At 40.7% G+C, this 72,089-nt stretch overlaps 2 pseudogenes; both read left to right on the top strand.

Moving 5' to 3' along the window:
• Positions 1-43,099: 43,099 nt before the first annotated feature.
• Positions 43,100-45,404, top strand: LOC147455809 (uncharacterized; annotated as a pseudogene).
• Positions 45,405-45,567: 163 nt separating this feature from the next.
• LOC147455808 (L-type lectin-domain containing receptor kinase IV.2 pseudogene) lies at positions 45,568-47,691 on the top strand (annotated as a pseudogene).
• The last annotated feature ends 24,398 nt before the right edge of the window (positions 47,692-72,089 follow it).

Here is a 72,089-nt window from a genome sequence, read left to right as displayed (position 1 = left end):
TGGCTTATCACATTGCGGGTTGATGTGGCCCAACTCTCCACAATTATAACACGTGGGTATCTGCCTCCAAAACCTACCATTGCTTTGTCCAGCACCATTCTTAGGTCTTTCTTCACCTCCTGGATGATTTGCAAACCTCCCCCGACCTCGATTGTTTCCTACATTACCTAGCATGTTTAGGCTGAGATTCTTCAGTAAATCTACCACTTGCCTCATGTCTTGCCTTAGCCCATCATCTTGCATTGCTATAGTGACCACTGCTGGCATAACTTCAGGAGTAATAGAAACCACTGGTTCATGATGAACCCCTGGCATGCGACCTTGTAAAGAGTCAATAAGCTAAAATTAAGACCTCCTCAGCAAAGACTCCACCCCTAGCTGGCTCATTTTCCTTAGCTTCCACTCTTTGTTTCTTGCCACCTCCAATGCATCTTCATATGTTCTAGGCTTCTTTAGCTCCACTCTCCAACGTATATTCTTCCAAAGATCAGCCAAGAATTTGTCCTTCTTCATCATGTCAGGTGGGGGTACTTGTGGTGCTAAGGCCTTGCACATCCGCTCCCATGCCAATGAAAACTTACGTAGGTACGCATCTACTAGCTCACCTTCCTTTTGCACCAAACCTTGTACTTCTTGCCACACTTTGTCAAGATCTTTTGTCTTCACAAACTCCACTTCCAATCCATGCCTTAGATTGTCCCAACTCAATCTTATAGGTGGATCAGCCACACATAACTCCTCTTCAAATGCTTTGGACCAAACTCGTGCATCACTCTTCAAACAAATCTAGAGAAGACATAACATCTGCATCGGGTCATGAATCTGGTTGCTAATGCAGGCAACCTCCATCTTTTCCAAAAAGTCTTCCACATCTGCATCACTTCTTCCATGAAATTCCGGATAAGAGAAAGCCATGGCTACCCAAGTTTTAATGCGTAGAGAATCCCTTCTAACACAGGTGCAAGAACCCAAAACTTCGTACTGACCCAATCCCCAGAAACTTTAATGGAGCTCAATTTTAGATAAGGACAAACACATGTACATCAAATGAGTTTTCATAGCTAATCATTGGAATTACAACAAGCAAAGGGCATTCTAGAATCTCTCTTAATCTTCTTGGCCCGAACATAAAGACTATGCGCTGCTGGAAAAAAATCTTCCTGGATACATGAACATTTATCTGGATTCTTTGTGTTAAATGAAAAGGAGTGAATTGAGGTCTGTTTTGATCATCCATTAAATCCAACCATGCAGCTCCCAAGAAGGCACACCTGACTTATCCTCAGATTTTGCCAGAATTTTAGTAGCATAACAGCATAAATGGCTCAAAAGACCAAAACACCAGCCATCAGAACTTAAAAACTTTTTGGTAGAGTTTCCCAGAAGTAGAGTAGTATGAACCCAAAAATATAGACTATATCTGTATGCATAACCTACCAACAATAGAACCCGAGCATCAAGTAGGAATCACTAGTACATAGCCTATGGCGAGGTCACAAAAGGGTGCTCCAGCCACCTGTATCACCGAAAAGATCTCACATTTGAGAATCCCCCAGCTCAATAAAACCTCACGCTATCGAAGCTCTCATGAAAGCTTATGCGATTCTCGTATAGTCAAGTCTCAAAAATGACTATCTTCTAGACCAAGTCTGAGAAATGGCTGGGACTGCCAAATAAAACCAAGTATGGCTCCACAAAGGCATACAATGGAAGTATCCACAAGTAACATACCATACAAGACAATGCGCTCAAACAGGCGCCAAATGATACATACCCATGACAACTGTAAGTGACTTCCACTGTAAGTGTATCACTCTACTCCAGCTACCTTTACCTGTGTGAATCACCTGTACCTATACCTGTAACCTGTAATCCGCAACCTGTAATCCCGAAGTTAAAGGTACTCGAAGAAGATCCTCCATGGGGGTGCCAAAAGAATGTGAGCGGGTTGGAAACACACACAACGTCTCTATAATGGCCCGACACACACTCTTGGAATGATACACACACACACTATGGGGCACCACTTGGCTTACACAACCCACCTGGCCGAGACAAAAAATACACAGATGGAGTGAGAAGAGAGAGATTTCCCACCTACCCACTCAACACTCACACATACACACTCACACACAAAATATCAATTCAGCAAAGGAGGCAAATTGCTTTTGTTTAGACTCAATGAAGCTCAGCCCCGAAGCTCAGCCCAACACCAATGGGGGAAAATAGTTTACACAGTATTGAGAAAATACACCAGACACGACACAAAGTTAAGCAGAGGCTTCACTCACCGGAGAAGATTACACAGAAAAATAGCAGAAAATTTGTGAGAAATTTGGAAAAATGGAAAGCACCACTGCGTTTCGAATGGCCAAAAACCCCATCGTACAATGTCACAGTGCTCAAATCCAACCCCGAATGAGCTGTTTAGGGCCAAAACATGCTCCAAAATGAGCAAACTGAGTTGCGGGTATTTCTCCACATTTTTTCTGGTATCTTTCTCAGGTTTTTCAGTTCCCACACTTAGCTTTATTACTTAGGAACCTTTGGCCTTTTAATGGACCTCAAATGGACCCTGAACATGCCAAAAAGTGGCCTCGCAGATCATAGTTGTCACCCTGCTACATCCATCCGCACACCTGGCCCTCAAATTTCTCAATAATGCATCTCGCAACCACGTGAAGTGGTTCCCAAATTCAGTTCTCATGATAACCTTTTTGCATAATTATTACAACAAAACATCCATGTTGTGTCCGTACTTATCCACGTGCAACTATTGACCCCATTCGATCCCCTAACGCCTTTGGATGCCACGTGACGCACCTGCTTACCTCATGGCATCGACCCGCCGATAGCTTCCTTGAGAATTTTTACACGCCGTAAACTCCTCTTATTATAAAAAAACACACTGATACTCGTGATAATGAAAATCGATGCACTATGTACACCCTACCCTACTTGTACACATGTGGGTCCCACGTAACCACATGGCTCTGAAGAATGGGCAATTCTTTATTTTATGCACCATGCATGTGTATATACATATGCACAATCCCTTGATCCAAAAAACTCCTAACGATGCATATAGACAGGAATGGACAAAAAGCCACGTGAATACAATAGATATTATAAAACGGAGCAAATTGTTCAAATACAATATTTATGGCTTTAAGAGGTCTCTCTCTCATCCTCGCATAGCTCAACATAACTTTCTATATCTATATAGATCTCTCCATTTAGACAGATGTCCTCCGTTTCATTTTGTAGATCCTTTGCATGCACCTCATAGAGAGTAGTAGCTTGATGCTCGTCTGGCACCACCTCAGCGGCTTCTGGCTGAGCATCTTCTCCGATCTCCTCCATTGATGCCGCTATGATTGGCACATGGTAGCCTCATATGTCCGTGCACTACGAGGGGCTACCTATATGACGTACCACCACTTTGATTCACACTTTATAGGATGAATTATCACTTGCCAGAGCCACATAACTTACATGAGAGCTTCCAAGCACATAACTTCTAAAATTGGATGTGCGCTATTTACATACTTACTTTTTCACAATGCTCGGGTTGACGATGACAACGGGCCATACACTGTAAGATGTTGATCTTTGACCAAATGGATTTATGCCATCCATAGCCAGGCCTAGGTGCAAATTTTGAGCTTCCCTGGCAAAATCCGGTCATGTTTCATCTATATGTTTCCAGGCTGTGCAATCTATAGGAAGCTGTAGCACACCATCCGAAGATTTATTCTCCTCGTGTCATGATGCTAGGGTGGCCATGGACTTACATTCAAAGAAATGCTTGATGCGAGGAAGCAGAGGAAAATGTCGCAAAACCTTTTGTGGAATTTTTATTCCATGGAGATCTACTCGATATCTCTTGGAATTACATTTCGGACACTTCTGCATGTCTATGGATTCCCCTGTAAAAAGAATGCAATCGTTAGGACAAGAGTGAATCAAATTGTAATCCATCCCCAAGTTTTGCAAGATCTTTCTTGCTTCCTCTCTGGAATCTGGCATCACATTATCATCTGGTAGTATGTGCTCTTTGAGCAATCTACACAGCGAAAAAAATGCGGTACACTTGTGTAAGTAATCTATCATATCATTATACATCTAGAGTTTTTTATTAAAGTAAACTACATTGTAATAGATCACCTGAAAAGCGTTGTGACACTAGTGTCACTCCATCCAAACTTTGCTTGCATGCTGAGAAGAACCAGGAGCGCCTTCAATCTAAACACACGTGCTCCATCATACAATGGCGTATCGGCTTCACTCCATCCAAACTTTGCCTGCATGTTGAGAAGAACCAAGAGGCCTTCAATCTAAACACACGTGCTCCATCATACAACGGCGTATCGGCTTCACTTTTCATATCATCATAGATAAGCCTTTCTCAATCCATGATCGTCTCGATCATTTCATCAATCTCGGGCTCAAACATTGCCTCGTTGGGAACGTGGTCTACATGATCATCCTCCGAGCTGTCAGAAGCTACATCTTGTGGCCTCATGTATGCTACTTGACCAAAGCGCCTATGAACACGTCTATTGGGTTGCAAGATTGTTGCCTGTTGGCCAGCGTTAGAGTCCAATGAGTTATACTTGGCAACAACTCGATCTATAATAGATGGATCAAACTCACCAAATTCGTGCACGTGCTGCAAAGAAACGAGTCTTGTCCGTCGCACAGCATGCTTACATTGATTACAAGGACATAAGATCCTTGTTGAGAGATAGGTGTTTTGATTGGACGGCCCCACATCCTCGTCACTACTCATAATGAAGGTAAAAAGATTATAGCCTGGACATAAATTTAATCTTCTATTGGCATCCTCCGTCTTCTCTCTCTCTCTCTCTCTCTCTCTCTCTCTCTCTCTCTCTCTCTCTCTCTCTTTGTTCACAATGTAAACTACCTCACATTCTCTAGTCATGTCCAATCCACACACACCTTGGTCTAGAGGTGCACGGAGATCAAAACCACTGGGTTATAATTTCGTGTTTATTGGTCAATGCCTATATTTGTGGGTATCAAAAATCTACACACCCACATCTACATGATAGTGCATATAGTGGACAAAATCCCTTTGCCTCTTCTCTAGCTGTAGCATTTTGCAGCATCTTAATATCTCTTGACAGTAGATCTTTGTTCGAGGGATTACTTAGCACATTACATGTTGGTCTCCAATCTGAGTATCATGCCATTGAAAGCTTTCCAACTTAAGGTCGCACCCATAGAGAGGAAGAGAGGGATCACCGTTCGTCTAACTCTAAATTTTTTACCGTAATCCCGAAGGTAGACTCTAATATAAAAAGTCAATCCAAAATCTAATCTTAAATCTAACCTAATTGAACATGTGGTGATTCGTGGCTAATTGAATATGGTTAGTGTATGAGTTAATAGGTGTCAGATTATGATGGGAATATACATATTGTTGTGTAACTAGTGTTTGCTCTTTGGGCAAAGTGCGCATTCATTGACATGCACTAAAATCCAACCTAAATCTAATGTTATCTTAAATCGAATATAAATCTAGACCTATTCTAATCTTAAACTCAAAATAAACCTAAATTTAATCTAATCTTAAATCTAACCTAAACCTAAATGTAATCTAACTTAAATCTAAATTTAATCTAGTTACTCTTAAATCTTGTCTTAATCTTAAATTTAAATCTAATCTAATAGTAAACTCAACATAAAACTAAATCTAATCCAATCTTAAATCTTAAACCTAAATGTAGTCTAACTTAAATCTAACGTAGATAGCTAATCTTTAATAGTGTCCTAATTTGTAAGGTTTTCAGTTTCTGAAACCTTAAAGGTTGTATAAAGCTTAATCAAACTGATATGATTATTGAAAAAGCAATATAGAATTGTCCGACCATGGAAAATATTGGTATTTTTAGAATCTTAAGCACAGCAAACCCCGGGCTAGAAATTTTCAGAATTGAATTCCGATAAAAACTGGCATAGTTATGACCCCTGGAAGTTTACACTGTGAATTGAGTACAATAGGTAAAATTGAAGGGTTGCAGTAATCATTTAAGCATAGACTTTATTAAAGGGCTCCTAGATATTTACAAGATATTTACCAATTAAGCAAAAATAGGTCAAAATATAGCAGAATTGATATTTTAAAAGCTGGCAGGTAATGGGAGGGTCATCACTGACCTACCAGGAACTCATTTAGCAGCAGGGGGCGTTTTTTGACCTGTAGGGGACTGCTTGAACTGCAAGCAACTGCCTTTTTCAGTCGGTGAGAGCTTAGGAGTGCCAGAAAACTATGAATAGGACCCCTAGCTTCACATTTACACAGACTCGGAGCCTTGAGACTTTCTCTCTCATCTAGGGAGAACACTACGCAAAAATCATTAGAGTTTAATCTCTAATTGATTAACCCTAACGGTAATTAGCATAATCCTTCTTAATTAAGGTTAGATTAAGATATTTGTTAATAAATCAAAGATTAGGCCTATGTATGCTCCTCAAACCTCTCTTAATTAATTAATCTCTGCTGATTATTAGAATTAAGCTTAGTAATACTAAGCTAATTAATTATCCTATTATAAAAGGGCTGAAATTAGCCAAATTAACTATCAATTAATGGTAAATATATTAATTAAGATTATATTAAGTTGAGGTAATTATCAGAGTTGCATTAGACAGTCATTAAGCTAGAAAAATTATCCTATAATTTTTTGAGTAATTTTCCTAATTAATTAGGCAGCATTACTCTATTTTTTGAGCAATTTAAATAGGGGAAATTAGTAAATTGACTTCAATTGCTGTGATATATTTATAAGTGGTTAATTATGTGTTAAGGAACCCGTGATAATTAGGAGAAGCTCAGATATTTAATCTAGATAATTAATTAGGCAGAACTACTCTGCCTTTTGAGAAATTTAAATAGGGGAAATTAGTAAATTGATTTTAATTGCTATGATATATTTATCAGTGGTTAATTAGATATTAAGGAACCCGTGATAATTAGGAGAAGCTCAGATAATTAATCTAGATAATTAATTAGGCAAAATTATTCTGTTTTTTGAGAAATTTAAATAGGGGAACTTAGTAAATTATTTCAAATGTTGTGATATATTTATCAATGTTTAATTAGGTATTAAAAAACCCGTGATAATTAGGAGAAGATTAGATAATTAATCTAGCTAATTATTTAGGCAAAATTACTCTATTTTTTGATAAATTTAAATAGGGGAAATTAGTAAATTGATTTCAATTACTATGATATATTTATCAGTGGTCAATTAAATGTTAAGAAACCCGTGATAATTAGGAGAAGCTTAGATAAGTTATCTAGCTAATTAATTAGGCAGAATTACTCTGTTTTTTGAGTCATTTAAATAGGGGAAATTAGTAAATTGATTTCAATTGTTGTGATACATTTATCAGTGTTCAATTAAATGTTAATAAACCCGTGATAATTAGGAGAAGCTCAGATAATTAATCTAGATAATTAGTTAGGCATAATTACTATGTTTTTTGAGAAATTTAAATAGGGGAAATTAGTAAATTTATCTCAATTGCTGTGATATATTTATCAGTGATTATTTAAGTATTAAGGAACCTATGGTAATTAGGAGAAGCTCAGATAATTAATTTAGCAAAAATACTCTGTTTTTTGAGTAATTTAAATAAGGGAAATTAGTAAATGGATTTCAAATGTTGTAATATATTTATCAGTGGTTAATTAGATGTTCAAAAACCTGTGATAATTAGGAGAAGCTCCGAAAAGTAATCTAGCTAATTAAGTTAGCAAAAATACTTTGTTATTTGAGTAATTTAAATAGGGGAAATTAGTAAATGGATTTCAAATGTTGTGATATATTTATCGATGGTTAATTAGGGGTTCAAGAATCCGTGATAATTAGGAGAATCTCAGAAAATTAATCTAGAAAATTAAGTTAGCAGAAATACTCTGTTATTTGAGTAATTTAAATAGGGGAAATTAGTAAATGGATTTCAAATGTTGTGATATATTTATGAGTGGTTACTTAGGTGTTCAAAAACCCGTGATAATTAGAAGAAGCTCAGAAAATAAATCTAACTAATTAGTTAAGCATAATTAATCTATTTTTTGAGTAATTTAAATAGGGGAAATTAGTAAATGGAATTCAAATGTAATGATATATTTATTAGTGGTTAAATAGGTGTTTAAGAACCCGTGATAATTAAGAGAAGATCATAAAATTAATCTAGCTAATTAATTTAGCAGAAATACTCTATTTTTGGACAATTTAAATAAGGGAAATTAGTAAATAGGTTCAAATTGAATTGAGTTATTTATTATAGGTTAATTAAATGTTATAAAACCCATGATAATTATTCTAATCTTAGATAATTAGTTTAACTAATTATCTTAGTAGAATTACGCTGTTTTTATGGGTAAATGAAAGGGGGGAATTAGTAAATCATGTGCTATAATTACATGGTATTTATCAGAGCTGTATTATAGGGTAAAGAGGCTGTGATAATTATGCCAAGGTTAGAAAAGTAGTATAGATATTTATCTAAGTCAAATTATATTATTTCTAGCTAAAAACTAAAGAGGGAAATTAGTAAATCATGTTCTATAATTACATGCTATTTTTCAAACTTGTATTATAGGGTAGAGAGGCCGTGATAATTATGCCAAGGTTAGAATAGTAGTATAGATATTTATCTAAGTCAAATTATACTATTTCTAGTTAAAAATTAAAGAGGGAAATTAGTAAATCATGTGCTATAATTAGATGCTATTTATCAGAGTTGTATTATAGGATAAAGAGGCCGTGATAATTATGCCAAGGTTATAAAAGTAGTATAGATATTTATCTAAGTCAAATTATACTATTTCTAGCTCTACTACCTTAATTCTAACACCTTATGAACAGAAAACACAATACCTTTCAACACCTTATTAACAAAAACAATACACAACAATAGAAACACACTCCTTCTCAACACACAAACCTTCCTTCTCTACCTTTCCTACATCTAAAATTACACCACAAAGCAGCATAGAGTGCTATTCGAGCTTAACGCACGACATTTCCCCAGTAACGGTGCCAAAAATGTGCACGTCTGTCGCACGTGTCAATGCAAGGGACTTGCCATACACTATGTGCAAGCCAAAAATGGCTCCAAGCACACAACCAAACTAATCTAGCAAGCTCAAGAAAGCAAGGGTGTGTCACTCACCGCCCTATGCTCGCCTTCGTGGAGGATTCCTCGCTGCGATGAAGAGGGAGCTACCCTCGTGCCGCACTCAACCGCCTCGCCGTCGTCGTGCCTTTGTAATGCTCGATCAGACTCTCTCTCTCTCTCTCTCTCTCTCTCTCTCTCTCTCATGCATACACACACACACACAAGGAGAAGAAGAAGGACGAGGAGGTGGAGCAAGAGCACTCTTCAATTGCACAAATGAGAGAATGAGGTATTTAGGGTTTAGGTTGACTTTTATATGGGCTTGTCCGTTCACATTTGGGTGCCCACACCTCGCCAATCTTATCCAAACATTATAGGTTCTAGTTTTAGAGTTCACCTCTCATCGGCGATCACTCTTATCCATTCCTACCTGACCAACAAGCCCGGCCAATAACATAATACACTACTAGCGGGTCCGAAAATCCCGGCCATGGCTGCATAATTAAAGGTGGTCACTTGGTGGCGCCGGTCGTTAACAAACCTTCATGTACTTAGCAGCAATTCAACCAATTATTCATAATGAATTGTTATGCAAATCTATGCTACGATGATTTGCATACAAGGCATGGTGTGGACAGACAATCATGAGGATCGACAAGGTGCCAAAAGCCGAAGCAAAGGCTCCATGGGAGAAGCACATATGATTGCGATAAAAGGTGTCAGTTCGGGGCCATAATATTGGCCACAACACATTGGTTTTGCTTGCTTTTGGAGCATGCAATCATGCATCGACTACCAAAGGATGACCTTAGTTAGTCAACAAGGTCGTAGGTACGCAACTTTATTTAACACTAACTTGATTTTGAGTTTCTTTTGCAGAATCCTTTTATGGAATTGAAGAAGATAGTACAACTATCTTTCCTACATCTATAATGGAATTTGCCTATTCAATTTGAGATTAGCGGAATTTAATGAGAATACTTTTAAGAAATGATTTTGTGAGCATAGCGGGTAGACATAATTGAAGATAGCAATTAGTTAACTTGGCATAGACAATACTTTTGCAAGAGAGAGAATTTAGAGAACATGACAACAGTTGAGGACCGGATTTATGTGGAGCCGGTCCCCCCTCCAATAGCATTTGTATTATGACTTGTTACAATACATTCTTTGTGTTCCTTGTGACCTAGGTGAAGCAATGAAGATGGAAAGCTTCATGCATCGTCATCATAGCATAACCTAAACTTGAAGAAATCTTTAACTATACCAAGCCTCCGTCCCAATACCTCAAACACCTTCGAAGGTGGAGAGAGCTAGCAGGGAATGAGGGTAGGGAAGAGGAAGAAGAAACATTTCATACGAGAAAGAGCTAGTTCCTCACTTATCATAACTCTTGTGCTAGCATACATAATAGCATAGTAATGAAGAAGAAATAGATGGCAAGCTCAAGCATTGAAGCATGGCTCTTGGATGGATTTGCACTCCATAGCCAAGAGTGTTGGTGTAGGCTCTCAACCTCTACTTGCTTGGAGAAGGAGAGGGAGCTCTTGCACTTTGCATAGTACACAATGAGACTGTTTGTGTGTGTGTGTGTGGGTGAGTATACCCCCTAAGAAACCCCCTAGCTTGCATGGTCGACCCCCCCTTCTAGCTCATGATGAAAGCTCATTGGACCCCTTCAGGCCTAGCCAATCACAAGCAGGAGCCATTACAAGCAACAGGGGTAGCCTTGGGACAAGTGTCCCCCTTTCCCCTTTGAGAGAGAGAACTTGATAAATGCAAAATCAATTAATTAAATATACTTTATTATCATTGGACCCCTTAGGTGGCCAACCAATAGGCTTCAGGCACACCATGAGGGCAACATGAATAGGAACTTGACAAGTGTCCTTGCTGCCTCTTCAAGCTGGGGCTTCCCTTGTGTGTGTGTGTGTGTGTGTGTCTGTGTGTGTGTGTGTGTGTGTGTGTGTGTGTGTGTGTGTGTGTGTGTGTGTGTGTGTGTGTGTGTGTGTGTGTGTGTGTGTGTGTGTGTGTGTGTGTGTTCTCTCTCATCCCCCCCCCTTGTAGGCTCGCCCCCCTCCTTGTAGGGATCTTTTTGACTTTGGATGAGCAAGCCCCTTAGTCATCAAGCATGACAAAGCACTTGAAGTAGGGGGTGTTCCCACAAGCATCTCAGACAAGCTTCTCAAGGCACCTCAAGCACCTTAATCATGCAGCAAGTCAAGCACCTCAAGCATGGAGCCATTCAAGCACCTCAAGCATCTTAATCAAGCACCTCAAGCATGACAAGCACCTCAAGCACGATAAGCACCTCAAGCAGGACAAGCACCTCGAGCTTGGGTCGGGTTCCCACCTCAAGCTCAGCCCTAGCTTACCTAAGGTCAAAGGACTTTTACACACATTATTGGAGGTCTTCAATGAAGTTAACCTTAAGGTCTTATGCTCCATTGGATAGCCTTGATCTTTGATAGACCATCTCTCATTTGGGCCCCTTTACCATTGGCCCCGTGTTGAGATAGATCTATAAGCACATATCTATATCTTAACACTTGTTCCCGTTTATTCTCCCACATTAAGTGATCAATTTAATATGAGAAAATCATTTGGGTTGGTTAGATATTAGATTTTATGACATTACCTCTCTCTTGAAATCATAGTCGTCCTCGACTATGAGGTAGAAGAGATAAATCCTTAGTCATTAGTCAATTTTACTTAGCGGGGTAGAGGATCCATTTTTTACCCTACGACATCTTTCCAAGATGGATGTCTAATCCATTTGGTGCTTGGGAGACATAGCTGCCGCAAGCATGTCTGTTCTTTAGTCCATTTCATTCTCCCAAAGTAGAGTGACAAATTCTACTTGGTGTTTGAGAGACGTCATCATCACAAACATGATTTTAAGCATGCATACTAGTTAAATTTGTGCACAAGTAAAAAGAGGACTAGTCTTATAAGACAAAAACATGAGTCATTTAAAAGAAATTTGTACATTTGCTTACTCTAATGTAGCATTGTAAGCATTGACAAGGTTCATACTATCCTTAAGTTGTACTCCTTGCATCCATCTAGCATCTTCAAAAGGATAATTTTTGAACTTAATAAGATACCGTCGGATTATCAAACCATGTCGTAGTACCTTGTCTTCATGCCGAAGGACAGCTTTGGGTTGTAGCACCTCTTCTTGGTCTTTAACTTCGGGAGGGTCTTCAATAATTGGTTCAGTTGGTGGCTCTCCTTTGTAGGGCTTAAGTAGCCTTACATGAAAGGCATTGTGTATAAGCCAATGGTTAGGCAACTTGAGTTGATAAGCTGTCTCATTGATGGGCTTCAAGATTTGGAAAGGACCATAGTATCTTTTTGCTAGTTTAGCATAACACTTTTGATGGACCGTAGGATTTTTGCCCGTCGTTTGCCTTAATCAAGCCTTAGGAAACTTGAGTAAGACCCAATCATTTTCTTTGAACATTAAGGCTCTTCTGTGCTTATCAGCAGCAGCTTTTTGCCTTTGTTGAGAGATGTCTATAGCCTCCCTAATCTTTTGAAAAGATTCTTGTAGGTCACGGCTATACTCATCGGCGGCGAAGATCTTCCCATGTACTTTGAGTAGCAAGGGACTTTTAGGTCTTCCCTCTATGATCTCGAAAGGTGCTTTCCCCGTAGAAGTATGTACAGTATTATTGTAGGTATACTCTACTAGAGGTAAATACTTTTCCCATTGTGAGCGTTGATCTACTTCGGTAACATAAGTCTTGAGTAGATCGAGTATCGTAAGATTGGCTACCTCACTTTGGCCATCCGTTTGTGGGTGATAGGCCGAAGAGAAATTCAATCTTGTTCCTAGATTTTCAAAGAGACCTTTCCAGAAATTACTGGTCATTCTAGGATCTCTATCTGACATGATGGATGTGGGTAATCCATGGTGCTTGAAAATCTGAGATATGAAGAGAGTTGCCATTTGATGTGCCTTAATAGTCTTTTTGACAGGAATAAAATGTGCTTGCTTGCTAAACCTATCGACTATTGTCCATATTCATGTATTCCCATGGATATACTTGGGTAATCCAAAGATGAAATCCATGGATATACTCTCCCATGGTGAATTTGGAATAGGCAATGGCTGGAGTAATCCAGGTTGCTTCCCTCTATCATACTTGGTCTTTTGGCATACTACACATTTTGAAACATACTCTTGTGTGTCCACTTTCATGGTAGGCCAATAGAAATATGTCTCTACTCCTCGGAGAGTAGGTTGAATACCTCTATGCCCTGCATATGGAGGAGCATGGGATTCATACATAACCTTCTCACGAAGGGAATGGGTAACACATAGCCTATTTTCGTGGAGAAGATAACCATCCTGCAAGGTGAATGGTTCCTCTTTCTTCCCCAAAGCAAGGGCTGACATTATGTCTCTAAAGTCAGGGTCAGTAGCATACTCGTCTATCATAGTGTATAGATCATTGTGAGTAGCTATAGACACCGCATTAACTTTTGGTCGTCGTGAAAGTGCATCGACAACTTGATTGTGCTTACCAGCTATGTGAGCAATATGGAAATTAAATTGCGAAAGAAAATTTGCCCACCTCATTTGTTTGTCGGAAAGTTTGGTTTGCGTCATGAAATACTTGAGACTTTGGTGGTCGGTTCGTAGGATAAATGGAGTCCCCAATAGGTAGTTCTTGCATGTGTCTAGGGCATGTAGAACAGCTAAAATCTCTTTCTCATAAATACCCAAGACTCATTCATTACTATTGAGCCTTCGGCTCTCATATGCTATGGCATGCCCTTCTTGAAGCAAAACCGCTCCAAGGCAATCACCACAAGCATCACATTGGACCTCAAATGGCTTTGAGAGATCCGGAAGCACGAGGACAGGTTGGGAAGCAAGCTTCTCTTTGAGTTTTTCAAAAGCATTTTGCTCCTTAGCAGTCCATACAAACTTAACGTTCTTCTTTGTTAAGTCGTGTAGTGGTCCTGCTACTTGAGAGAATTTTGCTATGAAGCGTCAATAGTATGCACACATACCAATAAAGCTTCTTAGCTCATGTAGATTCCTTGGGTTAGGCCATGATTTTATTACCTCTAACTTTGATGGATCCATACGAATACCATCGTGAGAGATAATATGACCTAGATATTGAATCTCTTGAAGGAAGAATTCACTTTTCTTTTGGTTGAGAAAACGTTTGTTCTCCCTCAAGGCTTGAAAAATCACTTGGAGATGTTGCTTATGTTCCTCCAAAGACTTGGAGTAGATGATGATATCATCAAAGAACACTCCAATGAATTTACGATATGGTCTAAAAATTTTCTCCATGAGACGATTGAAAGTAGCTGGTGCATTAGTCAAGCCAAAAGGCATGACTAGATATTCATAAAGACCAAATGTTGTGCGAAACGCGGTCTTTAGGATATCTTCATCCACTATCCTTATTTGATGATAGCCACTCTTAAGGTCAATCCTACTGAAGTAGGTAGAGCCTTGTAGCTTATCAAACAGATCTTCTACCCGAAGCACGGGAAATCTGTTTTTGATAGTGATATGGTTTAGTGCTCGATAGTCCACACACATACGGTATGTACCATCTTTCTTTTTCACTAAAAGGACTGGAGAACAAAAGGGAGAGGAACTAGGCCTCACCATCCCTTTGTCTACCAATTCCTGTACTTGCCTCATAATCTTCTCTTGTTGAGCTTGTGAGACTCGATAAGGAGGTTTGTTAGGCAGTGTGCTTCCTGGAAGGAGCTCAATACGATGGTCATCATCCCCTCGTTTTGGAGGTAGGTCCATAGGGATATCATCGATGAACACATCTTGGAATCCTTTTAGAAAAGTAGACAAGTCTAACTCTTCTTGATTCCTATCATTTACATTTGATGAAACATTATTAGCTTTTAGAGACTCTTTGACATAAATCATGTACGCAGAAACTGAGCTCTTCATTGATTTATCAAAAGAAAGAGGATTTACAAGTGGAATAGTGCGACCACGCTCACTAGCATCTATATACATGTTCTTTCCCCTATAGGTGAAGTAAATTCTCCTTTCAGGGAACTTCATGTTGGCAGCCATGCGATCAAACCATGGTGCCCCTAGGATAACATCCTGATGTTGGAGAGGAGAGATGAAGAAGTCTTCTTTGTCGACATAGCTTTGGACATGAAGCCTCAACTTCCCAATCAAGGGAGTAACGGAGGCTTGTTGTCCCTTGAAAGCTGCATCAGCTGTTACTATATCTCCCATCTCAAAAGCTTGAATGCCCAACTTGGTGGCCAACTCTATTGATATGAAGTTGAGAGTAGAGCCAGGGTCAAACAAGATGAAGGCATCATGCTCTCTTACCTTTCCCCACGCATAGGAAAGTGATGATCCTTTGCAATGAGCATCCTCTTTTGGAGCTTGGATGGTGGAAGCTCTAGGAGTCTCATTGCGAGTATTCTTCTTGGGGCAAGAACGATAGCCATGTCCTTGCTCCCCACACTTGAAACACTTATGGTCCTTGCGAAAAGCTTCAAGCTCTTCAGGAGAGAGTTTGTTTTTACCTTTGTAAACTCCCTTCTCCTTGGACCGATTGTTGTTGTTGTTGTTTTTTTTGTTGGAAGTGCCTTGGGAATTATTTTGAGCATTGGATTTCCCCTTTGCATCATTTTTATCTTTGTTTTCCATGGGCTTGACATTACGTCTAGCCCCTTGATGGAAATTGATGTGTGAGGCAACCATGGTGTGGTGGATTACTTCGGTAATAGTACCGGGCCATTGAGAGTTGATGTATTCGGCCATCTCTTCAGGTAATCCTGCACATAATTGCTGTCTTTGCTCAGCAAAGTCTATCTTTTGAAAGACAGTAGCTTTGAGATGTAAATCCCAAAACTTGTCTACATACTTGTTGATAGACTCATGAGAGAGAAGCTTCAATCCGCGCCATTTGGTAAGAACTTTATCTTTAGTATCACTTGGAAGACATTGCTTCATGATGGAAACTCGTAGAGTTTTCCATGTCCTGGGGGCTTCTCCATTTCCACGAAGGCTAGCCCACCATTGACGAGCTGATTTTTGGAAGTGCATAGCTACATGGCGTAGCTTGGAGGACTCTGTGAAGCCCTCGTCCCCAAAGGCCGCATCAAATTGCTCGATGAAGGCCAACACTTTGTCGGTAGCACCGAAGGTGCCATCATAGGTGAGAAAAGGGATACTCTTTCCTCCCTCCTTGAACTTCTTTAGCTTTTGTGACCTTCGCCATGCAGGAAATGATTTGCGATGTCCTCCCCTCTTGTATTCTCTAGGAGAATAGCCATAACTTTCATCGGAAGAGGAGGAAGGTGAAGAAGAAGGAGAAGAGGGTGACCTCTTCCTAGCCCTTTTCTTCCTTTGTTTCCTCTCTTGCCTTTGAGAGTGATAAGGAGAAGGACTATGTGTTGATCTTTTCCTCTTGGGAGGGGTAGGCGATCGTCTAGACCGCCGTCTTCGTGGAGCCACATCTTCAGAGGAACTTAAACTTTCCTTGCTTTCTTGCTCTTTGGATTCCTCCTCTCCAATGGGAGAGAGTCTTCTTTTGGGGTCCTCTTGAAGAGGCCTCCTAAGCTCTCTCTCCTCTTGGAGAGGAAGGGAAATTCCATAAGCACGAAGTTGTTGAGTAACTTCGGCTTGCAAAGCAAGGTTGCCCATAGCTTGCTGCAACCTAGTGACGAGATAATTCACAAACATGGGAGCATCATCATTAGCACCTTCATGTGCGAAATCAAAGTTATCAATGTTCATTCTACTCTCTTGATTATTGTCAGCCATGTTAACAAAATTTATGTTTATACTTAGTGTATGCTTTGGCAATTCAAAACCTTAGTTGCCACTCCTCTTAGCCTTTGAAAATCGGCTCTTAAGTATCTACACCCACGGCTCAAAGTGGTTAATTATAGAGAGTAGAGGAGTAGGTCTAACATAGCAAAGTTGCCAAGGGCTAGCTCCTTTCGGACTTCTTATGGATCAATAATGGTAAAGTCATAGGCAAGTCTAAAAAGACTCCATTATTAAGTCCAAAGCTCCCAAGGTGGGCACCATCCCCCACATAGTGGGCTTAACAAAACCGATATTAGATCCCAGTTCCACTTACTCTATTATAATTAACAACATCAACCATTTATAGGCTACTTAAGGACCTCTCTTCTTAAGCAAGAAAAGAGAAACCAAATGCTCTGATACCAATGTAATGGAATTTGCCTATTCAATTTGAGATTAGCGGAATTTAATGAGAGTACTTTCAAGAAATGATTTTGTGAGCATAGCGGGTAGACATAATTGAAGATAGCAACATAATCATAGCAATTAGTTAACTTGGCATAGACAATACTTTTGCAAGAGAGAGAATTTAGAGAACATGACAACAATTGAGGACCGGATTTATGTGGAGCCGGTCCCCCCTCCAATAGGCATTTGTATTATGATTTCTCCCATAAAGAGAGACTTGTTACAATACATTCTTTGTGTTCCTTGTGACCTAGGTGAAGCAATGAAGATGGAAAGCTTCATGCATCACCATCATAGCATAACCTAAACTTGAAGAAAGCTTTAACTATACCAAGCCTCAGTCCAAAGACCTCAAACACCTTCGAAGGTGGAGAGAGCTAGCAGTGAATGAGGGTAGGGAAGAGGAAGAAGAAACATTTCATACGAGAAAGAGCTAGTTCCTCACTTATCATAACTCTTGTGCTAGCATACATAATAGCATAGTAATAAAGAAGAAATAGATGGCAAGCTCAAGCATTGAAGCATGGCTCTTGGATGGATTTGCACTCCATAGCCAAGAGTGTTGGTGTAGGCTCTCAACCTCTACTTGCTTGGAGAAGGAGAGGGAGCTCTTGCACTTTGCATAGTACACAATGAGAGTGTTTGTGTGTGTGTGTGGGTGAGTATACCCCCTAAGCAACCCCCTAGCTTGCATGGTCGACCCCCCCTTGTAGCTCATGATGAAAGCTCATTGGACCCCTCCAGGCCTAGCCAATCACAAGCAGGAGCCATTACAAGCAACAGGGGTAGCCTTGGGACAAGTGTCCCCCTTTCCCCTTTGAGAGAGAGGACTTGATAAATGCAAAATCAATTAATTAAATATCCTTTATTATCATTGGACCCCTCGGGTGGCCAACCAATAGGCTTCAGGCACACCATGAGGGCAACATGAATAGGAACTTGACAAGTGTCCTTGCTGCCTCTTCAAGCTGGGGCTTCCCTTGTGTGTGTGTGTGTGTGTGTGTGTGTGTGTGTGTGTGTGTGTGTGTGTGTGTGTGTGTGTGTGTGTTCTCTCTCATCCCCCCCCCCCCCCCCCCCTTGTAGGCTTGCCCCCCTCCTTGTAGGGATCTTTTTTACTTTGGATGAGCAAGCCCCTTAGTCATCAAGCATGACAAAGCACTTGAAGTAGGGGGTGTTCCCACAAGCATCTCAGACAAGCTTCTCAAGGCACCTCAAGCACCTTAATCATGCAGCAAGTCAAGCACCTCAAGCATGGAGCCATTCAAGCACCTCAAGCATCTTAATCAAGCACCTCAAGCATGACAAGCACCTCAAGCACAACAAGCACCTCAAGCAGGACAAGCACCTCGAGCTTGGGCCGGGTTACCACCTCAAGCTCAGCCCTAGCTTACCTAAGGTCAAAGGACTTTTACACACATTATTGGAGGTCTTCAATGAAGTTAACCCTAAGGTCTTATGCTCCATTGGATAGCCTTGCTCTTTGATAGACCATCTCTCATTTGGGCCCCTTTACCATTGGCCCCGTGTTGAGATAGATCTATAAGCACATATCTATATATTAACACTTGTTCCCGTTTATTCTCCCACATTAAGTGATCAATTTAATATGAGAAAATCATTTGGGTTGGTTAGATATTAGATTTTATGACAACATCTCTAAACATTGTTTCTAATTGGTACAAAGGAGCAAGGCTCTATTCAAAGACGTTCATGGTCATAGTTTGTGTAACCCAACTAGAGCATTGATGTTTTCACAAGCTTCTAATTCAATTGCAGCAAGGCATCTTTAACTTCGAAAGGTGCTTTCCCCATAGAAGTATGTACAATGTCATTGTTTGCATACTCTATAAGAGGTAGGTTTTTCTCTGATTGAGAACGTTGATCTACTTCCATGACATAGACTTTTAGTAGGTCAAGAATCGTTAGATTAGCTATTTCACTTTGGTCATCCATTTGCGAATGATAGGCCGAAAGAGAAATTTAATCTACTTCTTAGATTTTCATAGAGACTCTTCTAGAAATTACTTGTCATTTTAGGATCTTTGTTCGACACTATGGATGTTGGAAAGCCATGATGCTTGAAAATTTGAGATCTGAAGAGGGTTGCCATTTGATGTGTCTTAATAGCCTTTTTGACAGACATAGAGTGTGTTTTCTTGTAAGCCTGTCAACTAAAACAATCCAAGTTGCTTCCCTTGATCAAATTTTCAACTTTTGGTATACCACATATTTTGAAACATACTCTTGTATGTTTACTTTTTATGGTAGACCAACAGAAATACATTTCTACTCCTCAAAGAGTAGATTATGGAATCCCTCTTTGCTCCGCATAAGGAGAATTATGGGATTCATACATGACTTTTGTATCGTATGGGTGAGTAACACATAGCCTATTGCCATTTGGAAGATAACCATCCTTCAAGGTGAATGGTTGTTTCTTCTTCCCTATTGCAAAGGCTGTAATTACGTACTTAAAGTCTCGGACAGTAGTATAGTCATCTATCATAAAAGATAGATCATTGCGAGTTGATATAAACACCACATTTACCCTTGGTCGTTTTGTGAAAGTGCATCGACCACTTGATTGTGCTTGCCAGCAATGTGAGCAATATGAAATTTAAATTGCAAATAAAATTTTCCCACCTCATTTGTTTGTCAGAGAGCTTGGTTTGCATCATGAAGTTCTTGACACTTTGTGATCCATTTGTAGGATGAATGGAGTCCCCAAGAGATAGTGTTTCCACGTGGTTAGTGCATATAGAATAGCTAGTAGCTCTTTCTCATATTTTCCCAATACTCACTTATCAAAGTTGAGTCTTTGGCTTTTATATGCTATGGCATATCCTTTGTAAAGCAAAATAGCTCAAAGGCAATCACCACAAACATCGGTGGACCTCAAATGCCTTTCAGGGATCTAATAGTGTGAGCACACGTTGAGAGATAAGCTTCTTGCACTTTTGCAATCCATGAATACTTAACGTTCTTTTGTTAAATCATGTAATGGGCTTGCGAGAACTTTTTCTATGAAGCATCTATAGTATGCACACATACCTATGAAGCTTCATTTCTCCTGTAGATTCCTTGGATTAGGCCATCCTTTTAGTATCTCTAACTTTGTTGGATCCATACGAGTGCCATCTTTAGAGATAATGTGACCTAAATATTGAATCTCTTGTAGGAAAAATTCACTTTTCTTTTGATTAATGAAAAGCTTATTCTCTCTCACAACTTGAACAATTACTTGGAGTTGTCGCTTGTACTCTTCAAGAGAATTTGAATGGCCTAAAATTTTTTGTCCATCATGAGTTTGAATGCATCTGGAGCATTTTCCAGGCCAAAACTTGTATCTTATCAAATAGATCTTCTATCCGCGGCACGGGAAATCTATTTTTGATAGTGATCTTATTTAGTTCTCTATAGTCGACACGCATGTGATATGTGTCGTCTTTCTTTTGCACTAAAAGAAATGGTGAACAAAATTGAGAGGAGCTAGACCTCACCATCCCTTTTTCCACCAATTCATGCACTTGCCTCATGATCTCGTCTTGTTGAGCTTGTGAAACTTGATAAGGAGGCTTGTTAGGCGATGAGCTTCCTGGTAGGAGCTCAATTGCATGGTCATCATCCCTAGTTTCAGAGGTAGATCATTAGGGATGCCATCATTGCATGAAGACATCTTGAAGTCCATTTAGGAAATTAGACAACTGTAATTCCTCTCAATTCCCTTTATTGCAGGGATATGGTGCTCCCCAACTCATTACCATCTATGTACATGCTTTTTTTTCATGTAGGTGAAGTAGATTCTCCTTTCAAGGAACTTCATATTGGAAGCCATGCGGTTAAACCATGGTGCCCGAAAAATGACATCCTCATGTTTGAGAGAGGAGATGAAGAAATCCTCTTTGTCAAATATAGCTTTGGACATGAAGCCTCAATTTTCCAATTAAGGGAGTAACTGAGATGTCTTGTCCCTTGATAGATCCATCGAATTTTAATGTATCTCCCATCTTGTGGGCTTGTATGCCTAGCTTGGTGATCAACTCCGTGGATATGAAGTTGTGAGTTGAACCAGGGTCAAACAAAATAAAGGCATCATACTCTTGCATCTTTCCCCAAGTATAGGAAAGGAGAAATCCTTTGCAATGAGCTCCCCCCTCCTTGCTCATGTCGTCCCCGACATGGCCGTTGAGCTGCTTCTTCATCGTATGGTTTCACACATCTTGATCAGTGATTCGTATCTTGCATGTAGATTCATCATTGTTGGGCCGAAAATATCAGTGTTTATTGTGAAGAAGCCGGTGTAGAATGATTCTTCAAAGGCCTGGAGGTGATAGGATGGCAAAAACATTATCCTTTGATACAACACATGTATCATTTCCTTGGAAGGCTGACTAGACAGATCATAGGCACATCTGTAAGTATCTTGAAAGAAGAAGATATTGTCTGTCACCTGGCCTGGCTTGAATGTCTCAAATATTGCTAAAAGAGTTTTGCAGATTTTCTTCATCATGATGCACGTAAGGTCAGGTGAGCCAGTGAACAATTTGATGGCGTCCGTTGGGGTTTTCACCATGTATTGGACACTTATTGTCTCACCTGCCTTCAAGCCCGGCAGCTTAGGATAATTCAGCCAAGTGGGTTGGCTCCTTTGTAATATCTCCTAGGCCTTCCACGTCCTGATATTTGGTAGAGGACAAAAGCTGAGGTTGTCTCTGATGTTTTTCAATGCCTCTACCAAATGGATTAGGTATTGTGGGTACTTCGTTAGCCACGCCTTCCTCCATTTTGGCTGAGAGTCAACTATTAACCTGGCTCCTTCTGGTTGAGAGATATCTGCGTTGTAGAGTGGCATTGTCAGCTCTTCTCTAATCCTCTTATTGATGGTGGCGACTTCATATTTTAGCAAAGGATATGGGAGAGAGGGTTGAAGCCATTCGTGCCTGAGGTTGTTGGCGTCGATCTTCTAGATAGTCATGGATTTGAAAACCCTCTGCTCCCATTCCAAGGCTTCCTTAGTCGTCTCTTTGTAATCATGCTTGCATTAATGCATTAAAATAAGTGTGTCTTTGAAATCATGCCACCTAGTGTCCCACTAGGATTTGACTCCCTCCTAGTAGCTATTTAAAAAGAAATATAAGAAAAATATGAAAAATACATAGAATATATATATATTGGAGTTTACCCTAGATATAGGATCTAGCTAGGGTGTGAGATGATAATGAGATAGTAGAAATAAAGAATCAATGCTTTTTGCCCCAAGTTAAAGAGGTGGAGCTATTGATGCTTTTCCCATAGTATTTTCTGATGGTAAAGTAAGAATAGGTTACCCTTGAGATAAATAATAGGATGAGATAGAAAGCATATTATTATACTTAAATATGCATATGTACATTATATAAAATATAACTATGTATCTAAAATGTTACAAGATAACTCTTGTAGGATGCGTTCCCACTATGTACGTGTCACAGCACGACAGCGTAGGATGTCTATTTCATCAAAATGGCATGGGATTTGTTCTGTGGGTAGTCCTTGGCCTATGGATCATAGCTATGCTCTTGGATTTGGATTTGGACAAGGATTGATGCTTGTAAGAGCCTGTGTAGTGTTTTTCGGCTCTAAAAGTGTATCTTGAAGGTGTTGGGGATCAAAAATGATTTGAATGGCTTCAAAATTGGTATATGAGCTCTTGATGATGATGTGATTGGATCTGGAAAGGACAAACATCCTCTGTAGGCCAAAAATGTCAAATAGACATCCTACGCGTAGGATGTCTATTTCATCAATTTTTGCTTCTGACCACACAGATTGGTTGGTTATATGCTTGTGAATGTGTTGTGCAAGTTTCATGTGATTTGAACAAGATTTGGTAGGTCTATGGCCCAATATTGCCTCTATGCCCTAACTTTCCGTTTTCTCATGCATATGAAGTCAATTTTGGTCCAAATGTGATGAAACTTGGTGGATAGCATGTAAAGGTCATTCAAAAAATGTGTGTGATGAAAAATGTTGGGATCTATGCCCATAAATTCCCTTGAGACATCCTAAGCGTAGGATGTCTCCTAATGATTTTTTCATGGATTGTGCCACTAGTGCCTGCCCTTAGTCCCCCTAAGTCCCTTTTAAGCTTAATTTCAACAAAAAAGTCAAATGGATAGAAAGTAACTCCCTGTGTGGACTTCAGAGCCTCCGAGCCGTTTTCTGACTTTTGGAGTGCTTTTTGGTGATGAAATTTCTTGATATTGGTCTCCATAGCTTCCGATCCCTTGGGGATCCCTGCCGTATGGTTTTTGTCGACTTTGGCTTCACCGGAGCTTCGTTTGGCAATTTGTCGCTCTAGAAGCACCCGTGGTTGCGTTTACATATCTTCGATGATTTGTGGTGGTCTACCACCATAGGACTTGGTTGTTGATGGTCTAGGAAAGCCGCTCGTGAAGTTTGGTGGCAAACGGGCATGCAGTTTGGCCGCGAGAGCTTTTTGACGCTTTATGTGTTTGATGCCGTTTCTGAAGTTTAATGCCGCTTCGGGTCAATTTTTGGTCATGTGGGCCACATAGACTTGTCGAGCATGTCGAGATGCTCCTACCCATGAATTTTGGTAGCATTTGGACACCTTTTCGTCGATTTTCCATTTGGTGGTCTCTTGCGGGATTTTAGGAATTAGGGTTTTTGCCGATGGTTTTCTACTACCTTTGGACATCCAAGACTGGTCTCCTATGCTAGGGTAAGCTGCCGATGAAGTTGTGTTGCTTTTGGGTCAGCCATTAGGTCACCGCCTCTACTTGTAGGTCTCTACTGTCCGCTTTGTCTGTGAACCCTACGCTAGTTTTCGCGACAAAACGACAAACATGCGCGAAAAGCTCAAGGTGGTGAGTCTACCTCTCATGTCTGAAGCCCATCAGGTAGTTGTGCGCGTTGTAGAAGCTGCTGGAAGGTCCGTTCACTCTAGGTAGCAGAAGCTCTCTCCAAAAGATCAATAGTGAAAATGAGCTAAAAATGAGGTGAAAATTTCTTATAATGGAGGTCCCCGAATCACTTTTCATGAAATTTGACATGTGCTCCCAAATTCTTGCAAGATGCGGTTTAGGCTCAAAATTTCTTGATTTGGACTCCATTTGCCCTGCTTACCAGAAATTTGGCATTTTGGTCAAAATCTAGCCAAAACACGCTTTCCGCTCCAATCTCATAATTGCACCCCCAATGTACCATAGGTTGTCCTATAGTCACTGATCATCCCCATATTTTTTGTGTTCATTACAACCGTTTTTCACCTGCTTTTTGTATTTTTGAAGTTTTTCTGCCGAAAATTAGCAAAATTAAAAGAAAAATAGCAAATCAAACCCAGAAAATCCCCAAAAATCATAATAAATCACAAACATCACCGCCAAACATTATATACACTCACATGCAATTTTTATGGCTGGATTTCTCCGTTTTCCAATATTTTGCCCAAATAATGGCTATTTCTACTTATATACACACACCTAGGGGCTTGATTTGGTGTTTGGCACCATATATAGTATAGATCCATGCAGTATAAGGGCATATGTACTTGGGTTAGTCTAGAAAAATTCGCAATCAAACAACAACCCTTAAAATAGTCGAAAATCATGCCCTTTTTTGCTCTTTCTGCTGTTGGTTCTGCATTTGAGAATGCCTCCCCCCCTCCTAGCCGGAGTCCTCCTAGACGACAAGCTATCGCCTCAGAGTATGTGCCGTGCATAGGTTGAAAATTTGTGCTAATGCTTGGCTGATTAATGTGACCCTAATTTATGCATACTCAGTCAATGCATGGAAAAATTAATGTTGTGCAAGAGAAGGGAATAAGCAAGATGCTTATTGGCATTCGCCGTCGAGGTTTCCTGTTTTCTTTGTAAGTAACAGCTGTAACTCTACTTCTCTTGTTTAATTGTCTTTTTTGCAAAAGGCAATCACTTTGCCGCTACTTTTGATATAGCCATAGTTGTTTCTATGGAGAGGATTGGCTTGGCCGGAATGGCCGTGGACCGTATTTCTTTTGCTTTCCATTGGTAGCTTGTTTTTGTCGGTTGTGTAGGTGTTTTTCTACTTCCTGTGTTGCCACTGTTTTGTTGCCGATTGGCATCCACATAAGTCTGTTGTCCTTTTTCAAATGCAGTTGTCTGCCTTCCTTTGTTGCTTGTACTGAAGGGAGTTTCTTTTGATTTTGTTTTGGTATCTAAATGCGAGTAACATTTGGGTTATTGCTGAACATTTTCTTTGGGATCCATATGTGTTTTATGCCCTTGGTTTTTGGTTGAACTATCTGCTTCGGTTGAATTCTTCCATTGTATTGTTTTTGGTCTGCCATGTCATTTCTATCCTTCCGCATCCATACTTGTTTCCCTTGTTTTGGTAACCTAGAGCTTTGCACTGCGGTCGGTGACTTTGTATGTATGTAGTTAGCATGGTTGGCTTTTACCTGTCTGTTGGCCTTGGGTATCATGTTGTTCTTTGGTGGCATTCTTGCTTTTGGCTCTTTTTCCAGTGATTGCATTGCTTGCAACTGATTATTCCGGTATTGCTGAGCAAAGGCTATCACCGGTTGTTCTTGTGCCTGCTGAATTTTGACTGCATTCACATTCCAATCTATCTGCACATTGTACTCTTTTTGCCAAGGTTGTCCCAACATCATTGGGTGTTGTGTGCTTTCATCCTCGACTACATAAAATTTGTGTGGGTAAATAGATTGATGTACTTATACATGCAATATAGTCCAGTCCAATGTTTTCAACGAGTGTGATGTACTACTTTCCAGCACTTGAGGAGTAGGATGAAGTTGACCTGTGGATTTGAGCTGTTGGTATAATCCGTAAGAGATCAAATTTGCTTGAGCTCTAGAATCAAGCAATGCCGTTGATTCAACTTGATTGCTACCCAGTTTGATTGCAATTATTGGCTCCACTGTGTTTTCATCTAACTTCGTTAGTCGAATGGCATTGATTCGCAACGGTGCTCCAGTTTGTTGTTGTTGTTGTCGCAGAAGTCTTCGTTTTGCAATGCGTTCTTTTGCTTCTGCTTGACCTTCTTCTCGTACTCTCTGTTTTTCCTTCATTCATTGTTTTCCTTGATGAATTTGTTAAAGCATATCCTGTGTGAGTGGTAAATGATATTTCTTCAGTCGACATCCACTAATCCAGTTCGGCATTTCTTCACCTGCTAATGTAGCAAGCTTGATAGCTCCACATTGTGATAGATCACTAATCACAAAGGGTCTCATCCCTCGCTTTTTAAGTTTCTTGGCATGTTGCTTCAAAGTATAAACAAGTACATAATCACCTGTTTTGAACTCTTTAGTGCGCACATGCTTGTCAAAAAAATCTTTTTGTCTTCTCTTTTTAGCATAGATTGAAGCTACAGCTCTCAAGCGGAGTTCATCTAGCTTTTCAAGATCTTGAAGAGAGCTCATGCCCTGTCCATTCTAAGCGTTTTGCTACTCGTAGAGTTCGAATTAAAAACTCTATGGGTAGTATAGCATTTAAGCCAAACACCATGTTGTACGGTGTTGTTCCTATCGATGTTTTGTAAGCTACTCTGTATGCCCATAGTGTGGAGTGTAGCTGCTAATCCCAATCTGTTCTTGACTCTGACACTATTTTAGTGAGAACCGTACATAGTGTTTTATTTGTGGCTTCAGCTTGTCCATTTGCTTGTGGATGGTATGGAGCAGATTTCCTATGTATGACCATGAATTCCTCTAGCAGATATTCAATGACTTCATTAAGAAAATGTGTCCCACAATCACTGACAATTTCTATTGGTAAACCGTATCGTACAAAAACATTCTCATACAAAAATTGTGCAGTGGTTCGTGCATCTGCTTTTTGCGTTTCCTTCGCTTCCGCCCATTTTGTGAGATAGTCCGTAGCCACAATGATATATTGGGTATGGGTGTGATATGCAGGGGGTGAGATAGGTCCCACAAAATCAATGTCCCATTTTGCAAATTCTCTTGCTCCCATCATTGGCCGTAGTGGCATCTCATCTCTCTTTATCGGCACCTTGGTGCGCTGACATACGTCACAACGCTTTACAAACTCTTCAGCATCCATGTGCAATGTAGGCCACCATATACCTGCGGTTAAGACAATTTTTGCCGTCTTATCGCTCCAAAAACGGCCTCCACTTATTCCGCTATGTGCATGTTCTAGAATCAGCAGGTATTCGCTTTCACTTGCACAGATTCTAAGTTGATTGTCCTTTCCTCGCTTATAGAGTTGGTTCCCAATTAACTGAAAGTCACGAGCTTCCAGCTCTATAGCTTTTTTCCGTGTTCTTGTTATGTTCTCAGGAAACGTCCTGGTGGTTAAAAAATCAATGATATATTGACTCCATGCAGTTGCAATGTTTACCTGAAATAATGTCGCGTGATTCACTGGTCGTTTGGCACTACATATAGTACAATCGGTAACATAAGAATGGGTGTCCGCATACATAGTTGGCCAATAAACCCCTAACTGTTTCAGTCTTAGGTGTGTTTTCACTATTGAACAATGAAATGCACAATCCTGGACATGGGCTTCTTCAAGGTAGCACTTGAATTCTTCCGGATTTATACATAATCGTAGGATTTGGTCCAATCCTAGATGATACAGCCGTCCTGCTATCAACTGGAAGTTTTTTGTTTGTCGAATTGTTTGTGGTTTGGATCTATATTCCGTATTATCAAACCTACTTCCAAAGTAAAGAATGCTAACAACTTCTTGAGACCATTTGGGTATCATTTCAATATTGAAAAGATAAGCATCTGGTATGTCATTATCTACTCCTTCAGGAGCTTCCCCGTTGTGTATCCTTGAAAGATGATCCACTCGTAGATGGGTTTTACCCTTTTTGACCACCACTATGAAATCAAACTCTAGCAATATAAGAAACCAACGTACAATTCTCCCTGTATTGCATGGTTTATTTACCAGATATAAAAGAGCTTGATGATCTGTGAAGAACACAAATTTGTTTGCGAGCAAATAATGCCGAAATTTCTTTACATCATAAATCATTCCTAACCCTTCTCGTTCGGTGGTTGTGTAGTTCTTTTCCACACTGTTTAATTGTCGGCTTGCATAACAAACTGGAAAATCCATTGTTCTGTCTCCAGGTTGAGCCAGAATACTTCTGATTGCATATGCAGAAGCATCAATGTGAACATGGAATATCTTTTCCCAATCTGGTGCTTTAAGTACAGGTGCTGATATAAGGTTTTCCTTCAGATTTTGGAATGAAGTTTCACACTCCTCGGTCCAATCAAAATTGACTAGCAAATGATACAGAGGTTGTGCGATGACCGCATACATGTATATGAATCTTCAATAATATCCGCAGTGTCCCATGAAGGATTGCACTTGTTTCGCATTAGTAGGTCTTGGTAGGTCTACTATGACTTCGACTTTGTCTAGGTCAGTGGTTGTGCCATTTCTTGAGACAATGTGTCCTAAGATGTGGCCTTGCTTAACCATAAAGATACACTTTTTCGGATTAAGGCAGATTCGATATATCCTGCATTTTTCAAAGACCTTTTACAAATGGTCAATATGTTCCTCTCGTAGAAGGGAGTGTACACAAAGATCATCTATGTATATTTCTAAGAATATTCTCAGGTATTCTTTGAACGCGTGCGTCATTAACCTTTGGAAGGTAGCTGGGGCATTAGTTAAGCCAAACGGCATAACTCGATACGCATAAATTCCCCATTCTGTGGCAAACGCTGTTTTGTGTTGATCCTCCCTTGCAATTGCCAGTTGGTTGTATCCTGAAAACCTATCCAGAAAGGAATAAGCCCATTTTCCAGCCACCCGCTCAAGTACATGTTCTATGATTGGCAATGGATAATTATCCCTTATGGTGGCTGCATTTACCTTTTTGAGGTTTACACACACTCGTAGTTTTTCGTTCTTTTTGGGAACTACCACAATGGGCGACACCCAATCTGTATGTTCAATTTCATAGATGAACTCAGCTTCCATCAGCTTGTCAATCTCCTCTTTGATTCGTTTAGCAAATGTATCATTGTATGTATAAGGACGTTGTTTGCTAGGTTTTGCATCCGATTTCAAAGGAATTGTATGTTGGCATATCGATGGATCAACTCATTTGAGGTCTTTATAGGACCATGCAAACACATCTTTATATTTCTTGAGAAGTTGTGTTAGCCGTTCTTCTTCTTCAGGCTCTAAATCATTTGCTATATAGACCGGCTAAGGCTTTTCACCTGGTTCCGCGAGGTCTATCCTTTTTGCATTTTCTGGCCCATTGTAAGATTTTTGGTTGGTTCTTTCCCTGACTGGTGGTGTCATGATGATTTTTCTGTCCTGGATGGTAAATTTCCGATAGTGTGATGGTACATTCATGTTTTGTTTCTGTGACTCCCCTTTACCATCACTATCTTCTTCAATAGTCCATATCTCACGTAAGGACCGTTTCAGTTCTTGGTATTTCTGTTTACGCTCCAGTTTGGTCCACTCTTGGTCTTTTGTTGTTTCTTTTTTTGTTTTTTGATTTTTGTGATTTTGTTTCTGTTTTAGCTTTTCGTTCCTGTTTTATTTCCTCTCGCGTTCTTTCCCTTCGATCTTTTGAGAATCTTCCTGATATTTGATCTTTTACACAATCCTTTGCTTTTACAAGCATCAAATAGTGAGTTGTACCTTTTATCCTGGGCATCAGGTTCTCTCTCACTTTGTTTCCTACTCGTTTTCTCCTATAGCGTTCCTGGCGTCTAGGGTGCTGATTAGCAAAATCATAAAACTTGATATTCTCGTTTTCCCTTCCACGCTCACTTGAGGTGTCTAAACACTCATTATCTGCATCATCATTTACTTCTAGATGCTCAGAGAAGTTATAAAACTCTTCTTGTCCTGGTGGTTCTATCATCTCATCTTCTCCTGGTATAATGCTTACCATGTACTAGGGTAGCACATCATAGCCATCCTTATCGCAAATTTTTGTTCTTGGACTATCTGTAATGGTACAGACATCCAATGTTGCTAGTATGTGTTCCCATTCTAGAGGTTCCAAGGCATCTTCAGGGAAAGGTTCCGGAATATACTCCTTGTCCTCAATCGCTCTTTCTAAGACGCATTCCTCTCTTCTTAAGCTTACACAATGTGAAGCTCCGCACATCCATAGCTCTTTTTGTTGCCCTAACCATGCCGAGAGTTCCGATCCTGCTACTATAGCTGAATCAAACTCTTCCATAGGTGTTTGGTTCACATCTTTGTAACTATGGTCTTTCAGGTGTATTTTAGTTGTTGTCTCGCTATGTCTGAGGTATATGTGGTCGTAACCCCAATCTTGGACCATCTTCAATTGTCGCATGAATGGTCTTTCCAAGATGATCTCATAATTGTTCTTTTTGTCGAAATCGACTATTGCAAATGTATGCTCATACTCGATCCCACACGAAGTGACAATCACTTTTTCTAAGAGTCCTAGAGGCTTCTCCATGAACCCATCTGCCAATTGCAATTTCATTCTGGTAGCTCTTAAAGCTGGTTTTCCCCATTTTTCCAAATTTCCTTGGTAGCGATAGTAACTCCCGCTCCACTGTCAAGAATAGCTTTGGAAACTACTCCTTGGAATTCTACTGGTAGCGTGGTGTTTCCATCTTCTCCCTCGCAATACTCTCCAACCTTGTTTAATGGTACTGGCCTAGTGTTTAGTTGAGGCCTGTCCAACTCTCTGATCCCTTCCTGTAGCCTCAAGGTGGGGTCTCTTACTCCAAATTTTTCTAGGCATTTACCTACTGTGGTCCACATGTTTGGTCGTAACCTTAGGAGTTCGGCTAATGTGATTGTGCATGCCACCAGGGTGGACAATAACTCAATCAATCCTTGTGAATCCATCACTTTGTTAGAAGAAATTATTTGAGATGGGATTGCTCTCACTTCAGACTTTGTTTCATACTCTCCTAGGTAAGAGGGTAAAGTTTTCAGCGAGTCTTGACCTCGAACTAATTGATCCCTGGTCTCCCCCTTGCGAATGTATCTCAAAGTTCATTTGTGACCTTGCCTCAAATTATTCAATAGGAAGTAAGATCACATTCTTCTCTTTTCTCGTGTTATTCATGTGGTTACTCATCCTGTTAGCCTCGTTGGCCTCACGGATTTGCTTCCACAGATCATCTAGACCGTTACAGTCCTTACCTATTTCTGTCAATGTTTTAGGTTGGAACCCGTCACTTGCCTCATCTGTTGTATTTGGCACTATGATAGGTTCTCCTCTAGACTCATAGGCATTAGTGAGTCCTTCCTTTGTTTCTACGTGCTGCTCTAAAGTTGGTTGGATAGGGTGGAGCTGGTGCTTCATGCCAATTTGCAGGTTTACCCAGCGGGTATTCCATCAATGATTGAGCTGTTTCAATCATCTTTTTACACATTTCCAACCTTTGTTTTTCTATTTCCTCATATGGATAATTCATCCACCTTTGCTCCTGGGTTTGATTCTTTTTGAGTCTCGCTTCATAAGCTTTTATAAGCACATCCAACTTTTCATTTACCTTGTCTGCCAGTACAGATCCTCCTAATCCTGCACTTTTGGGCTATGCTATTTCCTTGGGTGCTATGGTTGTTGTGGTGTGTGAACTTAAGCTAGCTAGATCCTCTAACCGCTCTAATCTATCCTTTGTATATTTTAACTCCTCAGATAGAGCTGTTTGCTCTTGTTCTTTCTTGGCTTTCATACGTGCCTTTCTAGCTTTCCAAGTGCTTCTCTGATTTTTCATTTCTGAACTTTGGGCATCAGTTTTTGGCTCTTCAATTATGGGTTCGTTCGTCATTCTTTGAGCTTGGGCTCGTGTCACCGCCTGAATAGATATGATCGTTTCATTTTCTGACCCTCCACTGGAAGGTACTGTTTCTAGCATGTTCAAGGTGGTTTTTGCTCCTTTGCTTGGGTTTTTAGGGCAATCGGGAATCAAATGAGTAACTCCACACTCGGTGCAATATGTGTTGACTCTAATGATTTCATCATGAGGACGGTCTCTTAGCCAATGGTCTCCACCACACTTGTAGTAGGGTCCCTTGGGTTGTTGAGGTGCTCCTTGAGCTCCCCTTTGTTGGTATGCATGTCTCTGTCCGCCCATGCCTCCGTTGGCTATGAACAACAATGTTCGTTCATCTAAGCTATATCTCCCTTCTCCTGCTGCCTGTGCAGCTGTTGGTGGTCCTGTAATTCCTATCATGCTCCATGGTTCTGGTGTCGAGGGTTCTTCCAGTGGATAATAGACAGTGTTTTCCGCATATCCATTGGGATCTTCATGATATGCATGCATAGGCACCAAAGCCTTATCCTCTGATTCGGTTACGGTTGGTGTGTATCTTATACCGACTGGTCGTAATCTTGGTAGGGGAGGTTGTTGTCCCAACACCGGTTGTGGTCTTTCTACACCTACAGGTCCTGGTAGGTTGCCTGCTTGATACCTAGGCATGGGTGGAACCTTAGGAGAAGCTACCTGAGCTTGGGGAGCGTAAGGTCTCTCTCTCACATATCCCTTGTTATAATAACATTCCTTAGTACCATGGTTTGTCCATTTTTGTTCAATAGCACACCACTTGGGCTGTTTAGCTTGGGGTTTGGCGTACAAGTTAATCTTTTTTACCACTTCATCTACAAGCAGCTCTTGATTTATAGCTACTTCTCCTTTCGGTGCTATCTTAGAAGACTTGCTTCCACTTTGTTGTGAAGATGAATCGTCGTCAAGGTCCTTGAACTCCCCCTCTTTGTAGACCGCACAATTGTCCACAAGGTAAAGAGCCTCCTTGGTCAATTCATTCAACGTCGTGCTCCTCTTCATATGTAAGTCTTTCTGGAGATCCGCATTCCTTAGTCCTTGGATGAATATAAGCATAAGTCTGGACTGAGTTGGCAGTTCTTCCACAGGACATAATTTAACATATCTTTTTAGTCTTAGGGCTGCCTTTCGTACAGATTCCCCATCTTTCTGTTAGAATTTATGGATTTGTGAGACGGTATTATGAGCTATCCCCCTTTGTGAGAATTCCTTGATAAATTCGTCAAACACTTCCTCCATAGACTCAAAGTCTCTACGCTCTACAGAGTCAAACCAAGTAGCAGCGTCATCCTCTAGGGTTAGTCCAAACCCTGCAAATTGGGTAGGGATGTCTAACACCTCTTCGGCTCTAATTACACGCACAAAGGCTGCTACATGATCTCTTGGGTCTCTGTTTCCTGTGTATTTCTTGTTTACCCATTTTTGCACTTGAGAAGGTCTAATTCTACGATGGTCTACAAACCTCATCATTGGATCTCCACTTCCTAATCGATATACCTCCTCAGGTCTTCTGTAGTAGGTTGGTTCCTCTCCTAGTGGTGCTCCTAAACCATAATTTCTAATTGTTATCGCCAGAGATGGTTCATCTCTTCGAACTCGTTCTATGGGTGGTCCTCCAGGCTCTGTTGACCCTTGAGTCTTTGGCTTACTCTCTCCTTGATACCTTGAATAGAGTGGTGATTCTTGAAAATCCCTTAGCCCTCGTGCGGCTTGATAACCATGGTCTTGCTCCATTGTTGCACTCTATCGAAGCCATGCTTGCAATGATGACTGAGTTGCTGGTCGGTTTTGATTGTTGAACGTCTGCGGTTGGGTGGAATGTGAGGTAGCGTCATACTCTTCAGAAAAGGGATTTGTTGACTTGCTTGGGGTGTAGGTGGCTCTTGGCACTTCCTCGGGGGCATATGCTGATGCTCCTGGACCTGTTGCCTTTTCTACCTCCTGTAGGAGAATACGTTGGTATTCTCACCCGTATCTATCAACAAAAACTATATCCTTTCGCATAGTAGTTTCATAAGAGAATAAGTAAAGAACCTTGTCTTTGCTTAATTCGTTTAAGTATGGTTCTTTGTTGCGAAAGTAAGCGACTATACCCTCACTCTCATGCTTGTAGATTCCCACGTTCTCATTATAAGTTGGAGCCCTGGTTGTTTTCTTATCATACATAAAAATAGCTCCAGGCCGATCAATGTTTGGTGGCGGTTCTTGAGCTTCTGAGACCATTTTCCCTTTCGCCACATTATCTCCATATCTGTTGTAATCTTCAGGGTTACTGACTATCAGATAGTGGTTCCCCTTTTTGTCTCGGAATCTATCTCCATCATCATAGACTCGAATTATCTCCAATCTCTGAGCTGGCCTCTCTTCGATACAAATGCACTTGCGTCCTCGATAGTCAGAATAGACTAGGGCTTCCCTCGAGTTTGTTCCCTCTAAGAAGATCATAGTGAGCTTGGAATCATTCAAAGGATTTAGGGAGGTGCTTTCTCCTGGCATTGGTCCGTCATAGGTGAAACCTCCTGGCTGTTGACTACCCATCATGAAGAAAGATTTGTCTGACAAAGTGTCAGTATCACTACCTTCCTCAATAATCGGTGCTAGTGGATCTAGCCTTGCCTGAGTTACACTCTCCTTGGTGGACACTAAGCTACCTTGGTCACCTGCCACCTTCTAGTCTCTAAAATGTATCTTCTTGATCTTAAATTCATCAAACCTATCAATGCAATTTATCAAAAATCCAACCACTCACCTGGCAAAGGATCAGTCTCCGCACAACTTCTTGCTTTGCTGCTGAATATACCTATACACAAGCGTTTAATTTCGACAATCGAATCAAAGCATTTATCTACTAGAGGTTATCTTAGTAATGATTGGTATAACTGGAGAGTTAATCTCAACCACTACTGTATTTTATATACTGCTAATGTTCTAGATTAGGTCTGCTATTCTGGAACTGTACTTCCCTCGGATGTTGGTCAATTTACGTGAAAAAGACTGAATTCAGTCTTTGCTCCGTCAAATGGACAAACAAGGTCCAAATTCACTTCTGAAAGAAGTTATGGAACCCTTAAGCCAACTAGAATCTCATTGTCTAAGCCCAGTCAAATTTTCTCTTCAGTAGGCCCCAATAGACATCCTACGCGTAGGATGTCTCCTGCTTTGTTTTGCCTGGATTTTTGCACTATGGATTCCCCTTGATGTGCTGAGTCCACAACTGTTTTTACTTCTTAATTTGGACACCTATAAGCTAGTCAATGGATCAAAAATCTGTTCCGACAGCCTGTTGTTGATCTTGATCAGTCTAACCAACTCCAATTTGGACCCAAATTGACTAGGGGGCTTGCCTCAGGCTATACAACACCTTTCTATGCCCACTGTCAATATCTGGCTTAAATTTCTTGCTTTAGACATACTACGCATAGGATGTCTTTTTCATCAGAATGGCTTCAAATTCAAAACACAGGCTCCCCTTGAGTTGCTGATCACTTTGGTATGCTCAAAATTTGGTTTGGAGTGAAAAATCACAAAGAAGACATCCTACGTGTAGGATGTCTTTTTGGCCTGTTTGACCCCAGACTTGACCCACAGCTTCCCCTTGATGTCAGCAACCCAGTGGTATGCTTAGATTTTGGTTTGGATTTCAAAAGTCATCAATTTTAGCTGTTCTTGCCTTTTTCAGTCAAAAGTGCTAAAGTCTGCTTTGAGCCCAATTTTCTCACCCAAATGAGATGAAACCCCTCTCAGCCACTCAATACATCATGTAAGTCATGCTCATGCAGCCATCATATGGTTTTGGTCTTAAAATAATGCTTTGGCACAATTTGGGTAGGATGTCTGGCAATTTCAGTCTATCTGGCCTTATCCTGTCAAGATATGGTCAAATTTCCACTTTCCAGTTGAAAACAGGGTAAACCCCACCTTCTAAACACACTGGTCAACTCAAAATCCCAAAATTCCCACCAGATTAGCCTGTAGACATCCTACGCGTAGGATGTCTCCTGGCTTGAAATTAATTTTTTTTCTGACAGAAATGCTCATGATGCTCTGCAGCTCTATCAGAAACACTCACAGTAACTTTTGGACTTCACTTAGGCTTTCAAACACACTTTTGCGTCTTTTTACGTCTTTTACAAACTTGTGATGAATTTACCAAGCAAGTATACATGCATGAAGTGCTCTAGATCCTGAATCATGATGTCCTACTTACTCTACTCCTACTCATCATGTGAAATGGTGATAATGGTGTTTTGGTTGCTTTCTGGCCTCTCCGGACTCTCAAGATCTCTTCTCACCGCTTCTACCACTCGAACTCCTACTCAAGAACTCAACTAATACCTAAAACTATCTTAATCTACCTAAATCTACCTAAGTCGAAGGATCTAGGCCAGACACACGCTTCCTAGACTCCCTCTAAGACCTAGAGAGTCCTCCACCCTCTGATCCTATCTAAATGTAAAACGAGACTCTTGGCAAGTCAAAAATCCCTATCCTCAAGGACTAGTCTCGATCACCTACCTAAGGTTTTCGTCCCCGGCAGCGGCACCAATGTTGGATGGATACGCCGCGACGGACGTCAGCACAACGAGAACTCACCTAACAAGATTTGTCAGCTAAGGACGAAGCTCGACCTGCAGGCGCGTGGAAGCAAGTATAAGGTGTCAACCTACACTCGACCGACTCCTAACTAATTCATACAGAGGTCTCTACCAATTGTCTAAGTCACAGCCTTCAAGAGTGCATAAGAGGAAACTTCCTACAACGCTGTCTAGAGCCGAACACTCATCAAACAATCTCGAAACACCACAGAACTTGAAGGAGACCCTACTATCACCAATAGGTCGCTCTCCCTAAGGTCTATGAACCAAAACCCCAACCTAAAACACTCGGTTCAAAATCACGTAGGATGTCTAGCCGAAATTTGCAGGTCTTCGTTTTCGAGATCTAAAGTGCCTAATGTGTAGCTCTACTCAATGTGAACGTGTGGATATGCTGCAATGCAAAATCAGACAACGTATGCTCACCAAATCACCAGATGGAGCTCGTAGAAGGAGCTCGCAAAACCGAACCGTACGCGCGCAATGTATGTATCGGCGCGTAGCTCTCGTCGGGGGCAACACGCTGCACTTCTCTGCACTCGATTCTGACCACCGGTGCACACGTAGTGTCAAGATGAAGCTCACACTCTCTCTCTTACATAGTACGCTCACTCACAGACTTCAAAACCTCTTTTTTTTAAATGACAAAAGGTTTTTTCATTAAGATCAAAAAGTGGTATATATACCTTACAATTCTCAAACCCTAAAGTTCCAAATCAACCATTTACTCAATCTAACTATCAAAACTGGGATACAATCTGGAAACTTCTGTAAGCCCCAATATATTACAAGGTGAAAAATCAGGTTTTCTCAATAAATGAATAATTACAAAAAATGATAATCTTCCGAGTAGTCAATTTCCGTGGGGTGTGTCTAGCTTCTAACAATCAAGCACGACAAGCACCTCAAGAACCTTAGTCATCAAGCATGACAAGCACCTTAAGGACCTTAGTCAACAAGCACAACAATCACCTCAAGCACCTTTGGTCAACAAGCACAACAAGCACAAAAATCACCTCAAGAACCTTAGTCATCAAGCATGACAAGCACCTTAAGGACCTTAGTCAACAAGCACAACAATCACCTCAAGCACCTTTGGTCAACAAGCACAACAAGCACCGCAAGCTTAGGTCGAGTTCCCACCTCAAGCTCCTAGCTTGCCTAAGGTCAAAGGACTTTCAACACTAATTATTGGAGGTCTTTAATGAAGCTAATTCTAAGGTCTTTTAAGCTCCATTAGATGCACGTTTCTCTTTGGTAGACCATCTCCTTTTGGACCCGTATTGAGATGCAACCATCTCTCCTTTTAGTCCCCTCCTGAGATAGGTCTAGAAGCATATGTCTCTATTCTAATTCTTGTTTCCGTTTATTCTCCCACATTAAATGATAAGTTTAATCTGAAAAAATAATTTGGGCTAGCTAGGTATTAGATTTTATGTGTGTGTGTGTGTGTGTGTGTGTGTGTGTGTGTGTGTGTGTGAGAGAGAGAGAGAGAGAGAGAGAGAGAGAGAGAGAGAGAGAGAGTTTTGTTATGCGATGTCCGACTGAATCAATAATAGAGGGCATCAGTGAGTAGGTTGAGGAGCAAAGAGCAACACCACAACATGCAATATTATGGCTATGTGATCATCGATTGGAGATCAAAATGTTGAGGAATGTCATGCGGATAGAGATGATGAACGACATACAAAGATGAGTGAGAATCAATGTGTGGTGGTTTGCAGCGTGTTCCATGAACTCAGCGTAGTAGCCATATCCACCTAACCAAATTTGAGAAATTAACACACTAAATTTGGATTTAATGTGCTCTAGGATCACAAGCTCTCAATTCACGACAGACACACACAGCGAGTCGCACGCTCCACCTTGAAGGCATGTTGTGTCTAATATGGGCAAAGGAATTCATGATGGTATTGTTATTTAGGTGTTGTTGAAAGAAAAATTTGTGCTTGGCCTTGCCTTGATTGACATATATGCCAAATGTGTTCCACTTCATAAAGCACAAAAAGTCCTTGAGAAGCTTCCTGTCCTGGATGCCGTAGTCTCTTGGAATGCAGTGATTGCGAGATAGGCCCACCAGCTTGGGCATGGCCAGGAAACTCTGAGTTGTTTTCAATGAATGTGAAGCAAGGTGTCTTTCCAAATGCAATCATATACATTTACATCTTGAAGGCAAGGATCGGGGTCAAGAAACTCTAAGCTGCTTTTAGTAGATGCTGAGAGAGGGCATCCCTCCAAATGCAATCATGTGAGAGTAGGTCCATGTAATGAGAAATTGGATTTAAACACCATCATCAAATTCAAAGTGGCAGGTAAGAGAAAGAAGCAGACATGAAGGGGAAGAGTGTAACAGATCCTCAACAAGCTTCACATATGCAATGTTGTCTCATGGAGTACATTGAATGCACAATATATCCAACAGGGTTATGGTTAGTGTGTCAAGAAGCTATGGCCATTTTTAGCAATTGTAGAGAGAGGGAATCTATCCAAATGCAATCACGTACACTTGCACCTTGAAGGCATGTGGCATTACACAACTTCCTTGGTTGACATGTATGCCAAATGTGTTGCACTTCATAAAGCACAAAAAGTTCCAAAGGAGCTTCCTCTCTAGACGTCCTCTCTTGAAATGCACTAATTGTGGGATATGCTCAACTTGGCCAAGAAGATGGGGGCTGTTTTTGTCAGGTGCCAAGTGAGGGTGTCTCTTCATATGAAATCATTAGAGTAACACTAAGAAATCAGCAATATCCTCTACACAAGCAAACATGGAGGGGAAGAGTGTGACATGCCCTCTACAAGCTGCATGTGTGCAATGCTAGGTTATGGAGTGCATTGATTGCACGATAAGTCCAACAAGGTGAGGGTCAAGAAGCTCCCAGCTATTTTTAGCAGATGCAAAGAGAGGGCATCTCTCCAAATACAATCGCATACACTTGCACCTTGAAGGCATGTGGTATTACCCAACTGCCTTGGTCAACATGTATGCCAAATGTGGTGCACTTCATAAAGCACAAAAAAGTGCTTGAGGTGCTTCCTATTGGGATGTCATCTCTTGGAATGCATTGATTGTGGAGTACGCCCAACTTGGCCACCAAGAGGTTCTGGGATTTTTTCAACGGATGCCAAGCAAGGGTGTCTCTTTGAGAGTAGTGCGAAGAAACCACTAATATCCGCCACATAGGCAGACATAGAGGAGAAGAGTGCAAGAGATCCTCGACAAGCTTCCTATGCACAATGTTGTCTCATGGAGCACATTGATTGCATGATATGTCCAGGTTCAGGGTCAAGAATCTCTTGATTCTTTTCAGCAAATGAAGAGAAAGGGCAACATGTCCTCAACAAGCTTCCTGTGCACAATGCTCTCTCATGGAGTACATTGATATGTCCAACAGGTTTAGGGTCATGAAGTTCTTGGTGGTTTTCAGCAGATGAAGAGAAAGGTCATCTCTCCAAATGCAATCATTTACCCTTGCACCTTGAAGGCATGTGGCATTACACAAGGTGCTGATACGGAAGAATGAATTCACGATAATATTGTTATTCATGGGTTGTTGAAAGAAAATTTTATGTTGTTGGTCGACATGTATGCCAAATGTGGTGCAGTTCATCAAGCACAGAAAGTGCTTGAGGAGCTTTCTATTTGGGATGTCATCTCTTGGAATTCAGTGATTGTTGGATATGCACGACTTGGCTAAGAAGCGCAAGGTTGTTTTTGATGGATGCAAAGCAAGGGTGTCTCTCCATATGCAATCACAAATGCTTGCACCTTGAAGGCAAGGGTCAAGGTCAGGAAGTTGTGGCTGTTTTCAGTAGATGCAAAGAGAAGGCGTCTCTCCAAATGCAATCACATACATGTGCACATTGAAGGAATATGGCATTACACAAGATGCTGATATGAGCAATGATGATATTGTTAGTCAGGGGTTGTTGAAAGAAAAAATCATGCTCGGAACTACCTTGATTCACAAATTAAATAGATAGACAGGGAGAAAGGACGCCATCATTTATGGGCAAGAGAGAAAGGTATCAAGCACATCTCTCTCTCTCTCTCTCTCTCTCTCTCTCTCTCTCTCTCTCTCTCTCTCTCTCTCTCTCTCTCTCTCTCTCTCTCTCTCTCTCTCTCTCTCTAAATGTAGGCTTATGTAGATAGTTTTGGAATGCCTAGGCACCACCCGAGGCTTTATCATAGACAGGTCGCGTGAGCTAGTTTTTAAAAACTACCTACGTGGCCTTGAAACTAAAGTGAAAATGTTCAAAAATGTGAACATTTTTGCTGTGTGTGAACAGACCCTTAAAATGCTTTCAAAATAACATCTTTTGAGTGGTCCCATGAGAGGTAGTTCTGCCCTTCAAATTGGTGAATAGAAGTGAAGGAGACGAACGTGATCGCATTGGGCTAGTAGAGAAACAGGGAGTGCGAAGTCCGTCTATTGGGACCCACCCTTTGCAGGTCAAAAGCTACATGTGATTGCTGCTTCACTGCAGGTGAATGAGGTTGTCTCAACAATAAGCCCATCAAACCCCATCTGATTATTGAGTGCAACTACTGTGAAATTTGCATAGTAGAAAATTGGCAAGCACAATAGAACTAAGCTAGATTTGTTATATGTGTGCGACCACAACACAAAATAATTGATAACTGAGCCTCGTGTGACCATTGCCTAATGAGAGGACTCCTCACAAACCCTCGTCATCCATGGCATCATGGCTAGTGATGGCACCGTCAATTGAACTAGTCTTGCTTGGTGGACCTTTATCGTACATAATCTAATAGATTTTGGAGCACAACTTGTTACTTGGTTAGTTGGTTGTGATTGCTCTTGCCTTGGGTTTTGTTGTGGTCACACGAGAAAATGAGTAGAACCAATTGATAGGCACCAATAACAGCTCATCTTGGGACTTGAGGAGCATTGGGAAGAAGCAAGCTGTGTCCCATAGTGCTCCATATACGGCAAAGGGCTACTAAAGAGGGTAGTTGAATCGAGCAAAAGGGTTTCACCTTAATCTACTTTGGTAGTTGTTTGAAGATTGCATCATTTAACCTAGTAATATCAACCATTTAGTCTCTAAACCGTGGAACCATCTTTGAGACACCCATCTTATTCTCAATCAAGCGTGGTCAATTTTCTTTTATTTCAATATATAGGTTGAATTGCTAAACCGTGAGAAAAGAAATGCATGTCTATTTGATATATAAATATGATGATTGAAATTGAGCATGCATTGGTGAGGAAAACATATGGCTAAACTACTTTGACAAACTCAAAAATACAGAAAGCACAAACAGACTATAAAAATTGAACTACACTACCGACCTCATAATCGTGTACGAATGTTATCTAATTGTCCAAGCTGGAGGAGAATGTTTGAGTCAAGCTAGAAAAAAGCAATGTGAATAATTAAACATATTGTCTTGCAATGAAATGTCACAGACTGAAATTACTTGAGCACTTATTGAATAAGAGCATAATTTTGGTCTTCCAAAGGTCCAGTCATGGAATTGGGGCTATTCTAGTGCAGTATGACAACTACAAATGACTTTTTCTGTTGAAACCAAGAAACTACGTATTTTGTTGTCTCTCTAACTCAGTTAAATCTCGTTTCTTGAACTCTATCTTGAATTTTTATTGTGCAATAACTCTTAAAAATTTGGAGTTCTCCGTAACAATAGTGAAATCAAGGTTTTAGGTACCCCAATTGTGTATATAATATGTACTTTGATACATTTAGTTGATCTACGTGAAAATTTTGATATTATTTGAGGTTTTGAATGCTTATGTCTCAAGAACGAAAATATCAAAGTTTTCTCTTACGCAGTTTCTAATATTTGAAATGATCCAATAATTGTTGCATGCCAGAAATCAAATTGCTGGCTTTGCAAAGCTTTGTCTCCGAAGTACTGCACATATGGAAACCTACAAACTGCTACCTTGTGAAGCTCCAAATTGGCGCCTCTGCGAACCTGCAACACTGCTTTAGCTTGCTTGTTACCAACGTCGATTTTCACGGCCTTTTAAAAAAAAATTAATTAAATTTATATTTGAAGCTCTGAAGCTCTGCCACGTGGTGGCTTCTACGACTAGATAGAGGCAGAAGAACTTTTGGCTCACCAAGTAAATAAATTAAACTTAATTTATATTTGAAGCTTTGAGCTCTACCACTTGGTGGCTTCTGGACCAGATAGAGGCAAAAGAGCTTTTGGCTCACCAAGTAAAAATTAAATAAAAAAATTGTCATTGGGGGATCGCCAACACTATAGGACAAGACATGCACAAACATAAACCCTAAACATAAGTCTCCATGAAGGGGCATTCGGGGCAGTGTCTGGGAAAAATCAATTTTCCAAACTTTCAGATGTGTGGTGATGGAGATCTAAGCAATAAATTCAGTGGCGGAGTTGAAGGCTTTCTTTTGTGGCTCATCCACGTCATGACGTCTCGAGGCTGGTGTGTGATGAAGGGTTTGATGCAGTATCAATCGAGACTTTCATGGGTGCCGTCTTACAAAAATTTCTAGATTGTCAGGCTGATGTCCACTACTATGCAGGCAACTACCCCTGGTATCTGCACAGCTTGGATGGATGTTGCAGAGACATTGCCCTTGAAAAGGACGTGCAAGCTTACAAGGCGGATGACATGGAGATTTCAAATCTAGAGGAGCATGAAATTATGGGTCTGGCGGATGTTGCGAATCTTCTAGAAAATTGGGATACTGTGCTTTTTGCCTTTGCAAACCATCATATTGTCAAAGGCATCAGAAACTCTCTTGAAAAGCTGAGAATTAACTGGACAAGACAGAGATAGCTGGCCCCTGGGTGGCTTACAGTAAGCTTATGCTATGGCAACCTGTTGTCAATTTTGCTTAGACTGGTTGGATCTGTGAACGATTGTGCACAGATTTGGTGTCAAGAATGGGAGTATTTATCGGTGATGATCTAGCCATAGGTGAACTCAAGGCTGAACACTTCTCAGGAACTCCAAAGGTCTGTGTAGGAAGACTGAAGCTTGGCCATGGTTTTTTTTTCATATCCAACCGGTACAACGTTGGACAAGTGGATGATATAGTCATTTACTGGGACATGTCTGGCCTACTCCACTTCGTTGGCTTGCAATTTATGACAAATGAGGGAAAACACACACACTCTGAGGAGCAATTTATGAGTGATTCAATGATACAGGAATGGATTCCTGATATTATGTTACCATCTAGAAAAGAAGTCTGGAAACTACACTTTGCATTCATATGTCTATCCACCAGCAGACAGGCAGAATCCAAGCCTGAGAATATTTGTTTGCTCACAGGTGGAGTATGCTATGGGACTGCGGCCCACACACTACATGTGAGGTCATTCTCTGATGCATTGGGACCTCGCAAGGTGGGGCAAAATGTGCACAATGTCCTGGTCGAGATGACCCAGAGACGGGAGCACGAACATTCCTAGGATCCAGTAGCAAAGTCATTTCCACCCCTTCCATTTCCGTCTGCAAGAGTTTTGAGGATGTCAACTAATGCAGAAAATGGACATTCACTCTTTTACCTTCCACTGGCATTATCCAAAAACAATCCAGAGCTTCCTTGCCCCCCCTCCCCTGTTTGACATATCCTGCTGAAAGCTTTAGAGTACTCGTCCAAAGGTCTGCAAAGAGCTACAAGCCACATCTGTTTTTCTGAAGCTGTTTGACTTCTCGAGATGGTTCAGTTCAGAGACGCACAATGACACAACTTTATCAGAGAGAATAAACCAACGTACTTGCGAGAAGATGTCTAAATAACATAAAGATTTAGCAAGTAGAGCTCATTTACCTCGAGATGTGGGTGCTGCTCCTTAGTTGCACTTGTGCTATCTGCAAGGCATTAGCAGATCCCATGCCAAGAAGAGGACAGCTACATCTCGCTCAAGAAGTCCTTTGTGTAGGAATCTATGCAGACATGCCGAAGTTGAATAAGGATGCATTTGGCAAGAAGATTTCCGTGTGCAATTTGTCTAGTGTGCACCATTGCGGACATGTCGGAGGTAATAGTCCATTATTGTTGCTCCATGCCTGCATTTGCTGCTTTCTCTCCATGTATAATTACTTGTCCTTCCGGCTCTTTGCTAAAACCTGTGCTGTGGGATCCTTGTTAACGTGTATGGCCTGCGAAATCCCTGATTTGTCGACATGGAAAAGTAGCGCAAGGAAAAGCAGTGAAATTGTTTATTTGGGTCAGGATCGTTTATTGAATAGTTTTCTTTTTATAAAAACAAGCACCATATGGTGGCTTGCCCACATGACTAAGTGGCACGGGTCCTTTAATGACCCCTGAGCGGTGGCATCAATAGACTGCGTTAAAGGGGGGGAATCTCGAGGGTGACGGACGATAGGCAAAAGGTCAGGTGCATATAATAGGTTTCGATCCTAAGCGGCCACGATGAAAGGTTGGTGCCCTAACCACAAGCACACATCAACTTGGTTGTCCAAGTGGAGAAAACAAAAGTATATAAAGTAAATAAAAATGTTGTAAAGTAAACTAGAACACAAAAAGTAAACTTGGACACATCTAACGATTGAGCGTCTTTTTGGTATTCGTGTCTCACTTCTCGAATGTCGATTCCACGGCTCTCACATCATTCAATACCCCGTGTTACTTAGTCATGTGGCACCCTCAAGATTCCCCCCTTTCAACGCCATCCGTTGATCCCACCGCTCGGGGATCATTAAAGACCCCGTGCAACTTAGTCATGTGGGGCAGCAACATGAGCGCCTGGCACTAATTGGTCTGCGTGGGTACCCTCCCATGCTTTTGTTTGCTCTTCATCCTCAAAATCTCCCAACAGGTGTCTGCACAGGAAAGCACTAGCTTTGTCTTCAACGGCTTCCATGGAAACAACATTAGTCTAGTTGGAGTTACAAGGCTTGACAGTAGGTTAATCAAGCTCACCCACTCAACCGTACGGCAGTTTGGGCGTGCATTCTACTCACGCCCGGTACAAGTGAAGGATTCAAATGCACAGGTAATCTCTAATTCGTTCAGCACAATTTTTGTGTTCTGCATATCTGCTATGGAGAAGAATACGCTTGGGGGCTGCGGCATGGCGCCCAGGCAGGGTTTGGATGGGGCATTCTCAAATCAGTACCTTGGCTTGCTGAATTCCACTAATGATAACAATCATCTAACCACTTGTTCGCGGTTGAGTTTGATACAGTCCAAGACCTCGATATTGACAGCACCAGAGTAAAACTTCTCATGAGAGATCGGAGACAATTCAGATTGCATAGGTATGGCCATAAAGAGCTGCGGAAAGCGACAAAAAACTTTTCCGACGAGGAGTTGCTTGGAGTGTTACCTATGTCTGGTGTTGAATTGGCAGTAAAGAGCTTATCTAGAGAGTCTGGTCAAGGTGAAAGGGAGTTTATTGCAGAGATGGCAAGCACGGGAAGGCTACGACACCGCAATCTTGTGCAGATTTTGGAATGGAGTAGATGCAGAGGTGACCTCCTCTTGGTGTATGAATAATTGCCGAACCGAAGCCTTGACAAATTATTACATGGGAACTCAGGCAAAGTCCTAAGGTCATGGGAGCAGAGGCACAACATTCTCAAGGGGATTGCTGCAGGTCTTCATTATCTTCATGAGGGATGGGAGCAACAGGTATTACACAGAGATGTCAAGTCAAGTAATGTCCATTTAGATGCAGACATGAATGCGAAAGTGGGTGATTTTGGGCTTGCAAGGCTAGTTGAGCATGGTAAAAACCCACATACAACAAGAGTGGTCGGCACGTTGGGCTACTTGGCACCAGAGTTTGCAAGAACAGGGAAAGCTAATACAAGCACAGATGTCTACAGTTTTGGTGTTTTTGCTTCTTGAGATTGTTGCGACGCGCCATCCAATAGAGTACCGGGTTTCTCTCCTTGTGGATAGAGTGCTTGACTTGTACACGAAGGGTAGGGTTCTTGCAGTTGTGGATCGGAGGCTTGAAGGGATGTTTAATGCAGAAGAGATGAAGAAAGTGATTGAGTTAGGGCTTTTGTGTGTGCATCCAGATCCTCTAAGGAGGCCCTCTATGCAACAAGCGGTGCAAGTCCTAATGTATAATCCATCCCTTCCTATTGCCGACTTGAGCACAAAGACCTCTACTTCTTACTCTTTTGCAACATCATCAGCAAGCCAATCATGGGAGTCTGTAGATTCTAGCATACGCTCAAGTGGACAATAGAAATGGCAACAGACATAAGCTGTGGAATGGAGTGTGAAGAGAAATGCGTGTCTTTCTTTTGACAAAGATAGGCATGCATGCTTCACAAGAAGATTTATAAATTTTCTCAAGTAGGAAAATGGAGTCTTTTTCAGTGTTTTTCATACAATGCATAACATCATGAGCATCTGCTTGAGAGGCACCACATACCTAGCTAGGTACGATTGGGGGTAGGGGACCACCAGCCCCCCACCGAGCCGGCTGTCCCCTGCCCCCAATCAGACCTAGCTAGGTATGCGGTGCCTCACTCGCAGAAGCTCATGATGGTTAAGTCACAATGTGAGAATTATTGTGAGAAGCTGTCCAAAACTTCTTGTGCTTGCAAGCAAAGGGTCTTGGATTGGTGACAAACAATTCCTCTTTAAGAGCACATTGGATTAATACTTTGTGCAAGCAAGAAAGCTCAGTAGAAATGTAGCGAAGCACAAAAGGGTAGAAGTTTAGAAGCATGAGCCTTGATTCAGTCTCTCTGAACTTAAAATATTCTTGCTTTCTGTAACCATGCCTATGAATTTTGAAATCAACCTTTAAATTATAAATTGGAAGGCGAGGAAACCTTTTAAACTTTGGACGAATTTAGTAAGAGAACATTTACATATTACAAGTATCCTCCAAAGCTTTCCAAGCTTTTGGAAAAACTTGCTCTCCTTTTAGATTCGAGTCTGTGCCCATCATACCATATGCTCTCTACATCTTGCACAATCTTCACATTTTTCTTATACATGCTCAAAAGGAAGGCATGAAATTGTTAACATGTCTTCCTCTTAAATACATCAGGAATTGTTTGAATCCTGTTGATACTATTGCATGCCTTTTTGACGGTGTCAGCTCAAGTTCGCTTTCAATACCACTAGTACGGCCGGCCGCCTCTCTCTCTCCCCCTCTTTATCGCGTGCAATATTTTCTTTTGGACTTTAGCCTTCAGGTTATAGATTGCGACATGTGTTAAGGGGAGCCCTTCCGCCATATTATGTTAGTAGATTGTACTATTACAAATGCACATATAACCATGATAAGTTGCTTTCGTAACAAAATGAAGACTCATGTTGGCATTTTGAAAAGGTAGTCAGATGAGGCTCTCAATGAAGGGTGGGATACCTACAAAACAAAGAGGATTTCAATACTTCACATGCCTAGGTCCTAGCAAAAGGCTCTTTGAGAATGGCAAGTTAAAAGGCTCCTAGCAAGGGAAAAATATAAAGAGACACATATATGTGTCTTTTTTCAGGAGAGTCCTTTATTTCTTTTCCCAATTGGCATCATCAAAACTCCATGCCTAATAGTGAACCAAGGGTGAAAAACCGATCACTCCCATTCTGAGGCGGGCGTTCCTACAAGTGGAAAGAGCTCTATCACATACCAATTTGGACATATGTGTCCTTATTTCAAAGGAGAGGCAAATGAAACTCAAATCCGTAGCCTTCCAAAAACAACTCTGACCATAAAGCGAGGGAGTTTTGGTCAAGAAGACTTTACATTGAAAGGGGATGGTGGCAAGGAAGCTACCCTTATTACAAATATAAGCTCAGAGAGCTGGCCCACCATATATACCACAAGAAGTTTTGGACAAATTCTCACAATAATTCCCACATTGTGACTTACCTCAGCATCATGAGCTTCTGTGAGAGAGGCATCGCATACCTAGCTAGCAAGCAGGGGACCGCTGGCCTGGTGGGGGGCCGATGGTCCCTTGCACCCAATCTTACCTAGCTAGGTATGCGGTGCCTCTCAAGCATAAGCTCATGCTGTTATGCATTGTATGGAAAACACTGAAAAAGACTTCGTTTTCCTGCATGAGAAAATTTCTAAATCTTCTTGTTGTGCGCACAAATATTCCTTTTTCTTTAAAAAGAAAAAAAAAGCTATACTCACGAACGTGAGCGGAAAAATTATATTAGGAGCATCCTCCAATACATACCAAGCTCCTCACAAATACCATGCAAGAGCATCTATGAAAGATTCCTTATTCTTAATCTTATGTTTGGGATCTTTCCTTGTGTTCTCTCTTCTGGTCCTGTACTTCGATAATTAGTTTTTCGTCTCTTCAAAGGTAGCTTTCTCTAGATGGTCTCTCCCTTCTTGTCTCTCAATGTATTACACTTTTTAAAAACTGTTTTGTGAGTGTGTGGGTGTGGCATCTATAACATGCATTAGGTGGTGGTCACACGAGGCTTCATTTATCAGTTATTTAAACTAATAACTAAGCCTCATTCTTGGTCACATGCAAAATAGAGCATCAAATGAATAACTATGCCTACCCTTCATAACTATGCTGATTTTGGCATAGTTGTGAAGTTAAAGGCATAATTGGGGGGTTGAATGAATAACAAAGCCTTGTGCGACCATGCAACAGTCTTAGTTATTCATTAATGCTCTGTCTGGGCATAGTTGGTATAGTTATCTGTAACTGATAACTAAGCCTCGCATGACCATAGACTTAGAGGCGAATGGAGATATGCATATAAGTTTTTCTAACAGAGGCTTGTTGTCGTGGAGGAGGAGGAGGAAGGTGTGTTTTTGCATTGCAGGCTTCGCGGTCTGTCCAACTTCATCCTGAATTCATGACGCTCGCCTGGTGGCTTTGTGACATCTGTATGGAGTGGTCTTGTGATGCTTGCAAACAAACGGGGTCGTGTTGGTTGGCGGATCATCCTCAATGTTATTGGAGCTTTCAGCCATGGTTGAAAGTTGACTCATGTGCTCTCATTCTAGTTTTTGACATATCGCATGAACTTGATGTTTCTTTCGAGGCATGAAGTTTTCTCGTGGTAGAGGCGGCCTCATGGTGGCACCTTGGTAGGCCTCATTACGTAAGAGGAACTCATGACTCCAGCCTCGAAGTGACATTATGTTGGGGTATATACTAGTCTTTTCAAGAAAGGTTGTTAGTGCTTGTAAATTTGTTTTGGAATATCATATGGTCGGGACTCGTCTCCCTTATTAAGACGGTGTCTTTGGTGGTGTGATGGGACTCCTGACAGATTGCCTGCAGGTCTTATGTAATTCTTTTTGCTTTAACTTATCTATAACCCCCCCTTGTTTTTTTTTAATAAAAAATTTAGAGAGAGTAGGAACTTGGAATTACAACTCACACCCAACTCCGTGAGGTGGAACTTCCCAGCCGGATAAGGTTGGCCAACCCATCATATGGACTAGGGAAACAACCCATAAGGCCTACATGTCACACAAGCTATCAAGGAGATTTGAATCCAAGATCTTAAATACAAGAAGACCCCCCCCCCCCCCCCCCCCCCCCCCCCCCCCCCCCCCCCATTGATGAGGGTGTTGCCATTGCTAGAAAAAATCCGGGGTCCAATGTATTTTAATCGGCTAAAATTGTAAAATCCTGGTTAGATTTTGAACTTGCCTAAGTTAAGAAAACCGAGAAATTGACACAAGTTTTAGTATAATTACCATCAAAAGCTTCAAATTTTGACCTAAAAACCGGGAGAATTTCATGTTTGCCTTTATTTTCATCGATTAGGAAAAATGTACTTTTCTAGCCCTGGACGTGTTGCAACAAAAACAAGGTGAGAAGGCACGAAGGCCTGATAAGGTAAGGGGTTGAGAGTTATAGGAATAGGCATAAATCAATACCTACAATCATGTCATTTTTGTCGTGTTTTAATACAATTTTAATATCAAATTATATTTTCCATTGTATACATATACGCACAAATGCCTTAAGTGTTATGAAGGCCCCCCCTTAACAAGCAAGGTTAAAGACCTACGTTATTATTCTAAAATTAAAATAATAAAATAAAATAAAATAAAAATGATAAAATAAATGGACCGAGTGACAAACTAAAACAAATGAATATTTTAATGCTTTCATAAAAAAGGTAGATCTAAGAAGAATATGAATAATACAGTAATTTAACGAAATGAACTTTTATAAAGTCCTTAAATGAACACTCCTTTATCCCTTATTCTTTAACACCTTTTGAGCAAGCCAAAAATTTTACCATCACTAACTTAGCATGTTGCCTATTCTACCTACTGGGTCGACTCTCTCTAAAAATTCATTAATTTACGAGATTCCTACCGAATCTCACATTCTGAAGGCAAAAACATTTAAGCTGTCGCCATCACCCACACTGTGCAACCCCCCTCGATTCCCCCTTGCCATCGCTCCCCAGCTCTGCGCTCCATCCGTCCTCATCTTGCTCTGTCCCTCGCCTTGGTTGATTGCCTCGCTGCACCAAAATGCTTCAAACCTACTTCTACCCGACTCGTCTCCCCATCAGCTACCATCGCATGAAGACAAAGCACTACTGCACAAACTTCTGCACCGCTAGATTCCTCATCAACTCCATCAGCCTCTGCATCGTGTGTGCATCTCAGCTTGCCCTTTCTGTACATTTTTATGCTATCAATACACCCTCACCTACCAGCCCATCACGCTTTGCAGATGAGCGCAAAATACACAGCCACATTCTCGCCCTTCCCTACAGAAGAGAGAGAGAGAGAGAGAGAGAGAGAGAGAGAGAGAGAGTATCGTCCAAGACTATCAAAGGCACGCGTCCGCTCTGTGCATCAGCGACAAACGGGCCCCCCTCTCAACACCCATCCCTTGCAATGCCATGAACGAATCTTCAAATCGCGATCTAATTCTGTCTCTTCAATTGTGCTTCCTGACGCATAATCACCTCTGCACACAGAGCCCGCATCCCTCGTAGCTCGCGATTGCTTTCCTCACTCTATGTATTTGACACACTCTCTCTCTCTCCCTCTCTCGCGAGCCAGCTTGGCTGGGATAAGGTCTGCACGGACTGTTCTTTGCTGCGCCTGCAACACAAAGAAGATGCAAAAAATCTATCTCTTGACGTATGGACTCTGCTTCTCTCTCTCTCTCTCCCCTCCTCGTGCCATGTGCCCTCCATAAGCCATTCTCTCTCTTTCCTCCATCTTTTCTCCTCAAATTTGCAAGAGCATCTCGCCAGATTCCTCTTAATGAGATCTCAAAAAAAAACGTTTTGGGCACCTACTCCAATGGTATGTAGTTGCTTCTACGAGTTCAACGCTTTGCTAGGCTCTATGCAAGCCGTAAAAAGAAACTCTAAGTGAATACCGAAAATCATAGGGTACTTAGCACAAGGGAAGACATTAATAGATTTCAATACATTTAGTATACAAAAGTTTACACTTTAAAAGAAAAAAGTACCAAAATACCTCTGTAATTTGTAAAAATTCCCAAAATAGTCCTCATATTTCAAAAATTCCCAATGTACTCCTCATACTAGCCCAAATTGTCTTTCAATTTTGCAAAAATTCCCAAAATACCCCTAATTAACCTCACAAACATCTCTAAAAACGATTTCTTTTCCTCATAGAAAGATTGGTATTTCTCAATAACGAATGATAAAACTAGGATTTTAGATGATATTGAGCCCTCTTAAAATGAAATTGTTCATCTTTTTTTATCATAGATGCCTCTATTTGTGAGCTCATTGGCGAATGATTCTATCTAGGATGCTAGGGATAGATCTTTATTGTCCTAAACATTAGACTATCCAAAAATTGAGGCAAATACTTTCCAAAAGGACGCAAGGGTATATTGGATTTTTTTGAAACTTGAGGGGTATTTTGGGAATTTTCACAATTTCAGGAGTATTTAGGTAATTTTTTTAATTTTTATTTAAGCATATTTTAATTTTTTATATATTTGTTAAGTTAATATTATTTATTCTCTTTGTGCAAAGTTGTGAGTGGATTCACTAAAAATGAAAAATCAAAACCCTTCGCCTAATGTCTTAATTTCAAAGGGATAAGGTCTCTACAATTTGAGAAAAATAAAAAATCCTTTCAAAAAAGTGAAGGGTGTAGAAAATAAAAATCTTTTTGTAATTCAAAAGTAAAAAGACTTTTATTCTATATACATTAGGAATAATATGAACCCTAAAAGGGTCTTGTAAGGATCCCTAATTTTAAGGGATTAAGGTTGAAAATGTGTGTGATTTAGGAGATAAGACCATTGAATGAGGGTATTCTCATAGGCTTTTTTTACGGCTGTCATAGGCTTTTTGTAGGTTGAAATAGAGGCTAAGGAGGAAGGATAGGTACATTCTCTCTCTTATCAAAAGAGTGGCGGTCCTTATGACAATAACTACTCTCCTCTCCTTTCTTTTGCCACATCAACAAAGGCATCCATAGTCTCAGTCCAAAAAAATACTTTTTTTCAAAAAAATAAAAAAACCTTACTTTTATTGAAAACTTCTCTCCAACCTATATGTATACCCAAAAATCAAATTTCTCTCTCAAAATCTCGCTACTAGACCTGCAAAATATCAAACTTCCCACCTTTTTTTAATTTCTCTCCAAAATCACTCCCCTCTCTCTTATCTCTCCTACTTTCAGCACACAATGTTCCTCCTTCTCTCTCCTTGTTGTAGGTCTACTCCACAGATTTGTTGCAGCTCTCCCTCCATATCTCTCTACTACATAGCCCTCCTCTCCACTCTGTAGCTCTCCTACAGCTCTCCTTCCCATAGCTCTTCTCTTCACTTCGTAGCTCTCATGCAACTCTCCCTCCCATAGCTCTTCACTCCATAGCTCACCTCTCCACTCCGTGGCTCTGCTACAACTCTCCACTCTTGCTTGAGGCCAGCTTTATTCCCCTTTCCATGGAGCTAGGCGACATTACAAACCTCCCATCCACAACAAGATTGTCAAGTTTGGAAACGGTTTCTCTACATGTTTGACTGCCAAAGGACTTCGCATCCTCAAAGCGTCATTAGCAAACAGCACAACAACGCCGTGGTGCAGGTCACACCAATGTGGACCTTTGGGTGCATGGTTGCCTCTACCCTAATGATCCAGCCATCAATGTGTATCCAACATTCAATAGCCTTGCTTCGTTCTTCCAATATGTAGGTAGAGGGGAGAAAGGTCTTATTGGATACTGCAAGCGATTGTCAACTATTGGAGCTGATAGTGCACAATCATATTTGCATCAATTACTACTACTTTCCCATACCATTAGTGGATTGTGCGAAAGGATCGTTCATGCAGAGGAGGAAGTGAAAACTCTTAAGCTACAGGTGGAAGAGAAGGATGCTAAGATTGTGAAGCTTGGAGATAAGATCCCGCATCTAAAGGATGCCTATGAGAAGAAGAGAGAAAGTTGTGCATGTTTTCCTTTTCCATATCTTCCATTATTCAATAGCTTCATGTAAAGTTTTCACACTTAGAAGGCTCACGCGAGAAGAAACTCAAAGTTTCATATTTTATAGCCCCACATGCTATATTATATCTTAGTGTCTTTTTCTAATCTTTAATGGCTTCACATGAAGCTATTCAAAGTTTTTCACTTTTTGGCTCCATGGCTCTATCTGATGTTACTTAAGTTGCATGAGGGGGATTTGAAGATATTGTCCACTTTGTAAGGTTGTATCTTTTGAGCTTTTGAATTTTCAATACTAGCCTTTTTTGCCTGCTCCAAAGGGGTGAGGCTTTGGTGATGCCTCCTCTTTTTGCATCGTTGGACTAGTAAAGAGTTTTTAATTAAAGGGGTGAGGCTTTGGTGATGCCTCCTCTTTTTGCATCGTTGGACTAGTAAAGAGGTTTTAATTGAAGGGTTGAATTTTTTTGCAATTGTGGACCATGGGATAAAACTTTTTGACTAGTGCTGTATGCCAAAAAACTTTCTTTCTTAATATTTTTTCTTGGTCTTTGTGAGATATGTTGACATTTTGTGTTTCACAAGCTAGTGACCTTGGCATCTGTCATTTTCAAGGAACTCTAGACATAACTTTATAGAGTATTAGTGGAGCTTTTTGCACCATGGAAACATATATGTGAGTCCAAACAGAATGACATGTTTGTTGAAGACCATTGCATAAATAAAGTTGTGTCTATGGTACTTGTTGAAATGCAGGAAATTAAGAGGATGTACATGAGAATACAATTGAGTTTATTCTTTCTCATGAGTTTCAAGTGAAGCAATCTCTAGCTGATGATGAATATTATCAAGGCTCTAACAGTCTAGTGGAGGGTGCTATGGATAAAGATTTACAGGCTAAAGTTGTGTTCCATAATCAAGTTGGAATCCCGAGTAAAAATTTCTCTAATACTACAAGTACATATTTTTCAAAGGCTCGTGATTGCTATGAGGTTAGAGGGGGTGATGATGCTACATCACCATGGATATTGAAAAGGGTGGATAGTTTTATTCATTTCCTTGGAAAATGTACTAGGTATGGTTGGGTATATATGCTCTTTCTAATGATGCTTATGTTAGTCATGTTTTGAATGTTGGTAAAGGGGAGTCAATGCTCTTTAACTCTTTCTAGTAATGAGATAAATTTGCCAAAATTTTATGGGTTGTGGATGTTGCAGTACGCTTCAGGTGAATCTCTAATATAGTGTGTAGCTCATCAGTGCTATGGACTCTTAATGGTGTTTGATCTAAGAGAATCTAGGGATATTGAAAACCAAGTTCAATATGGATGGCTGCTTTTGGATACACATTGTGGTGCTTACTATTGGATCCAAGAATAACATATGTGCACCAAAAATGTTTGATGTTAACTCATACGGGTAATGTATACTCATGTGAATATTATGATTCCCCAGTGCTAAACACCATATTAAAGAGTTTGAGACTTTATAGCCAATTTGGGAATCACCAATATCTTGAAGATTTGCCCATATGGACAAATCTCAAACTCTTTTTTGAGACCATATCCTTCCACATGGTAGTACTTGACAAGATCTTTCACACCATGCTCTCAAAACTTTGGCTAAGATTTGACCATGTGGTCAAATCGTAAGCTCTTTTTAAAAGTGGGAATTGGAAAATTTCCAAATTTACTAATATGGTGTTGTTAGGGAAATTCTTTTTTTTTTCCTTTTAATCCAAGAGGGTCTTATGTTGACTATGGCTTAACAAACTTGAAATTTCTATGTGCCACAACATAGGGGAATCATTGGGTCATGTTGTGCTGATTACATTTCCTTTTATACTAGATGGTCACGCTCTCACTAAGTCGTATGTAACTACAAATTGGGACATTTTTCAAAGCATGCTTATAGTTGGACATTGATTGGGTGAATATATGTGTCTAGTTTAGAATGGTAGTTGACACATTCCAGAGGATGTGCAAGTTCAAAAGGGTTTGATGTCACGGCGCTCTACGTCCATAAGGGGAAACTCAAACAAGACATAGGGGAAACTCAAACAAGACATAGGGTTGTTGACTAAACAACCACCCATACAATTTAATGGCATTTACTATCAACTTGGTTATAGGTTATTGGGGAAAAATGTCCTGATTAGTGATGCTTTGATTGATTTGCATGCAGATGTTGTGGATGGAAAAGATCTTATCAATATGTACGCTGATTATTGGCTAGCTTCATGGCCATTGAAGATGATTGTGGTGATTGGCAATGCTTTAATTAAAATGTTAAGCTTTGCGGATATTTGGGTTGATATGTAAACTAAATATGATGCTTTTACAAAATCATAAAGGGTTCTTGAAGGGTTTCCATTCGGAATGACATTAATTGGAAAGCATTGATAGCTATATAAGTCCAACATGCCTTGGCCTTGGGGCTATGGGCAAAACATGTTGTGCTTTTATAGCGGACATTTATGCCGAGCAAGACACTTTGAGGAGCACGTTAAGTGATTGATGAGATTTTTAGATAAGGGTGAGTTGTTTGTATTTTACCAAGGCATCATAGATAAATGTTGTATTTGACAAGACTTTGATCGATATGTACCCCAGATGTTATGCTGTAGAAATTCCTTGATTGATATGTATACCAAATGTTGTGGTTGACAATGCTTTGGGAGGTAAGTATGCTAGATGATTGGTGGTTATTGGAGAAAGATGCAATGCTTAGCATTTCCTTGGTTGTTATCTCGAGGGGGTCATTATGTACAACTTGTGTATATTGCGTGCATTCAGGGACTATTTCTATAAATCCTTATCTGTGATTTTTTTGCAAATACAATATATCCTTTCTATTCAATTTGTAAACTTTTTTTCCGCTTTGCATTTAACGTACCCTTTCATATGTGAAAAAGTGAAAATAGTCCCTTCTACTGCACTCACGTGATAGTCGCATAATTATTAAGTGACCCTCCCAAGGTTGTTATGTATGTTAATTGTGGTGCCTCTAGAGTCACTTAAGTTTTTTGGGAGTGTTGGAAAAACATGTTATAGTGAAGATAATTCAAGGTGTGATTTCTAGTCAAAGGCTTGTTGGAGAGGAACGTCGTGCTTGGTAGTGTTTTGATCAAATATAAATGGGTATCAGCAGAAACATCTTGAGTCTCAAGACTCAAATTTGGTATCCTTATGAAATCACATAAAGCTCTTGAGGTCAGATTTTCTTTCAAAATGTGGTCTCTTAGATCACCTTAATTGCTGGTGGATATGGCCATTATGGATGTGGCAAGGAAGGTAGGAGACTAATCTCTCTCTCTCTCTCTCTCTCTCTCTCTCTCTCTGTGGAGAACTAATGGATACTCAGGAGAGCTTGGATCAATCTCTCTCTCTCTCTCTCTCTCTCTCTCTCTCTCTCTCTCTCTCTCTCTCTTCCCATGCAGTTTCTCGAATCTATGAGAAGGTGGTTTGTCAATTGCGCATGGGAAGAGAAATTTCAAGAAAACTTGTAAGCTCTATTGGGGTTAAACAAGGATGTCCGTTGTCACCAACTCTCTTTGGTCTATGCATCGATCAATTGGAACAAATGGTACTTGATTTTATGCAAGAAGAAGTCATTGAAGAGGTCACTATTTGCAATGCGGTAATCATGCTTTTGTTGCATGCGGATGATGTAGTGCTTCTAGCACACACTTTAGAAGATGCACAAAAGATTATGGTTCTCCTTGAGAACTTTTTCTTACATAGTGGGTTGATTGTGAATGAATCCAAAACAAAGGTTATGCTTGTGAAAACCAACCATAAGGAGAAGCCATGCATTGTGTACAACAATGAGACACTTGAAGTTGTTGAGAACTTTAAGTACCTTGGCCTTGAGGTTCCGTCCAGTCACAAGTGGCATGAATGTGCTATGCATTGTTTGGAAGCGGGAAAAATAGCATATTATGCATTTGAGAACATATGTAATGCAGGAAACATCAAGTGTTTGGTTCTCAAGAAGTATATTTTTGATGCATTGATGACACCAGTTCTTCTTTATGGAGTTATAGTGTGGGGAAGGAGCATCTCAAAGTCTACTTGGAAAGAGTTTGAGAATGTCCAAAAGCGTTTTCTTACAAACTCTCTCCAAGTTAAGACACAAACACCATCTATGCTCCTACTTCTTTAGTAGGGATCTCTTCCAATTGAGGTTATGGGCATGGAAGGGTTGTGGAGTACATGATAAAGATGAGTCAAAACCCCTCATATGGGTTTCCTACAATTGCATGGGAAGCAAGCAAAAAAGTTCAAAAAACGCATAAAAGCAAGATCTTGAGCACGGGATGGATGCAAGACATAAAGAAGTGGTTTGGGAGATGGGATGCATTACACTTTCTACATGATGCTTCGATTGACTCTCAAGTGATTGAAGCTTTTCTACAATGCCAATGTATTACAGCTTGGGAGAAATCGGGTGGGTCACGTTTCATACATTACACCACCCATATTGCCTCCAACTATAAAACCATGTTCTTCGCTGAAAGAGGAAACCATACTCACACTTACATGCTCGAGCCTATGCCCTTGGTGACAATATGCACTATTGTAGCCATTCAACTTAGCTCTCATTTCCTTCGGTGCGAGACAGGGTGTTGGGGCAATGGAGAAGAGTCAAATCAATTGTGCGGATTATGCTCACTACAAGTTCAAGAGTCTGATTACCACACACTACTAGAGTTCTCAACTTTTGGTAGCATCCGAACTTGCTTCTCTCACATTTTCAGTCATGACTTAGACCTACACACTTTCCTGTCCCATCCACAGTGGGCTCTCCATTGCAACTCTCATCATCACAATTTTAAAGCATCGAGAGTCACTCATCACCCATACACATACTACATCACATGTAACTTTGGTCCGATATGTCATATTTGACCTCCGAGGAAGATAATAAAATCTATCTATCTATCTATAAAATCAAATCTCTCTCTCTCTCTCTCTCTCTCTCTCTCTCTCACACACACACACACACACACACACACACCCACCTTGTCAAAATAAGGGAAGGGAGAGCAGAGGAAGCGGATTAAAAGCAAGGAAACAATCTCACTCTCTCTTTCAACCTTGTCAAGATAATAGAATAACTATTGATCTCTCCCTCTCTTTCACACAAACAAACACACACACACACACACACGAATGCACACACACCCTATTGATCTCTCTCTCTCTCTCTCTCTCTCTCTCTCTCTCTCTCTCTACCTTTGCCACCATGCCCTTTCCTCCCCTCCCATCCCAAACACACACACACACACAGAGGGGGGGGGGGGGGGGGGGGGGGGGGGGATCCATTGAAAATTTAAAAAAAAAGCACTAGCAGTATCACTAGTGCATGTCCTTTTTTGTAAAAGAGGGAGAGCAGGGGAGAGAAAAGAGCGCGATAGGGGGAGGGAGAGAGAAGGGGGTGGGATTGGAACCTTCTCTGCTTCCCGTCACACTGCCACTTGAGTCCCTTCAATCCAAAGAGAAACGAAAATGAAATGGAATAAAAATGTTATATTAATTGTCTTCAAAAGACCAAAATGACCGATGAGACCAAACTTATACAATATTGGTGGATCTAATACAATGTCTGGATACAAAATAAAATGAGAGAGAGAGAGGGAGGGAGGAAGGGAAGGGTTGGTTGTTGGGGGGGGGGGGGGGGGGGGGGGGGGGACAAATATTGTGAGAGGGGGAGAGTGAAGAGTGATGTTTTTTTTTCTAAGAGGAAAAGAGAGGGAGTGCAACGAAGCTTAATAAAAGAAAGAAAGAAAAAATAAATCCTCAAATCAATAGCGATATCGCTAGTGCTTTGAGGATTTTTTTTCTTCTTTTTTTTGTATTTTAGCTTCATTGCATTCCCTCTCTTTTCTTCTTAACATAAATTTTTTTATCACACTCCCCCCCCCCCCCCTCTCGGCATGATATGAAGACGTGGTTTGGAAGATGGGATGCATTACACTTGTCACATGATGTCTCAATAGACTTCCTATTGAATGAAGATTTTATATAACACCAATGTATTATGGCCCTGGAGAAATTCGGGGGGGGTTGTGCTTTATGCATTACACCACCCATATTGTCCCCAACTACAAAACCATATTCTTGCCAAAAGAGGAAATTATACTCACCCTTACATGCTTGAGATGTTCCCCTTGTTAGCGATACAAGCTATCGCATCCATCTCAATTAGCTCCCACTCTCTTCAATGCAAGAAAGGGCGTTGGGACAATGGAGAAGAGTTGAATCGATTTTGCACAAACTTTCCTCTCCCAGCCATAGTGTGGGCTCTCCATTGCGGCTCTCATCACCACAATTTTGGAGCATTGAGAATCACTCATCAATCACACACATACTACATCACATGTAACTTTGGTGTCATTGGTCATATTTGACGTTCACAAATGATAATAAAATCTATCTCTCTATCTCTCCCTCCCCCGCCAACCGCTCCCTTCCTTCTCTCTCTCTCTCTCTCTCTCTCTCTCCCCTCTTTCTCTCTTTCTCTCTCATGTTATTTTGTACCCATGCATTGTATTAGATCCACCAAGATTGTATTAGCTTGGTCTCATAGGTCATTTTGGCCTTATGAAAATTCTTAGTATAACATTTTATTCCATGTTGGTTAAAATAATATTTCACTCCATCTCATTTTATTTCTCTCTAGGATCGTGCGGTGTGGTGGGGGGGGGGAGGGGGGGGGGGGGGGGGGGGGGGGGGGGGGGGAGGGGAGGGGCAGAGAGAGAGAGGGGAGAGAAGGGTTGGAGAGAGAGAGAGAGAGAGAGAGAGAGAGAGAGAGGGGGGGGGGGGGGGGCCAATTAAAAAAATTGAGGCACGAGCGATATCGTTGGGGCCTCTTTTTTTTTAAGAGAAGAAGAAGAGAATTTTAACGTCGTAGGAAACTATCCCAAGAGACCTTAAAGATCTATCCGACGAGGAGAGTTGAACTCAAGATCTGTTATGCAAGAGGGAAATTGTTAGGACACGGGCAAGGCCGGACTAGACAAGGGCAGGGCCGGGCTAGGCCGTGTGGAACGGGGAGTCCAACTAGGGCAAAGGGTCAGGGGCTTGCCTATATAATGGGTGGTTGGGTGGTGGACTCTCAGTCTCTAGCTTCCCTTGTCTTACACTGGTATGAGAGCTTGTATCTATTTTGGGAAAGGGAAAGGGCATGGTGCTTTCTAGCCACTCAAGGCTTGCATGTCGGGGTCCAACATAGTGGGGATCACCCCTTAGCAAGGAGGTCGACAAAGACGAAGCCGTGGGCACGTGAGCTTGGCAAGGGAGGGCCGCCGGGTGCAGGAGCACCAAAACGCCGGTGTGCGGGCTTGTTAGCGGCACAAAGGCGTACTGAGTGTTTTTTGACACAGGGCCGAAGCCCCTCGGGCTTCGTATTGTCCGCTCCAAGCTCTCCAAGCCTCTCCGTCGCTGCCCGTTTACCGCCATATCCGACTGTGCGTTCTTTTTTTGAGTACTTCTTTCACCGCACTGTGTAGCCATGGATTCGGATATCAATATGACATTTAATTTTGAGCAAAGTACTCCTGATCCTGCCAATGATGGCCCGCGGACGGATCCTCTCAAGGAGAGTACCCACGATGCTACATCAGGAGAAGATACTTATGAATTGCTCGATATTTGATAATTTCGTGCATTTTAGACACGCATGCTAGTCATGGATGAAAATTTTAAAGCTTTAAATGGAAATATTACTAAACTATCCACATTAGTAATTCAATTAATGCATCACCAATCTAAGAGTCCTGCTGACACGCACATGCATGAGCACGTTGCCACACAAGAGCAGGGCAATTCTAATCTAGGGCTTGCAAGGCCCAAATGCTGATACATTGCATACTCTCACTGCCAAAGAGGTGGATGAATTGTTAAAGAACACTAAACCACCTATTTTTAAGGGAGAAGACCGAGACCGCAATAAGGATGCAGTGAATATCTTTCTCAGCAAGTGGGATGGAATTCACGCCTTACGGCGCGCACTCTGGATGCAGTCAGAGAAACGAGCTTAACTCTGGAAGGCAAGGCCTACAAATGGTGGATGTCTCTCAAGGAGAAGAACATCATACCACAGAATTGGGTAGCTTTTGAAGCAATGTTTAGCAAGGAATTTTTGCCTACAAACGAGGCCGATCGGAATTGGACGGCTTGGGACACATGTTCCATGCGCCAATACCCATCACTCCTTGAATATATCTCTCACTATTGGGAAATTATCCTCAAGTTGGAAGGCTTAGATACCTTTCAACAAGTACGGGGGTTCATACGAGGTCTGACACCCGAGCGTAAGAAGTATGTCAAGACCCGAGACCCTAAAACACTTGACGAAGCCATAGTGAAAGAACATATTCATGATGATCTTGATGAGAAAAAAACACATAATAGTCACGTGCCTGCTAGTATACATGGTAATACACGCACTCAGTATGGGCACAATAAAAAAAAATTCTAGTTGCTAATTCAGATGCACCTAAAAAACCCAAGGGGTCCAGGGGTCCTCTCTCTCCTGAGGATTTTGATAAAGCCAAGAAAGAAATATTATGTTTTCAATGTTTAGGGAGAGGTCATGGCAAAAAGGATTGTCCCAATATTCTCTACAGTGGAAGTAACACACATAGAGGTGGTGCATGAATACTGTCTCACAGCTTCCATGTGGCAACCAACCTTTGGACCACATGATGTATATATGCACGGATATCTACAAGGCCACAAGGTGTGCATCTTGGTAGATGACGGTGCTACTCACAATTTCATCAATTACGAATTGGTGAAAAAACTCAAACTGCCTTAAACTCTGAGTACCCACCACTACAAGGTAGCAATGATGAATGGACATGATATTGAAATATGGGATACTCAATGCCGAGCTGTTCCATTGGAAGTACAAGGGTACTGTACATGTTTGGATTTTCAGGTTATGAAGATGGAAAGGGCTAATGTGGTTCTTGGTAGGGAGTGGTTGCATAGCCTAGGACCATCACTGAAGCGTAGCTATGATCACAACAGCTTGATGTTTGAATCCCATGGAGCATATGTGTAGTTGTTAGCAGAAAAAGATATACCTTCATCACCACTAATTTGTACCGCTGTGATTATGCAGATCATTTTTTATAATGAAATAGATCAGGTTTTCTTGTGTTACTCACTGTCTCATTTTCTTTCTAACATTGAGTCTGTTGAACATTTCTCAACGCCACATGCCTCTCTCTTCTCTATTCCACCGATTGCTAATTCTGAACAATCAAATGTTTCTAGTCAATTACAAAAATTATTAAAGTAATTTCAAGATGTATTTCCTAATGATTTTCCATCAAGATTACCGCCGACACGATCAGTAAAACATAGTATTGACGTGGTTGCAGGCTATAAACCTGTTATTGAGAAGCTGCTAAGGTGGAACGTCAGCTTGTTGACTACCTTAGCAGAGGATTTATACAACCCAGCTCTTCACCATGGGCTTCACCTATCCTCTTGGTGAAGAAAAAGGATGGCAGTATGCGTATGGGTGTAGACTACCGTGGCTTAAGTGCGGTTACAATTAAGAACAAATACCCATTGCCTAGAGTAGATGAATTGTTTGATAAGCTCACTCATGTTCGCATTTTTCTGAAAATAGACTTGCGGTCTGGATATCACCAATTCCGTATTCGACTTGCCGATATACCTAAAATTGCATTCCGAACACGGTTTGGAAACTACAAGTTTTTGGTGATGCCCTTTGGGTTAACCAATGCGCCCGCAACATTCATGACACTTATGGATAGTGTCTTGAAGCCATATTTGGAAAAATTTGTCATTGTTTTCCCTGATGACATCCTAGTATATAGTGCTTTTGAAGAAGAACACTTACAACATCTCAGGGCAGGTGTTTGAGTTGTTACGCACAAACAAGCTATATGCCAAGGAATCTAAATGTGATTTTCTAAAAGATGAAATTCATTATTTAGGACATGTTATTTCAGCTAACGGCCTATACATGGATCAATCCAAAGTGGATACCATCCAGAAATGGGCTCCTCCTAAAATCTGGAAGAATTACATATATTTTTAGGATTTGCAGGTTTTTACAGAAGGTTTGTTAAAAACTATGCTCAAATTGATGTTCCTATGATGGATCAACTAAAAGGCAAAGGTAAAGCTTTTCAATGGGAATCCGCTCAATAACACAGTTTCGATATGCTCAAGGACGCATTAGCTACATCTCTTATACTAGCTATTGTAGATCCTTTGAAACCATTCGTTTTGGAAATGGATGCCAGTGATCGTGCTATTGGAGCAGTCCTGTTACAAGATGGACGGTCGATTGCATTTGAAAGCAAGAAGCTTGATGAAGCTCAGCAGAACTATTCTACTTACGAACGCGAACTCTATGCAATAGTGTCTGCCTCAAAAACATGGCGGCATTATCTGTATGGTGCTCAGTTTGAGACTGTGTTTGACCATGAAAGCATCAAATGGTTTACACAATAAATGAATTTAAAGGGTCGAAAAGCTAGGTGGACCGAGATCCTTCAGGAATATGACGCCAAGCTAAGGTATTGCAAAGGCTAATACAATGTAGTGGCAGACGCTCTAAGTCGAATGCCAGAGATCAATTCGCTCTTGTTCACGGAACTTCATAGTGACTTTTTAGATCTCTCAAGGGCAAATATGCGCATGATGAAGCATATTCCAAAGGGTGGAGCCATGTTCAAAAGAGGGATCCTTCTCACTCCAATGACCGTAGTGTATAGTGAACCTCCACACCTAGTTCTCCTTTACCAAGTGATGAACTACAGCGATGAAAGCATTTTACCATCAACAATGGGTACCTACTCCACAAGGGGAGAGTTTGGGTACCGACGGACATAGACATTCGGTGCCGAATTCTTTATGAACGTCATGATAGTCCAGGTGCAGGGCACCCGGGGATTAGAAAAACTTACACTCGTACGAAGATAGTTTTACTGGCCAGGTCTACATGGCTTTGTTCAAGCTTATGTCTTGCATTGTCAAAAATGTCAAGTTAACAAGGCAGAGCGCCTGAAAGCAGAAGTACTCTTACATCCTTTGAAGATTCCCAATGAAAAATGGGAAAGCATCTCTATGGATTTTATTGTAGGTTTACCAACCACTATACGAGGTCATGACTCAGTATGGGTGGTCGTAGACAGGTTTACTAAACTATGTAAGTTTATTCCAACCAAATCCATGGTTAAGACACCAGAACTAGCCAAGTTATTTGTGGAAAATCTAAACAAATTGTATGGTTTGCCAAGTAACATTGTTAGTAACCGTGATCCCACGTTTAATAGCCACTTTTGGAGAGTTGTATTTAAATGATTGGGTACACAACTAAACCTCAGTACAACTGATCATCCAAAACGGATGGTCAAAACGAACGGGTTAACCAGGTGCTAGAGGATATGCTAAGAGCATACGTCAGCAAAAAACAGTCAGACTGGGAATAATACTTACCTATTCTCAAGTTTGCCTACAACAGTGCTAAGCATGTCACAACAGGTTTTAGTCTTTTCATGCTCATGTACGGGTTTCAACCTAGGTCACCAGTTACGGTGGGGTTGGCAACCGAAAAACTCCAACAGGTTAAGGATTTTCTCCAAGACCACATGGATATGCTGAAGCTTGCTCGTCAGAATGTCCGACAAGCACATGATCGGTATAAGAAGTACGTTGATGAGAAACATCGACAAGTTACTTTCGAAGAAGGGGAGGAAGTATTTTACGTGTGCCAGAACATTCAGAAAGTCTAAAAACTGGGCCAACACCTAAATTATCTCCTCGATATTGTAGGCCTTTCAAAATACTCTAGCGAGTAGGTGATCATGCCTACAAATTATTACTACCTTCATATTCTTGCATTCATCCGGTCTTTCATGTAAGCCGTTTACGTAAGCGGTTACCTGGGGATGACAATGTCATTGACCAGCAAGTTTTGGTTCATTTCATTGAGCCTCCTACCCTACCGCATGAACTTGAACGTGTTCTTGATTATCATGAGTTGCGTACAAGTCATCACGTATGTCAACAGGCCTTAATCAAGTGGAAAGACCGACCTGAAGAAGGTGCCACTTGGGAAAACATTAGTGTTCTTAAGAAGAAGTTCCCCACTTTTGTTTTTTAGGACGAAAACTCTTCTTAAGGGGGGAGTAATGTCAGGACATCGGCAAGGCCGAACTAGACAAGGGCAGGGCCGGCCTAGGCGGTGTGGAATGGGGAGTCCAGCTAGGGCAAAGGGCCAAGGGCTTGCGTATATAATGGGTGGTGGGGTGGTGGACTTGTCTTATAGAAATGGCATAACCAATCTACCACACTTGGGTGATAGAAACTTTATAGAGAAGGCGGGGGGGGGGGAAGGGCCAAAGAGAGGGAAGATGGAGGGGTGGACGTAGAGAAAGACGTGGGGGGCCATAGAGATGGAAGAGATGGAAGAGAGAGAGAGAGAGAGAGAAGAGGGGGCAGGAGAGGGAATGGGTTGGAGGAATCATGAGAGGGAGAGATGGGGAGGGGTGAGGGGGTTTGATAAAAAAAAATGGAAGGCATTAGCAAAATCGTCAATGCCTTGGGCTTTTGTTTGTGTGTGTGTGTGTGTGTGTGAGAGAGAGAGAGAGAGAGAGAGAGAGAGAGAGAGAGAGAGAGAGAGAGAGAGAGAGAGAGAAAGAGAGAGAGGAGGTCCTTGGCTACTCCACTGGAGGGAGGGGCGGAAATGGGCAGTGGTGGCATGGTAGGAGTAGGGGTGGCACATGGTGATAGTAAGCTAGCACCACTAACCACCAATGGTGGGCTAGGGTGGTGTTGGTGATCGTTGCTAAGGGGCGGCAATGGGAGGTAGTGGTGGTGGGATGAAAAAATAAAAAAGCTCGCTTCATTGAGCTCGCTGCATAACTATCCCTTATGGCATGAGGAGTAGTAGGGCAAGAAGGGGAGAGGATAATCTCTCTCTATCATGCTTTGGAGATACAAGGGTATCAGGTTGTAGAGGTTTCAAGCTACATTTGCATGCTCAAAGAATAAAACAATTTTTCAAGAGCAATTAAGGGATGCAGGAGTACTAAAGATAGATAAGAAAAGAGAGGCTTTCAGAAAGCAAGAGTGAGCTTGACAGAGCAGATGATGCTTGGATTAAGGGCCAGTTTGAGGGGCTCAAGTGCATCAGCTATGAGGGCATGACATGCATGAAGAAGATTCCAATATCATTATGGAATAGGAGCCAAGTAGCGATTTTGATTGATTGCCAATGCTAGAGCTGTCGATTAAACTTTGAGCAAAGTCTTTATTACCACCATGGTAATTGTTAGAGATCGATTAGACCACATTTTGTACAACTTATTACAATTTCAATGATATAGCACTCATGCTGGGTTCCTATTGGCATTCATCTATCTGTGTTTATTGTTTTCACTCTCTTCCATCTCTCAAAGCAACCAGAGGCCTCATGCCTTCCCGGCTCAACTCTTAAACACATATTCCCCAACACCGTTGTCATTAGAGACTCTCTTTCTTGATTCATTTAGTCTCTACTTCGTTCATTAGTCTTGTTCTTCTACATTTTATTTTACTAGTGTCATGAAGTAGTTTTACACTCTCATTATTCAACATTTGGGAGCGGTAATGACTTCTTGTTTTAATTGACAAATTTTACCATTCTATGAGTACTTCAATTTGTGATATTTAACATCTCTAAGTAGGTTGATTAGGGATGTGTGTGTGCACTCTTGGTCTTATCATTGGAGTACGTGTCCTATTGTGTTCTCATATATGGGTAGGTTTAATGAGACTCAAGCAACATTCACCCTTGTGTGTGGAGTATTTGATCGAGTACCTTGGTTTACATGTGGTGACTCGGGAGGCCAACACCAACACAATTAGTGTGTGCTTTTCAAGAGGGTGCTCTTGAGATTCAATACATGAACAAGCTAGACTTTGGTGGGCTTCATGTGTGTAGGTGATGCTTGATTGGTGATTGGAGTTAGTCGATTCATGACAATTTTTATCTAGATTGGAGAAGCATTCTCTTGAATCCTCACATTCAATGAATCCAATGATGCACGTGCCCCAAAGTCCTAGCTGGGTTATTGCATGAAGGATTCATGATTCTGATTGTGTTGAGTTGTAGAGTAGGCCTATGCTACGACCTACCCCCAAGATTTGGCGTTGTTGTGGGGGATCGATAACCTCAGCTAGTAAGTAGAGGATGTAGAGAATAGAGTAATTTCATTACTAATTTGGCATCATTGCTAGCGATCAATAACCTAAGCTATTGAGTAGATGATGTAAAAAATAGAGTAGTTTCATTACTAATTTTACTGGTTTTGACTGTGTGTAACTCAATTTTGGTCTAATTTTGTTATGTGTGCTGAGAATTTGAAGCTAATTGTGACTTATGTTACCCTCAAACTCTACAATTCCACTCCTAATTTCAATAATTTGACACTAACCATTACTAATTCCGCTTCATTTCCATGCTAATTTTACTAATTTCATGCTAACAATCACTAAATTTTATTAACTTTTGATTAATTTCAGTAGCCTAACCACTAATTTTATATGGTTAAATTATGTTTAATCCCCTAAGTAGAGGTTGATTCATCACTCTAATCAAGCTGTTTGGGGCTAATCTATGCCTAATCTTGTGTTTTGAGTGTTCGATTTTCGATCCAAATTGGTCAATTTTAGAGCCGCTTTGATGGTACACATGCGTGTGTGTAATGATGCAGCTTCGCATGGATCAAGGAATGGCTTAGAGCAGGGATTTCATTCACGTATTCACATTGTCGTGCTCTTTGGAATTCACCGTTCAATACCCCTCTATATAATGTGCATTCGTGGGGTATTAAAAAAACCCCTCCTTTAACATGTCTGAATATAATGACCCCTTATTTTAGGAGTTTTTTTCCAAATTGAATATCAAAACCCCATATTTTAATGTATCTCTATTATATTGCCTAATTTTTTTGCATTTAAAAACACTTTCTCTCAAACTCACGTTATACGTTAACATGATTACATAGTGCATCCCCCTTGTGGTCATGCTGTGGCAAACAAATACGTAGTGGGAACGAATGCTAAGAGTTTTATTTTATGACCTTTTAGATACATAACTATATTTTCCCATAATGTACATATGCATATCTAAGTATAATAATAAATCTATTTTATCCTATTATATATATGAAGGGTACCATATTCTTACTTTACAGCTACTAAAGTATTATGGAAAAAAGAATCAATAGATGCACCTCTTTAACTTGAAAAAAAACCATTGGTTCTCTCTTTTTACTATCTCATTATCACCTCACGCTCTAGGTAGATCCTCGGACGTTGCAGTATGTAATCATGTTAACGTATAACGTGAGTTCAAAAGGAGGGGTTTTAATATCTAAAAATTTTAGGCAAACATAGATAGATTAAAATTATAAGGGGCTTTGATATTCAATTTGGAAAAAACTCCTAAAAAAAGGGGGTCAAAGTTTTATTCATTTAGACATGTAAAAAAAAGAGTTTTTTTAATACCCCACGAACGCACATTACATAGGAGGGTATTTAATGGTGACCCCCCCGAGGCTAGATCCTATAGCTAGTGTGATTTTCAATATATATATATCTATGTATTTTTTATATTTTTCTTATATTTCTTTTTAATGGCTACCAAGAAGGAATCAAATCTAAGTGGGACACTAGCTTGCATGATTTTCAAAGATACACCTATTTTAATGCATTATTGCAAGGATTCTTACAAAACTTTGTCAAGGAGCAATGTCATGTTTTCATATTGCATGAGGCATCCATTGGAACCAAATGAAAGTGTAGGCTAAAGAGACCACAAGAAGACTTTTGTTGTCAGAAAGTTACCCTGTTTTGATGATTTTTCTACACAAGGTTCCAATAAGAATTGGAAAAGGTATATAAAATGGGGATAGTAGCTTATCGGCTATTTTTTTTGTCTCTACTTTTACTTTTGACAGCCTATTTCAAACTTTACTAGTTCTTGTTCACACTGGATCCTCTCTTTCTTGTGTAACCCTTGGGGGATCCATTCACTAGCATAAAAGGAAACCTCTTATTTCTTGAAAATCATTCATTAGAGAGTGAAAGGAATAATGCATAATTGTATCTAGCCATAAACATAAGCCTAAGCTTACACTTGCTCCTTCCAGGAAGACTAGCCAATCTAGCAATTCTTGTAAGATTACCTCTAATTAAACAAGGACTTGTATTTGGTGCATCATTCAAGGCTGGAAGTCTTCCCTCTCCTCCTCTCTCCATCAAATTGGCGAATAAATCTCGAAGAATTATCAAACAAGGTGTTTTCTTATTTGTGATTTTGTTATTTTTGGATTTTTTGCTTTTTACCTCTAGCCCAACCCTTACCTCTATCTCTATTTTCAAATCTATTCCCTAACCTAGTCATTATCCACTTCTAATCCTACACCCACCCTTATCTCTATCTCTACATCTAATTCTATCTCTATCCCTATCTCCATCCCTCTTATGTCCTAATTACTAAAGACACTCAAGCTACAACACTCCACCAAATCTATGATCAACCTTCTTGGAGAGCTATGCTAATGCACAAGGTGAATAGCCATATCTTTACACTCTCATAAATCTTTCTCACTCCTAGAAGTTCGTTTTCTCTACAAACTCTAGGTTCTCCTTGCTACAAGTACATCTCTCCCTGCAATATCCTTATTGCCTATGGGCAAGAGTAGGGCTTGGGAGGGAAAATTCTCTTCTCTTCACCTCTCTTACATCTATCTTTTGCACATTCTGAAAATATCCTAGATGAATAATCCACATGATGTGAATTTTTATTGCTCCCACTCTGTGTGATCTATTACAATTAATGTATGGATTAGCTGCAAAATACACTTTCAACAACATATATAGTGTTTCTCTTTGGGCCAGAAAAGGCTCAACGAAATACTTATTTCACCGAATCCCATCATACTACCCCTTTTAAACTATAGATTTTCTTTTGATATAAGTGTATCTATTTTGTTATTTGCTATGAATCAAGAGGATTTGTATACACAGTTAATCCCAATCACTAGACAAAACATATATAACATAGTAAGCATAAAATTATAGTTCCAAAGAACAAATTGTGGCTTGTTTGGTCTGCAAAGGTTGAATGCCATTAACTCCTCTATTAACCCTTTCATCCTACCTATGACAAGATATGACCAGAGCCTTGACAATTTCATCTTTGTGTTCTTTTGATTGTCTCTTTTGTGTTCTTTCTTTGTGTGTGTGAGTGCAAGAGAGAGAGAATGGAGATTGTTTGATTGCACTTCATACCAAACTCTAGACTTCATGTAATCTATGGAATAACTCCTTCATATATTTTTCGGAGTTATGTCACAAATTGTCACAGCAAGAAGCCCGATGCTTTCTTGGCAAGACCGCAAACTTCTCGATGGTGAACCCGATGTGAATTTGTCGGGGTGAGAGTTTGTGGGTAACCATGCGTGATCAAGAGAAGCAACATGGCATGCATTTTGACCCACAAAAATACAATGTTTCAAGCATTTTCCTCGTTCATGCAACATCAACATGCTTCAAAAAGATGAGAGGCCTCAACATCCAAAGCTATTCAAGACATTGTCAACAAAAAGGATCAGTTGATGGGAAAGATGTGACAAAGTACCTTCACAGATATGTGAAGGAAATGGAACTGCATCAAGTACTAGAAAGTGAGATGATTCAAAGGTTTGAGTTGGTTGTGACTCCTAAAATTAGGGAGCATGTAAGAGAAATTAGGAAGGGCATTGGATAAGTTGAGAAACATTAAAATTGGCCTTAAAGGAGGAGTACTTCATGCAATATTCAGAGCGAGTGACAAAAGGAACATTTTTGAAATGGATAGACAAGACAAAGGAGGGACTCTCTCCAATAGAAT

Source organism: Adiantum capillus-veneris, chromosome 6, assembly GCF_014529385.1.
Source record: "Adiantum capillus-veneris isolate H3 chromosome 6, ASM1452938v2, whole genome shotgun sequence".
Lineage (NCBI taxonomy): Eukaryota > Viridiplantae > Streptophyta > Polypodiopsida > Polypodiales > Pteridaceae > Adiantum > Adiantum capillus-veneris.
This window is presented reverse-complemented; position numbering and strand designations above follow the sequence as displayed.